Genomic DNA, 72089 nt, shown 5'->3' on the forward strand with positions numbered 1-72089 from the left:
AATACCACGGAGTTGGTCATTTGCGATTGCACGTTTGGCGAGGATGTTAAGACCTTTGGCAACTATGATGAATAGGAAAGGGGAGATTGGGTCACCTTGACGAATGCCCCTACCAGGGGTGAATTCCGAAGTAGGGGAGCCGTTGATGAGGATGGAAATGGAGGATGATGAGAGACATGCATTAATAAATTTTATCCACTTATTTCCGAAGCCCATACATCTCATAGTGTCGAAGAGAAAATCTCATTCGATGCAATCAAATGCCTTTTCAAAATCTACTTTAAAAATGAGGCCCTTTTGTTTTTTTCTTTTTAATTCATCGATTATTTCATTCGCAATTAGAACGCTATCAAGGATGTTTCGACCTTTTAAGAAAGCGGTTTGTTCGATACCTATTATTTTATGTATTATTTTTGCAAGACGATTGGAGAGTATTTTTGTGAGAATTTTATAGTAGCTTCCAATTAGGCAAATGGGTCGGTATTCGTTGAAACCAATTGGGTTGGCTTTTTTGGGAATTAATGTGAAGAAGGATGCGTTACACCCCTTGGAGATTTCGGTATTAAGCCAAAACCAATCTAGGGCGTTGATGAGATCCTCTTTTATCAACCACAAATATTTTTTGAAAAATTTCATGTTGAATCCGTCAGGACCGGGGGCCTTTGAGCTTTCGCAGTCCTGAAGGGCATTCCACACTTCGTTTTCAGAAAAACGGGCTTCAAGAAAGAGGTTATCCTCCTGGGTGATGTAGGAGCGATGAGGTTCGTTTTCAAATGGACATTTTCCTTTACGTTTTTTGGATTTAAATAGAGATTCAAAGTATTTAAGTGCCTCGTTTTTTATGATGTTAGGGTCTTCTGACCACGAGCCGTTAAGAGAAATTCCACGGATGTTATTTTTATTTATACGTCTTTTAATGTAATTGTGAAAGTATTTGGAATTTTCATCACCTTCAAGGTTCCATTTAATACGAGACTTCTGTTTTAGCATGTTTGTTTTCTTTTTTTCTTTACTAATTTGTTGTATTTTATTATTAACCCAGGTTTCTTTTTCGGATTCAGTTAGTGGTCTAGTTTCAACAATTTTTTCCCATTCGTTAGATGTGTTTAGGTGAGCATTTATTTCGTTATCGAGATTATTTAGTTGTAGACTGCATTTTTTGAGTTCAAGTTTTACGTTTTTTAGTTTATTTCTAAGAATACAATCTGGTCGATTGCCACAAACAGGAAGGAGCCATGTGTTTTTTATAATTTCATCGGCATTTTTGAGTTTTAACCAAGTATTGAAAACCCGCGTAGGTTTTGGGCCGAAGTCAACGAAGGAGTTTCTCAGGATGATAGGGCAATGGTCAGACATGTCATGATCAAGTGTTTTTGAGGAGATGTCGGGCCATAATTGGAGCATACTTTCGGAAATAAGGAAGCGATCAAGTTTACTGAATTTTAATTTGCTAAGACAGATGCGTGTGTACTTTTTTCCTCCAAGGGGGAGGTCGATAAGATTAGCATTTTGTATGAAATTATTAAAGTTACCAGCCCATGATTGTTTAAAGTTGCAGTTAAGGCGTTCGGTTTTAGTTCTAACTTCGTTAAAATCACCAAAGATAATGTGGGGAACATCGATGGAATCAATTAATTTATTAAGTTCAGACCAAAATCTGAGTTTTTTCTGATGTGAGTGTGGCTCGTATACGTTAATGAAGAACATATCCGAATCAAAACCCGCCCATTTTGAAATGTCCCGTTCTTATTGATTAAAAACGTTCCATATTAATTGATTTCGTTGCGAGGTTTTGACCTCTATATGAGACGTTTTTCAAAGACTGCATTCATTTTTAAAACAAACCATAACCTTTATTTCATAAATAAAGGTTTAAAAAGCTTTACGTAGATTATCAAATAATGATAATCTAAAATATCCTGTTTACACACGACCATTACATAATGGTTTACAATACAAATATGTTACATCGAAATCAGTTTCTTGAATGCAGTTTTTACACAATATCATACAAACATGGACTCCAAATCTTGTCCTTATTTTAGTATGCAACAGCGGAAGCTCTTAATATTCACCTGAGAATAAACATGCTTTAAACGTCAACAAAAATGTTGGTGAGTTATAGGTTTAACCTATATATATCAAATCGTAACAATAGACCACAAGATTTCATATTTCAATACACATCCCATACATAGAGATAAAAATCATTCATATGGTGAACACCTGGTAACCGACATTAACAAGATGCATATATAAGAATATCCCCATCATTCCGGGACACCCTTCGGATATGATATAAATTTCGAAGTACTAAAGCATCCGGTACTTTGGATGGGGTTTGTTAGGCCCAATAGATCTATCTTTAGGATTCGCGTCAATTAGGGTGTCTGTTCCCTAATTCTTAGATTACCAGACTTAATAAAAAGGGGCATATTCGATTTCGATAATTCAACCATAGAATGTAGTTTCACGTACTTGTGTCTATTTTGTAAATCATTTATAAAACCTGCATGTATTCTCATCCCAAAAATATTAGATTTTAAAAGTGGGACTATAACTCACTTTCACAGATTTTTACTTCGTCGGGAAGTAAGACTTGGCCACTGGTTGATTCACGAACCTATAACAATATATACATATATATCAAAGTATGTTCAAAATATATTTACAACACTTTTAATATATTTTGATGTTTTAAGTTTATTAAGTCAGCTGTCCTCGTTAGTAACCTACAACTAGTTGTCCACAGTTAGATGTACAGAAATAAATCGATAAATATTATCTTGAATCAATCCACGACCCAGTGTATACGTATCTCAGTATTGATCACAACTCAAACTATATATATTTTGAAATCAACCTCAACTCTGTATAGCTAACTCCAACATTCACATATAGAGTGTCTATGGTTGTTCCGAAATATATATAGATGTGTCGACATGATAGGTCGAAACATTGTATACGTGTCTATGGTATCTCAAGATTACATAATATACAATACAAGTTGATTAAGTTATGGTTGGAATAGATTTGTTACCAATTTTCACGTAGCTAAAATGAGAAAAATTATCCAATCTTGTTTTACCCATAACTTCTTCATTTTAAATCCGTTTTGAGTGAATCAAATTTCTATGGTTTCATATTGAACTCTATTTTATGAATCTAAACAGAAAAAGTATAGGTTTATAGCTGGAAAAATAAGTTACAAGTCGTTTTTGTAAAGGTAGTCATTTCAGTCGAAAGAACGACGTCTAGATGACCATTTTAGAAAACATACTTTCACTTTGAGTTTAACCATAATTTTTGGATATAGTTTCATGTTCATAATAAAAATCATTTTCTCAGAATAACAACTTTTAAATCAAAGTTTATCATAGTTTTTAATTAACTAACCCAAAACAGCCCGCGGTGTTACTACGACGGCGTAAATCCGGTTTTACGGTGTTTTTCGTGTTTCCAGGTTTTAAATCATTAAGTTAGCATATCATATAGATATAGAACATGTGTTTAGTTGATTTTAAAAGTCAAGTTAGAAGGATTAACTTTTGTTTGCGAACAAGTTTAGAATTAACTAAACTATGTTCTAGTGATTACAAGTTTAAACCTTCGAATAAGATAGCTTTATATGTATGAATCGAATGATGTTATGAACATCATTACTACCTTAAGTTCCTTGGATAAACCTACTGGAAAAGAGAAAAAATGGATCTAGCTTCAATGGATCCTTGGATGGCTCGAAGTTCTTGAAGCAGAATCATGACACGAAAACAAGTTCAAGTAAGATCATCACTTGAAATAAGATTGTTATAGTTATAGAAATTGAACCAAAGTTTGAATATGATTATTACCTTGTATTAGAATGATAACCTACTGTAAGAAACAAAGATTTCTTGAGGTTGGATGATCACCTTACAAGATTGGAAGTGAGCTAGCAAACTTGAAAGTATTCTTGATTTTATGAAACTAGAACTTTTGGAATTTATGAAGAACACTTAGAACTTGAAGATAGAACTTGAGAGAGATCAATTAGATGAAGAAAATTGAAGAATTAAAGTGTTTGTAGGTGTTTTTGGTCGTTGGTGTATGGATTAGATATAAAGGATATGTAATTTTGTTTTCATGTAAATAAGTCATGAATGATTACTCATATTTTTGTAATTTTATGAGATATTTCATACTATTTGCCAAATGATGGTTCCCACATGTGTTAGGTGACTCACATGGGCTGCTAAGAGCTGATCATTGGAGTGTATATACCAATAGTACATACATCTAAAAGCTGTGTATTGTACGAGTACGAATACGGGTGCATACGAGTAGAATTGTTGATGAAACTGAACGAGGATGTAATTGTAAGCATTTTTGTTAAGTAGAAGTATTTTGATAAGTGTATTGAAGTCTTTCAAAAGTGTATAAATACATATTAAAACACTACATGTATATACATTTTAACTGAGTCGTTAAGTCATCGTTAGTCGTTACATGTAAGTGTTGTTTTGAAACCTTTAGGTTAACGATCTTGTTAAATGTTGTTAACCCAATGTTTATAATATCAAATGAGATTTTAAATTATTATATTATCATGATATTATCATGTATGAATATCTCTTAATATGATATATATACATTAAATGTCTTTACAACGATAATCGTTACATATATGTCTCGTTTAAAAATCATTAAGTTAGTAGTCTTGTTTTTACATATGTAGTTCATTGTTAATATACTTAATGATATGTTTACTTATCATAGTATCATGTTAACTATATATATATATACCCATATATATGTCATCATATAGTTTTTACAAGTTTTAACGTTCGTGAATCACCGGTCAACTTGGGTGGTCAATTGTCTATATGAAACATATTTCAATTAATCAAGTCTTAACAAGTTTGATTGCTTAACATGTTGGAAACATTTAATCATGTAAATATCAATCTCAGTTAATATATATAAACATGGAAAAGTTCGGGTCACTACAGTACCTACCCGTTAAATAAATTTCGTCCCGAAATTTTAAGCTGTTGAAGGTGTTGACGAATCTTCTGGAAATAGATGCGGGTATTTCTTCTTCATCTGATCTTCAAGCTCCCAGGTGAACTCGGGTCCTCTACGAGCATTCCATCGAACCTTAACAATTGGTATCTTGTTTTGCTTAAGTCTTTTAACCTCACGATCCATTATTTCGACGGGTTCTTCGATGAATTGAAGTTTTTCGTTGATTTGAATTTCATCTAACGGAATAGTGAGATCTTCTTTAGCAAAACATTTCTTCAAATTCGAGACGTGGAAAGTGTTATGTACAGCCGCGAGTTGTTGAGGTAACTCTAGTCGGTAAGCTACTGGTCCGACATGATCAATAATCTTGAATGGTCCAATATACCTTGGATTTAATTTCCCTGTTTACCAAATCGAACAACGCCTTTCCAAGGTGCAACTTTAAGCATGACCATCTCTCCAATTTCAAATTCTATATCTTTTCTTTTAATGTCAGCGTAGCTCTTTTGTCGACTTTGGGCAGTTTTCAACCGTTGTTGAATTTGGATGATCTTCTCGGTAGTTTCTTGTATAATCTCTGGACCCGTAATCTGTCTATCCCCCACTTCACTCCAACAAATCGGAGACCTGCACTTTCTACCATAAAGTGCTTCAAACGGCGCCATCTCAATGCTTGAATGGTAGCTGTTGTTGTAGGAAAATTCTGCTAACGGTAGATGTCGATCCCAACTGTTTCCGAAATCAATAACACATGCTCGTAGCATGTCTTCAAGCGTTTGTATCGTCCTTTCGCTCTGCCCATCAGTTTGTGGATGATAGGCAGTACTCATGTCTAGACGAGTTCCTAATGCTTGCTGTAATGTCTGCCAGAATCTTGAAATAAATCTGCCATCCCTATCAGAGATAATAGAGATTGGTATTCCATGTCTGGAGATGACTTCCTTCAAATACAGTCGTGCTAACTTCTCCATCTTGTCATCTTCTCTTATTGGCAAGAAGTGTGCTGATTTGGTGAGACGGTCAACTATTACCCAAATAGTATCAAAACCACTTGCAGTCCTTGGCAATTTAGTGATGAAATCCATGGTAATGTTTTCCCATTTCCATTCCGGGATTTCGGGTTGTTGAAGTAGACCTGATGGTTTCTGATGCTCAGCTTTGACCTTAGAACACGTCAAACATTCTCCTACGTATTTAGCAACATCGGCTTTCATACCCGGCCACCAAAAATGTTTCTTGAGATCCTTGTACATCTTCTCCGTTCCAGGATGTATTGAGTATCTGTTTTTATGAGCTTCTCTAAGTACCATTTCTCTCATATCTCCAAATTTTGGTACCCAAATCCTTTCAGCCCTATACCGGGTTCCGTCTTCCCGAATATTAAGATGCTTCTCTGATCCTTTGGGTATTTCATCCTTTAAATTTCCCTCTTTTAAAACTCCTTGTTGCGCCTCCTTTATTTGAGTAGTAATGTTATTATGAATCATTATATTCATAGATTTTACTCGAATGGTTTCTCTGTCCTTCCTGCTCAAGGCATCGGCTACCACATTTGCCTTCCCCGGGTGGTAACGAATCTCAAAGTCGTAATCATTCAATAATTCAATCCACCTACGCTGCCTCATATTCAGTTGTTTCTGATTAAATATGTGTTGAAGACTTTTGTGGTCGGTATATATAATACTTTTGACCCCATATAAGTAGTGCCTCCAAGTCTTTAATGCAAAAACAACCGCGCCTAATTCCAAATCATGCGTCGTATAATTTTGTTCGTGAATCTTCAATTGTCTAGACGCATAAGCAATCACCTTCGTTCGTTGCATTAATACACAACCGAGACCTTGCTTTGATGCATCACAATAAATCACAAAATCATCATTCCCTTCAGGCAATGACAATATAGGTGCCGTAGTTAGCTTTTTCTTCAATAACTGAAACGCTTTCTCTTGTTCATCATTCCATTCAAATTTCTTCCCTTTATGCGTTAATGCAGTCAAGGGTTTTGCTATTCTGGAAAAGTCTTGGATGAACCTTCTGTAGTAACCAGCTAGTCCTAAAAACTGGCGTATGTGTTTCGGAGTTTTCGGGGTTTCCCACTTTTCAACAGTTTCTATCTTTGCCGGATCCACCTTAATACCTTCTTTGTTCACTATGTGGCCGAGGAATTGAACTTCTTCCAACCAAAATGCACACTTTGAAAACTTAGCGTACAATTCTTCCTTCCTCAATACTTCTAACACCTTTCTCAAATGTTCACCGTGTTCTTGGTCATTCTTTGAGTAAATAAGTATGTCATCAATGAAAACAATGACAAACTTGTCAAGGTATGGTCCACACACTCGGTTCATAAGGTCCATGAACACAGCTGGTGCATTAGTTAAACCAAACGGCATGACCATAAACTCGTAATGACCGTAACGTGTTCGGAAAGCAGTCTTTGGAATATCATCTTCTTTCACCCGCATTTGATGATACCCGGAACGTAAGTCAATCTTTGAATAAACAGACGAGCCTTGTAGTTGATCAAATAAGTCATCGATTCTCGGTAGTGGGTAGCGGTTCTTGATGGTAAGTTTGTTCAACTCTCGGTAGTCGATACACAACCTGAATGTACCATCTTTCTTCTTGACAAACAAAACAGGAGCTCCCCACGGTGATGTGCTTGGTCGAATGAAACCACGCTCTAAAAGTTCTTGTAATTGGCTTTGTAGTTCTTTCATCTAGCTGGGTGCGAGTCTGTAAGGAGCACGAGCTATTGGTGCAGCTCCTGGTACAAGATCTATTTGAAATTCAACGGATCGATGTGGGGGTAATCCCGGTAATTCTTTCGGAAATACATCAGGAAATTCTTTTGCGACGGGAACATCATTGATGCTCTTTTCTTCAGTTTGTACTTTCTCGACGTGTGCTAGAACAGCATAGCAACCTTTTCTTATTAGTTTTTGTGCCTTCAAATTACTAATAAGATGTAGCTTCGTGTTGCCCTTTTCTCCGTACACCATTAAGGGTTTTCCTTTTTCTCGTATAATGCGAATTGCATTTTTGTAACAAACGATCTCCGCTTTCACTTCTTTCAACCAGTCCATACCGATTATCACATCAAAACTCCCTAACTCTACTGGTATCAAATCAATCTTAAATGTTTCGCTAACCAGTTTAATTTCTCGATTCCGACATATATTATCTGCTGAAATTAATTTACCATTTGCTAATTTGAGTAAAAATTTACTATCCAAAGGCGTCAATGGACAACTTAATTTAGCACAAAAATCTCTACTCATATAGCTTCTATCCGCACCCGAATCAAATAAAACGTAAGCAGATTTATTGTCAATAAGAAACGTACCCGTAACAAGCTCCGGGTCTTCCTGTGCCTCTGCCGCATTAATATTGAAAACTCTTCCACGGCCTTGTCCATTCGTGTTCTCCTGGTTCGGGCAATTTCTAATAATGTGGCCCGGTTTTCCACATTTATAACAAACTACATTGGCATAACTTGCTCCGACACTACTTGCTCCGCCATTACTCGTTCCGACACCATTTGTTCCTTTCGTTCTATTAACCCCTGGTCCGTAGACCTCACACTTCGCCGCGCTATGACCATTTCTTTTACACTTGTTGCAAAATTTGGTGCAGAACCCCGAGTGATTCTTTTCACACCTTTGGCATAGCTGCTTCTGATTGTTGTTGTTGTTGCGGTTATTATTGTTGTTGGGATGATTGTTGTAGTTGCTGTTGTTGTTGTTGTTGTTGTTGTTGTTGTTGGGCCGTTTGTTGTAGTTGCGATTGATGTTGCGATTGTTGGGATAATTGTTGCGATTATTGTTGTAATTGCTGTTGTTGTTGTATTGGTGATTCTTATCACCGTTTTCCTCCCACTTTCTTTTGACTTGCTTCACATTGGCCTCTTCAGTAGTCTGTTCTTTAATTCTTTCTTCAATTTGGTTCACGAGTTTGTGAGCCATTCTACATGCCTGTTGTATGGAGGCGGGCTCGTGTGAACTTATATCTTCTTGGATTCTTTCCGGTAATCCTTTCACAAACGCGTCGATCTTCTCTTCCTCATCTTCGAATGCTCCCGGACACAATAGGCATAATTCTGTGAATCGTCTTTCGTACGTGGTAATATCAAATCCTTGGGTTCGTAACCCTCTAAGTTCTGTCTTGAGCTTATTGACCTCGGTTCTGGGACGGTACTTCTCGTTCATCAAGTGCTTGAATGCTGACCACGGTAGTGCGTACGCATCGTCTTGTCCCACTTGCTCTAGATAGGTATTCCACCATGTTAACGCAGAACCTGTGAAGGTATGCGTAGCGTACTTTACTTTGTCCTCTTCAGTACACTTACTTATGGCAAACACCGATTCGACCTTCTCGGTCCACCGTTTCAATCCGATCGGTCCTTCGGTTCCATCAAATTCCAAAGGTTTGCAGGCAGTGAATTCTTTGTAGGTGCATCCTACACGATTTCCTGTACTGCTAGATCCAAGGTTATTGTTGGTATGTAGCGCAGCCTGTACTGCAGCTATGTTTGAAGCTAGAAAAGTACGGAATTCCTCTTCATTCATATTCACGGTGTGTCGAGTAGTCGGTGCCATTTCCTTCAAAATAGTTAAATGGAACAAGTTAATCATACAGAATATTAAGAGTAGTTAATAGTATTTCGTAGCATAATATGAACTCATTTATAAAAGCTTTTTCTTCATATTAGCGTTTTATAAGTTTAAATTCGGGTAGTACCTACCCGTTAAGTTCATACTTAGTAGCTAATATACAATTCAACTACTACAATTCTATATGAAAAACTGATTATAATAATATTTCGCGTTCAAACTTTTACACAACATTTTACAAACTTACAATACCGCTTATTTTACATATAGCATGAAATATAGCACACAATAAATTTGATACAAGATGGTTGTGAAGATAATTCTAGCTAGTACACAAGTCGTTCAGCAAAGGCAATAAAGACACGTAATTCATACGTCCAGAAACAAGTCATGCATTCTGGTTTTACTAGGACTACTTCCCATCCTTGGTTTTGTGGAACATAACCGTTATGGCCGTTGATAAGACAGCGTGTTGTAACGTCGTCAAAGGGACGAGGGTTACGTAATGTCCAACAGTCCCGTAACAATCTAAAAACCTCATTTCTTACCCCAATTACCGACTCCGTCACTTGTGGGAACGTTTTGTTTAATAGTTGTAGCCCGATGTTCTTGTTCTCACTTTGGTGAGAAGCGAACATTACTAATCCGTAAGCATAACATGCTTCTTTATGTTGCATGTTAGCCGCTTTTTCTAAATCACGAAGTCCAATATTCGGATATATTGAGTCAAAATAATTTCTTAACCCGTTGCGTAAAATAGCATTTGGGTTCCCCGCAATATATGCGTCAAAGTAAACACATCGTAACTTATGGGTTTCCCAATGTGATATCCCCCATCTTTCAAACGAAAGTCTCTTATAAACCAAGACATTCTTGGAACGTTCTTCGAATGTCTTACAAACTGATCTCGCCTTAAATAGTTGTGCCGAAGAATTCTGACCGACTCTAGACAAGATTTCATCAATCATGTCTCCGGGTAGGTCTCTTAAAATATTGGGTTGTCTATTCATTTTGTGTTTTTATACTGTAAAATAGACAAGAGTTAGATTCATAAAAAAAAATACTTATTAATACAAGCAATTTTTACATATATCATAAAGCATAAGCACACTATATTACTTATATTACACCACACGAATACAACTATCTTATTCCGACTCGCTTGTTTCTTCTTCTTCGGTTTTGGTTCGTTTTGCCAAGTTTCTAGGGATATATGATGTTCCCCTAATACGAGCCGTCGTTATTCACATTGGTTTAGAAAAACCTGGTGGTTTAGAGGTTCCCGGGTCATTGTTACAACTTAAGGACTTCGGGGGTTGACGATACATATAAAGTTCAACGAGGTTGGAATTAGATTTCTCTATTTTTATGCCCTTTTCCTTATTATTTTCTTTTGCCTTTTTAAATTCAGTTGGGGTAATTTCTATAACATCATCGGAATTCTCGTCGGAATCCGATTCATCGGAGAATTGGTAATCCTCCCAATATTTTGCTTCCTTGGCGGAAACACCATTGACCATAATTAACCTTGGTCGGTTGGTTGAGGATTTTCTTTTACTTAACCGTTTTATTATTTCCCCCACCGGTTCTATTTCTTCATCCGGTTCCGATTCTTCTTCCGGTTCCGATTCTTCTTCCGGTTCCGACTCTTCTTCCGGTTCCTCTTCGGGAACTTGTGAATCAGTCCACGAATCATCCCAATTTACATTTGACTCTTCATTATTATTAAGTGAGTCAATGGGACTTATTCTAGAGGTAGACATCTATCACATAATATCAAACGCGTTAAGAGATTAATATATCACATAATATTCACATGTTAAAAATATATAGTTTCCAGCAAAATTTGTTAAGCAATCATTTTTCAAGTAAACACGGTCGAAGTCCAGACTCACTAATGCATCCTAACAAACTCGATAAGACACACTAATGCAAAATTCTGGTTCTCTAAGACCAACGCTCTGATACCAACTGAAATGTCCCGTTCTTATTGATTAAAAACGTTCCATATTAATTGATTTCGTTGCGAGGTTTTGACCTCTATATGAGACGTTTTTCAAAGACTGCATTCATTTTTAAAACAAACCATAACCTTTATTTCATAAATAAAGGTTTAAAAAGCTTTACGTAGATTATCAAATAATGATAATCTAAAATATCCTGTTTACACACGACCATTACATAATGGTTTACAATACAAATATGTTACATCGAAATCAGTTTCTTGAATGCAGTTTTTACACAATATCATACAAACATGGACTCCAAATCTTGTCCTTATTTTAGTATGCAACAGCGGAAGCTCTTAATATTCACCTGAGAATAAACATGCTTTAAACGTCAACAAAAATGTTGGTGAGTTATAGGTTTAACCTATATATATCAAATCATAACAATAGACCACAAGATTTCATATTTCAATACACATCCCATACATAGAGATAAAAATCATTCATATGGTGAACACCTGGTAACCGACATTAACAAGATGCATATATAAGAATATCCCCATCATTCCGGGACACCCTTCGGATATGATATAAATTTCGAAGTACTAAAGCATCCGGTACTTTGGATGGGGTTTGTTAGGCCCAATAGATCTATCTTTAGGATTCGCGTCAATTAGGGTGTCTGTTCCCTAATTCTTAGATTACCAGACTTAATAAAAAGGGGCATATTCGATTTCGATAATTCAACCATAGAATGTAGTTTCACGTACTTGTGTCTATTTTGTAAATCATTTATAAAACCTGCATGTATTCTCATCCCAAAAATATTAGATTTTAAAAGTGGGACTATAACTCACTTTCACAGATTTTTACTTCGTCGGGAAGTAAGACTTGGCCACTGGTTGATTCACGAACCTATAACAATATATACATATATATCAAAGTATGTTCAAAATATATTTACAACACTTTTAATATATTTTGATGTTTTAAGTTTATTAAGTCAGCTGTCCTCGTTAGTAACCTACAACTAGTTGTCCACAGTTAGATGTACAGAAATAAATCGATAAATATTATCTTGAATCAATCCACGACCCAGTGTATACGTATCTCAGTATTGATCACAACTCAAACTATATATATTTTGGAATCAACCTCAACCCTGTATAGCTAACTCCAACATTCACATATAGAGTGTCTATGGTTGTTCCGAAATATATATAGATGTGTCGACATGATAGGTCGAAACATTGTATACGTGTCTATGGTATCTCAAGATTACATAATATACAATACAAGTTGATTAAGTTATGGTTGGAATAGATTTGTTACCAATTTTCACGTAGCTAAAATGAGAAAAATTATCCAATCTTGTTTTACCCATAACTTCTTCATTTTAAATCCGTTTTGAGTGAATCAAATTTCTATGGTTTCATATTGAACTCTATTTTATGAATCTAAACAGAAAAAGTATAGGTTTATAGCTGGAAAAATAAGTTACAAGTCGTTTTTGTAAAGGTAGTCATTTCAGTCGAAAGAACGACGTCTAGATGACCATTTTAGAAAACATACTTCCACTTTGAGTTTAACCATAATTTTTGGATATAGTTTCATGTTCATAATAAAAATCATTTTCTCAGAATAACAACTTTTAAGTCAAAGTTTATCATAGTTTTTAATTAACTAACCCAAAACAGCCCGCGGTGTTACTACGACGGCGTAAATCCGGTTTTACGGTGTTTTTCGTGTTTCCAGGTTTTAAATCATTAAGTTAGAATATAATATAGACATAGAACATGTGTTTAGTTGATTTTAAAATTCAAGTTAGAAGGATTAACTTTTGTTTGCGAACAAGTTTAGAATTAACTAAACTATGTTCTAGTGATTACAAGTTTAAACCTTCGAATAAGATAGCTTTATATGTATGAATCGAATGATGTTATGAACATCATTACTACCTTAAGTTCCTTGGATAAACCTACTGGAAAAGAGAAAAAATGGATCTAGCTTCAATGGATCCTTGGATGGCTCGAAGTTCTTGAAGCAGAATCATGACACGAAAACAAGTTCAAGTAAGATCATCACTTGAAATAAGATTGTTATAGTTATAGAAATTGAACCAAAGTTTGAATATGATTATTACCTTGTATTAGAATGATAACCTACTGTAAGAAACAAAGATTTCTTGAGGTTGGATGATCACCTTACAAGATTGGAAGTGAGCTAGCAAACTTGAAAGTATTCTTGATTTTATAAAACTAGAACTTTTGGAATTTATGAAGAACACTTAGAACTTGAAGATAGAACTTGAGAGAGATCAATTAGATGAAGAAAATTGAAGAATGAAAGTGTTTGTAGGTGTTTTTGGTCGTTGGTGTATGGATTAGATATAAAGGATATGTAATTTTGTTTTCATGTAAATAAGTCATGAATGATTACTCATATTTTTGTAATTTTATGAGATATTTCATGCTAGTTGTCAAATGATGGTTCCCACATGTGTTAGGTGACTCACATGGGCTGCTAAGAGCTGATCATTGGAGTGTATATACCAATAGTACATACATCTAAAAGCTGTGTATTGTACGAGTACGAATACGGGTGCATACGAGTAGAATTGTTGATGAAACTGAACGAGGATGTAATTGTAAGCATTTTTGTTAAGTAGAAGTATTTTGATAAGTGTATTGAAGTCTTTCAAAAGTGTATAAATACATATTAAAACACTACATGTATATACATTTTAACTGAGTCGTTAAGTCATCGTTAGTCGTTACATGTAAGTGTTGTTTTGAAACCTTTAGGTTAACGATCTTGTTAAATGTTGTTAACCCAATGTTTATAATATCAAATGAGATTTTAAATTATTATATTATCATGATATTATCATGTATGAATATCTCTTAATATGATATATATACATTAAATGTCTTTACAACGATAATCGTTACATATATGTCTCGTTTAAAAATCATTAAGTTAGTAGTCTTGTTTTTACATATGTAGTTCATTGTTAATATACTTAATGATATGTTTACTTATCATAGTATCATGTTAACTATATATATATATATATATATATCCATATATATGTCATCATATAGTTTTTACAAGTTTTAACGTTCGTGAATCACCGGTCAACTTGGGTGGTCAATTGTCTATATGAAACATATTTCAATTAATCAAGTCTTAACAAGTTTGATTGCTTAACATGTTGGAAACATTTAATCATGTAAATATCAATCTCAATTAATATATATAAACATGGAAAAGTTCGGGTCACTACACATTTGCCTTTGATGGCGAGAAAAAATTCTCCCTCAATGGCTAGGTCAAATAAGAAAGTGGAGGGATCCCAAATAAGAAGTAGTCCGCCCGAGGCCCCGATTGTATCTTTTTGGACAAACTTAAGGTTGGAGTTGTACCAGAAAGATTCAATTAGGGAATCAGGGGAGTTACCACATTTTGTTTCTTGTAGACCAAGTATAACCGGATTTTCTTTATTACAAATATTTTTGAGCCAACTAATTTTACCCGTTTGACCCAAACCCCGAATATTAAGCGAAATACAAGACATTAGAAAACTTACAGAAACGATTAGGAGGGTGGAAATTCAGACGTCGACGTCCCAGCGAATGCCAATTCCTTGACCAAACTCCTTTGTGTCAATAGTACCACTTGAGGTTTTATGAGTATTGTTCCCGTTCGTATCTTTGGATTTAGAAGATATCTTCGATGTGTTACAAGAGATTTTGGATGAAGTCGTCGCGTTGCGATTTAGTGTTTAATACTTCATTTTTTGACCACTTCTTGCACAATGCTTGGTGTAAAGAAATTTGGATCTTGTAACTTTCTTGTTAGAATCAATAGGCGGCTTATTGGTAGTGTTTGTTTTCGATGGGATATTGGGGACTGGAATGTCACGCGATACCTTTTTGGTACTTGGGATGGCTGAGATTTTGGTCCTCTTTTTGGTAGCTGGCATATCAGGAGGGTATTCTTTGCTAATAACATTATCATTGGTCAAGTCTTGATCAGAGCTCGAAGACAGAGGTACCTGCACAGTGGGATTTACAGAATCCAGTAGGTCTGCCGTAGGACTGATGTTAACCGGATGTGAGAATTCTGGGTCGAAAACCGTGGGCCTGGTGGGCTTGGCTTGGTTAAATTGGGCCGTGGGACAAGAATCATCACATATGGGAAAAGGAACAGCAGGCATGTCATGGTTGTTTATGACTGAATTAATCAAGTCATTAGGACTTAAGGGAATTGTAGGTTCATTTATAGGAGTGTTGTTTTCGGGTGTTGTGGGGATTGGGTGTGAATTGAATTGGTAGTTTGGATGAGAATCTGAGACATGGGTAGTTTCGTTTTTGTTTTCGTTTGTAGGTTGTGAGGTGGTTTTGTTGTCATCATGTTGTGGATTCGGGAAGGTGGAAGTTTCAATACGTTTTGAAGATGGACCTAAAACTAGCTTCTTGTTATGCTTTGTTGAAGCGGATTATTTTTAAGTAAAATGGTGAGAAGCTAAACAAATTGAAATTATCGATGTTCCTTAGTTTTCTTTAGAATGAAAGGGAAGGAAGCAAATAAATTATGTAACTTATTTTATTCATATGTTTTTCATTTAAATCGGTAAATTTAATTTCTTTCATTTCACTTTTCATACATTTCTTTTCTTTTCACCGAGAATTAAATGGCGTGATTTGGTCAAAGTTGTAATAAAATAAATTATATTAAAGCTCATTACTACAAATTAATAGTTTTCTTTTTCTATTTCAATTAATAATTATCTGACCGGATTTAGCAAAATTTATTATTGTGTACTTAATTGAAAAGTATTTTTATAATTAAATATATAGGCATTCTAGACATTTAGAAATCTCCCGATTTAGCAAAATTTAATGCAAAATTTATCGAAAATTAATTTTAAATATTATTAAATATATAAGACATCCTAGTCATTTAGAATCTACATTTATTATTATTATTGTTATGGTACTTAATTAAATATTGGGAATATATCATTTATTTCTGTATTCTTCCTCTTTACTTCCTTCCCTTTTTTCCCTATTTTTCTTAAAGTTAATTTTAGCATCGAATCCTCTCATTTGCGACTCACACACCCGTTGTTAGAAGAAACTTCTCGCATCCATCGCGTAAAGCGTACCCGGAATGCTTTGAGTTAACTACTTGGCCCACACAGTGTGAAGGATACCAGAGGCACAATCTTGGAGAAAACTCTCACATGATTTGAACCTGCACCTATTTTTTCAAAGATACAAGCCTAGAACTGAAGCTTTTTACCACTCAAACAATAGTTCGATGGTTATTTCCTTCCTATTTAACTTCTTATTCATCATGCTTATATCATCTCAAGAGAGTAGAGGTCAATAGTGAATTGATAATACTAAATATCATCAACCAACAAGTGTTGATCAGAAAACTTGAATCTCGATTCCATGGATCAGAAACAAGTAGTTATCATTGGAGCTGGAATAAGTGGTCTTGTAGCATGCAAGTATCGTCTATCTAAAGGCTTGAATCCTGTCATTTTCGAGTCTTCGGGCGATATTGGTGGGGTATGGGCTAAAACCATAAGAACCACTAGGCTACAAACATTCAAAGGAATGTATCAATTTATGGACTTTCCATGGCCTAGTTCAGTGACTGAAGATTATCCAACCCAAAAACAAGTGTTAGAATATATCCACTCCTATGCCAATCATTTTGACTTGTTTAAACATATTCAATTTCAGTCTGTAGTCAAGGAAATTGACTACCAAGGCTCGTCAAATTCCATGTGGTCAAGTTGGAACGGAATCAAGGGTACCTTTCTTCAAGGCAAATGGAAAGTCACAGTTCAAAACGGTCAAAGTCAACCTCCATCAACCAAGGTATGTTAGATTGAGAACATACTGATCAGTGATCACAATTTAGGCCTTCTAAGCATGAAAGATTTATTTTAATATTACGTAATCTTATATTAAAAAAACTATCAAAAAATTGTTATAAATATCTAGTAGACGTATTGTCGCACATTTTGTTACTGTGTGTTATATTTTTGCACATATTATTGTTATTATGTAATACTATAAATCAATTCCGATCCTGACACATTTATGTAAAACAGGTGTTTGATGCAGATTTTGTGATATTGTGTGTGGGAAGGTTTAAAGATGTTCCAAACATACCCGAATTTTATCCAGGGACGGGACCTGAAATATTTAAAGGGGATGTGATTCATTCAATGGAATACTCTGCTATGGATCACGAAAAAGCTGAAGACTTTGTTGAAGGGAAGAAAGTAGTTGTTGTGGGGTTCCAAAAACAAGGGCTTGATATAGCAATGGAGTGCTCATCTGTAAACGGTTAGTTATATAATTTCATATTTAAATAACTGTTAAAATCAACACAATGGTATTTCATTTCCTCTCCATATATTCAGGCACTTAAACTTATTTCAAACGTAATCTATAAATATCACATGTATCCCTCGCATTTTTTTGACTTTATTTGAATATGGCATCCTATATTTTATTCATTCTTGTAGAAACTAAATTAACCGATGCATATACATACAAAACAAAGATTAGTGTACGATTACATAAACAAGATCAAGGATGCTACAAAGAATATAATATGATTACATACAAGAATCTGTGATGCATACACAGAGAATAAAATTTGATTATACAAGGATGCGTAAGTTTACAATCTAACATACATATACACGCATGCATCCAGGTAATGTCGAGGCATCCGACTACAAATGTCATCGACATTCTTTGCTATCGAGTTCAGACAACTAAATGTTATAATCGGTTAAGCGTAGTCTTTGTGAATTATTTTATTCTAATCTACAGAAATATATAAAACTAAGGAATTCAGTGCGATGTATCTCATCTCAAATAAAACATTAGAAAATAATTGGATCGTTATCTGAGAATTTTTTTTTGAAATAGTAATATTTTTTAATATGTTTACAAAACTAGAAATTTTGAAAAAAACTTTACAAAACTAGTAAAACCGGAGTTTCAAACTCCGGTTTGGCCAAATCGGTGTTCCAAAGTCCGGTTTCTCTCTACTTTGTCCACATGGCAGAGTGACATGGCAAACCGGACTTTGAAACACCGGTTTGCCACGTGTATTTTTTTTTTTTTTTTTTTTTGAAATTCTGGGATGAGCTCATTTATTTTTTTAGAAAAAAGTTTAATTATTTTTGCTAGATTTAAGGGATGAATATCAATTATTAATAAGCTAATTTGAAACTTTTTTTAATGTAGTTTGAGAAGTGAAAGTTCAGATAGTTATTACTCCTTAATTAATAAGCTAATTCTTTTAAGGGATGAATATCAATTATTAACAATTACAGTAAAAAAATATTTCTAAAAAACTAAACGAGCTCATTCCAGAATCCTAAAAAAAAAAAAAAAAAAAAAAAAAAAAAAAATTGCCACGTGGCAAACCGGTGTTTCAAAGTCCGGTTTGCCATGTCACTATGCCATGTGGACAAAGTAGATAGAAATCGAACTTTGGAACACCGGTTTGGCCCAAACCGGAGTTTGAAACTCCGGTTTTACTAGTTTTGTAAAGATTTTTTCCAAATTTCTAGTTTTGTAAACATATTAAAAAATATTACTATTTAAAAAAAAATTCCGTTATCTGACATAAAGTGATGTCGGATTTGTAGGTGTATAGATAAGTTGCAGACACATTAAGTTTAAGAATATAATGCAGACATTCAAGAACTAATTTTATTAATTGAAATGCAAAAGATGATTGAAAATGAACGTAGGTGTAGGACAGTTACAAGTTTGAACGGATTAATTGTTTGAATAATTATCCAATTTATTTACTTTTTAATTCTTAACTAGTGTTCGAACCCTCGCTTCGCGCCGGGGGTTCGATTTTTAATGTATTTTATTGCGTTTAGTTTGTAAAAAAATTTTGTGGCTAACGATGATGTCGTTGAAGCGCAACTCGAGTCGAACTAAAAGGTATAACCCGTGAAAGATTTAAATGTTATTTAAAATTAAAAATATATGTGCATCTCCGCATTTCGCTATGGAGTTGTCGACTTTTAAATTTTAACGGAGAATTAACGTGTACGAAAAGTACCCAAATATTTATCGTTTTTTAAAAAGCGTTCGTTTTGCGTATAGCTAGTGACATTGTGTTCCTAAAATTATTTCGAGTTTAACGATGGTGGCGGAAAGATTTAACTCGTTGCGAGTGCGAAGATATAACCCGTTGAATATTTGGGTGGAGTTTGTTTAAGATTTTTTATGAGAATGGTTAATTGAAACTTTACCCCCCTGTTTGGGGGTGGATTTGATTTTTTGAATAAAGTGTGGGGTGTTTGTGGTTGAATTTGAGAAGGAAAAAAAAGAACAAAAAGTCGAAAATACCCCTGAATACTATTCATTTCTCCTATGTCATTTAGAATATAAGTATAATATAATATAATATAATATAATATAATATAATTACACATGTGGTTGATAATCCTTCTAGCTAAAACTTAAAATGAGAATGTTCTCATTTGAATCTCCAAGGTTGTTCTTCTGCTATCTTTCACACTAGGTGCGGGTCAAGCAGTTAACTTAAAATATTTCGAGTACGCTTTGCGCGATGGATGCGAGAAGTTTCTTACTAACGGATGTGTAGGTGACAAATGAAAAAATTCGATGTCAAAATTGCCTATCTAAATAGAAATGACGATACTTTATCTAAATTGTCATAAAATAAATTAAAATAAAGTTCATTAATTCGATTTAATGGTAAATTTGTTTTATAAATTTAATTTAATAATATTTTCAGATTAGTACACTTTAATGTCTACATTATTTGAAATTGTTGTTAAGGAATCTAATTCATCATATGGATAATTCATCATATCGTCAATCGTCAATCGTCAATCAATTATTTAAAGATTACATTTAATGTAGAAAGTTAATATTAAATGTTAAAGATTCATATTGATTACTCAATTTTCATTTTCTACTTGTCTTATTATTCCCTCTTTTTTTATTTTATTTATTTATTATTTATTAAATTCAAAATTCAATCCCCTAACAAGTAAAATTGGTTTCTATGAACCGGAGTAGTTAATTTTTGAAAAGGTTATATAAAAAATGAAATACATTAGGTCTTTTTATGAGAGGTGTCATATAAAGAATTTATATTAAAGCTCACAAATATGATTCAGTTGTAATTTTATTATTTCTAAATTTAATTTAAACTAGGTTGGTAGCCCGCGCTTCGCTGCGGTTTTTGGACATGAATTGCAATCAGCTCCAGAGGATTGTACACACCAATAAGTGGGTTGATACAAATGATGAAGTATCTGCAATCGATCAAACAGTTTACATAAAATAAACATACTATATGTAGGTAAAGTCACTCAATGAATATATTTAATGATAGAACTTTCTTAATCAATTTATTCACTGAAATATTAAATTAATTATGTGGATAAAAAGCAATCGGATTCAAGTCAACCATCTCTCCACTCGTGAAGATTATCTGCTTAGGCCCTGCCTGACCCACCCATTTTACGACCGGTAACCAAATATGAGCAAAGTAATGATATTTTAAACACTCCTCCTAGAACCCGAATTCTATAATTTGAAGAATTTTGAAAGGTGTTTACGTTAGTACCTTGCTTACCTATTTGTGAGCGTGCCATAAGTAACCTTGAGCTTATAGAGATCGATGGGGGCATTGTAAGCCTCCGTATGAGCTTTAATTATATGTTGATGAACTAACCTTCAACTAATTATCCATTGCAGGAGAAAGAGGAGCATCATGTTCTTCTTTTGTCAAAATACAAACATATCTATTAAGTAACATCATATAATTAAAAGAAAATTTCCTAAAATGATCAGGTGAAACTCGAAATTCAGGAAATAGATCATTAACCCACCATTTCTTCAAGAATAGAACACCATTTCGCTTCCATCTGATATCACAATAAGTTACCATTTCTTCAAGAATAAAACACCATTACGCTTCCATGTATAAAATATGGCACTGCATAACATGCATAATTGTGATATCTTGAACAACATTAAATATCAAGAAAAAGTTATCAATATCTTAAAAACATACTATGTAGAAAATGTTATTTGTATGCAGCATAAAGGGAAAAAATACCTATTATAAATCATGATTTTGATGTTGAAGCCCAGTCTAGAGCTGATTACATTAGTATCCTCACCCTTGAGTTTTAGTACACCTATGATCTTTCTGTATTATTGAGTCCCCTGTTCATAATCAAGCATTAAAACGATAACAAATTTATCAATACAAACCATCACATATGTATATCTATATATATCTATATCTATATACACCATAAGTGTAACAACCCAAACCGTAACCGACCAAACACGACGAAATTGCAAACAAAAAAAAAAAATTTCTGGTGCAGGCCATCTGCGCGGCGCGCCAAGTGGCCGCGCGGCGCGCCAAACCACCTGGACAGCCCGCTGTCCCCGGAAGTCTATTTAACGAAAATGTTTGACTAGTTCTCGACATTTTTAGCCAAAACGCTTTTAACCATACATTCATATATGTAAAACTAGCACATAACTAAGGTTTGAGCGAGTTTTACAAAGTGGGGCCCACACGTGCCCAAAACGCCACTAAGTTTAAAATACAATGTTTAATACAAATTAGAGTTTCGACCACAAAAGTTTAATTGCCAAACGACACAACGAGCATGGTGTTTGGGGTTAAACTACCCAAGTCTCGGTCAAACTCCAAGCCAAAACCAAAAGTGCTTCCTAATCATCGAAGCGGGAAACTCAATCCAAGGTAATGCCCTTACCCTTGTCCACACACGAACCTATAAAAAGGTAAACAACGAGAGGGTAAGCAAAGCTTAGTGAGCAAGATAATTATACATATACATATATAATCTACTTACTCGCATCACTTACACGACATCATATTCGAGTTTAACAATTCATCAAGCATGCTACAATACTAAGCATATACCAATAACCGCAATACCACAATAGCTAGTAATACAATAGCATATATTTCATGATTAAATACTTTCAATACATAAATCACATAACCTTGGTTAACCAATTCGAACAAGGGAAACGGTGCTTAAGAGCCCGTTGGAGTTCATAACATCCGTTAGTGCTACTTAACCAACGCGTAGTCACTAATCCCCCGGGTGATGTCTTAAACAACGCGACTCACTCACCCTTTCCAATGTGGCGTCTTAAACAACGCGACGATTCCACATGCCATTCAATACGATGGGTGGTGTCTTAAGCAACGCGACATCCACCCCAATACATTGTGGTGTCTTAAACAACGCGACATCCACTTCTATACCATGTGGTGTCTTAACAACGCGACATCCACTTCTTTACAATGTGGTGTCTTAAACAACGCGACAATGCCACATTCATGCAACACAAATAAATACATTATATACACATACGCATAATTATTCCACTCACCTTATGCCGTCGGTGATTACTAAACCAAGCTTGAATTCCGAGGTAACGTACCTATTTCACAAGCATATAATCAATCAATCGACTTGGCCTAAACTCATAACACACATCATCCTAGGTCATCTTGACCCATTTTGACACTTAACCCTAATTTGGGTCATTCTTACCAAAAACCCTAACTCTTGGCACTCAAGGCCTTCATACACTTTAAATCACTAGATTTTAACACAAAACACTAACGTTAACCAATCTTGGTCCATTTTGACCCGTTTGACTCAATAAAAGTCAATACACCCATTTTGGGTCATTTATACCCAAATCACACCCATTTACACTTCCCTAAGGTGTTCTAGTAAATTATTAGCCAATTAGGGTTTCATAACAACAATTAATACCTTTAAAACCCTAGCTTACACATAATTGAGTTTACATGACCCAATTTACCCAAGAACACCCAATTTACCTACAAATGGGTCTTAGTGTTCATCTTCAACACAAACCCTAACCCATACACGAAAACAAAACAAGAATTGAAAGTTAAGGCATACCACAACTATCAAAATGTAGCAATTGACGAGATGAACAACTTTAGAACTTGGGCTTTAGCAAGAAACCCTCTTCTTCCTCTTCAAAGTGAGCTTTCCCTCTCTAAAACTCACTCTCTCACTAAAATAAATTGGGAGGTGATAAGGTTGGTGAACAAGGGAGTAAATGAGCTCCCAAACTACTGAACCAAGCATTAAACTCGGCCTTGATGTGAATTTACCAAAATACCCCCAAAATATCTAATTTAAAAAGAGAAAGGGATCTGTCACAGACAGTTGGCGCGGCGCGCCACAAAGCCGCGCGGCGCGCAACCCTGCCAGTTCAGCTCCTTTTGTATTTTAAATACCCGCAACAGAACCCCGTTTCAAGTACCGTACATTACACTTATATACACTTATGTACACTATAAATAATCGGGTCTTACAACTCTTCCCCACTTATTCGGATTGCGACCTCGCAATCCATGCCGCATGACAAGCGGGAAGATAAACCAACACAAACTCTTCAGGTTCCCAAGTGAACTCGGAACCCTTATTCCGCCGCCATTGAACTTTAAAAGTCCTAACCTCCTTATGCCTCAACCTCTTGACCTTTTCATCAAGTATTGCAATTGGCTCTTCAACATACTCCAACTTATTGTTTAGCTCAATTTCATCTAAAGGCATCCATGAAGAATCATCCGCAAGGCACTTACGGAGGTGAGAAACATGAAACGTGTTATGGATCCCCGCAAGCTCTTCGGGCAATTCCAATCGATATGCAACTTCACCAACACGAGCTAAGACTTTAAACGGTCCAATAAACCGAGGACCTAACTTTCCCCGTTTTCGAAATCGAATAATACCCTTCCATGGCGAGACCTTAAGCATAACCATGTCGCCCTCTTGGAATTCGATCGTTCGTCTACGTTTATCGGCATACGACTTTTGCCTATCTTGAGCCTTCTTCAAATGCTCCCGAATAATATCAATCTTGTTATTCGTCTCTAAAACCAAATCGGTACTTCCGATTTCTCTTTGACCCACTTCTCCCCAACAAATGGGAGTTCGACACCTTCGGCCATAAAGCATCTCGTAAGGTGGCATCCCGATACTAGTATGAAAACTATTATTGTACGAGAATTCCACCAAGGGTAAATGCTCGTCCCAACTACCACCGAAATCGATAATGCACGCCCGTAACATATCTTCCAAAGTTTGGTTCGTACGTTCGGTTTGACCGTCCGTTTGAGGATGATACGCCGTGCTCAACTTTAATTGTGTACCCATATCTTCGTGAAACTTTTCCCAAAATCGAGATGTAAAACGGGTATCTCGATCCGAAATAATAGATATAGGAACGCCATGTCGCGAGACCACTTCCTTGATAAACAACTTAGCCAAGGCCTCCGACGATATTGCTTCTTTAATGGGAAGAAACAAAGCACTTTTCGTCAACCGATCCACTATAACCCAAATCGAATCATATTGAGTTCTCGCCGTCTTAGGTAATTTAGTGATGAAGTCCATGGTAATGTGCTCCCATTTCCATTTCGGGATCTCTAACGGTTGCAACTTACCATACGGCTTTTGATGTTCGGCTTTAACTTGCAAACAAGTAACACATCGTTCAACGTATTTTACAACATCGCGTTTCATGCCCGGCCACCAATAATCTTTCTTCAAGTCATGATACATTTTCGTCGCGCCCGGATGAATGGAATATTTCGACTTATGTGCTTCATCGAGTAGCACCCGTCGGTAATCACCCGTCTTAGGCACCCACACCCTTCCTTGAAACGACAATAAACCTCGCGGGCCCATTGTAATGAACTCCGATTGGCCCACAATTCGTTCCGCGTGCTTATCGTGAACATAAGCCTCTATTTGGTCTTCACCCATATTTTCAAGAAAGTCATTAGTGATAATCAAACGTAACGATGCTATACGTATCGCCGGATGTTGAGTCTTTCGACTTAACGCATCCGCGACCACATTCGCCTTACCCGGATGGTAAAGTATCTCACAATCATAATCTTTCACCACATCCATCCATCTACGTTGACGATAATTCAAATCCCTTTGAGTAAAAAGGTGTTTCAAATTCTTATGATCCGAATATATCGTACACTTGACACCATACAAGTAGTGGCGCCAAATTTTCAACGCATGCACAACCTCCGCCATTTCAAGATCATGAGTCGGGTACCTCGTTTCGTGTTCCTTTAATTGTCGAGAGGCATAAGCAATGACTTTACCCCTTTGCATAAGAACGCACCCGAGCCCATTTAAGGAAGCATCACAATAAACCACCATGTCTTCGACACCTTCCGGTAACACTAACACCGGAGCTTGACACAACTTCTCTTTCAATAATTGAAAAGCAATTTCTTGCTCGTTTTCCCAATTGAACTTAGCACTCTTCCTCGTCAACTTTGTTAATGGAGAAGCAATCTTAGAAAAGTCTTGGATAAACCGACGATAATAACCGGCCAATCCGAGAAAACTTCGGATCTCCGTGGGCGTAGTCGGTCGTCCCCAACTCTTCACCGTCTCAATCTTCCCCGGATCCACTTGGATACCGCTTTTGTTCACAATGTGACCAAGGAATTGAACCTCCCTTAGCCAAAATTCACATTTAGAGAACTTTGCATACAACTTCTCTTTTCTTAGCGTCTTCAAAACTTCACGTAAGTGACGTTCATGTTCGTGCATACTTTTCGAGTAGACTAGTATGTCGTCAATGAATACAATAACCGACTTGTCCAACATAGGTTGGCACACCCGGTTCATAAGATCCATGAATGCCGCCGGTGCATTCGTAAGACCGAAGGGCATAACTACAAATTCATAATGCCCGTAACGCGTTCGGAAAGCCGTTTTCTCAATATCTTCCTCACGGACCCGCATTTGGTGATAGCCGGACCGTAGGTCGATCTTAGAGAAATACGTTGCGCCTTGAAGTTGATCAAACAAATCGTCGATCCTAGGTAGTGGATAACGATTCTTGATCGTCACTTTATTCAACTCACGGTAATCAATGCACATACGCATACTACCGTCTTTCTTCTTCACAAATAAGACCGGAGCGCCCCATGGAGAAGCACTCGGTCGGATAAAACCCTTCTCGAGCAATTCTTGAATTTGATTCAATAACTCTTGCATCTCCGTTGGTGCTAAACGATAAGGAGTTTTAGCAATGGGGGTAGCCCCCGGAACCAACTCAATGCGAAATTCGACTTGTCTTTCTGCCGGGACACCCGGTAACTCATCCGGAAAGACATCTTCAAACTCATTAACTACCGGAATTTCACGAATTGGTGGTGGCTCATTACGAGTGTCGACAACATGAGCAAGGAAAGCCATACCACCGGTAACAACGTGACGTCGTGTCCGAGCAAAAGTGCATATCGGCACCGATCTCCTTCGTTTGTCACCATGAATAATCATCTCTCCCCCACTTGGTGTCTTTACACGAATAAACTTGTCGTGGCATGCAATATCGGCTCTATAACGATCGAGCCAATCCATACCAACGACAACATCAAAATCACCCAAAGTCATCGGAATAAGATCAATTTCGAAACTTTCGGCGCCAAACACAACATTGCAATTTTTACACACATCAACCACTAGCGCCGTCTTGCCATCCGCTATTTCAACTTCTACCGGACGACTCAACTTTACTAGCGGTTTATTTAACTTAGGCACAAATCTTGGAGATACGAAAGACAAATTAGCACCACTATCAAAAAGTATCCGAGCCGGATTAGAATTAACCATGAAAGTACCTGAAACGACTTCATTGGATTGTTTAGCTTCTTCATTAGACATCAAGTAGTTACGACCCCTAGCCGTACCCGCCGCCTTCTCTATCCGCTTAGCATTATCATTACGCAACTCGGGACACTCGGGCCGTTTGTGCCCTTCTTTACCGCAATTGAAACAAGTAAACTTGGGTGTAGTAGAGGGATTGGTGCAATCACGGGCCATATGTCCCTTTCGCCCACAATTATGGCAAGTATAACGAAACTCTCCCGGCGCACTCTTCTTGACACTTCCGACACTCTCGGTTGCACCCTTCCTTGAAAAATTTGACTTCTTGCTTGAAAAATTTGAGTGACTCGAACCTTCGTACTTTCTCTTCCTCAACACAATCGCTTCAAACCCTTTCGCCATATTAAACAACTCATCGAAGCTCTTCACCACATTTACGCTAATCTTTTCTTGATAACTGTCATTCAAGGTTCGATAGAAATCTTCTTTCAACATTTTATCATTCCCGACATACTCCGGGCAAAATTGCGTCTTGGACAAGAACACGGATTTGAGAGTGTTCAAGTCCATCGACCCTTGCCTTAAGGTGCGTAACTCGTCCTTAAGCCTTGTAAGATCGGCCGAAGTTCGGTACTCATCGAAGAACTCCGCTTTAAATTCCTCCCAAGTGAAGTCCATACATTGTTCTTCACCATAGAGTTGGATCTTAGCATCCCACCACAATTTCGCGTCACCCCTTAACATGCTACAACCATACCTAGTCTTCTTGTCGGGTGGACACTCACAAGTACGGAAGGCCCCCTCCATATCGGAGATGAATCGGGCACTCTTGAGTGGGTCCCGATCGCCCTCAAAAGTAGGAGGTTGAGCATCCCTAAAGTTCTTGAAGAAAAAGTCACGCCTTCCCCCATTTTCTTCTTGAAGAGCAATCTTAATTTGCTCCTTAACCAAAGTGACGACTTGTTCGTCAATCGTCTCTAAAAACATCTTCTTAACATCCTCGCGAAACTCCGCCTTTTGGCGTTCAAAGATGGCCTCAACCTTGGCCGTGAACTCGGGGTCCTCGCTCGTGCCCCCATTATCAAGTTCGGTGTCGTGTCCGTTTCGCGTCCTCATTCTATAAAACGGAATAGATTAAATAACGAAACGAAAGACATTACAATACTCATCTCGCTCGACGATCATCGTACATCGCTTGTTTGACACGATTTGCACCCGTAGTAAGGGTAGCTAATCATTACTACGCGAGCACGTCGCGCTAACGCGCTAGTACAATGTCCATTTCGCTCGATGATTACTATACAACACAACCAATAATGCATGATTAGTTCACATAAACCTATGTACTAACCAAGACCCGGTCCGACCCAAAGTCCTACAAGTCCCGCACAATACGCACACAAAAGTCTAAGTCTAGGCGCCTATCTCAAGTCACCTAAATCCCTTAGACCATGCTCTGATACCACTTGTAACAACCCAAACCGTAACCGACCAAACACGACGAAATTGCAAACAAAAAAAAAAAAATCTGGTGCAGGCCATCTGCGCGGCGCGCCAGGTGGCCGCGCGGCGCGCCAAACCACCTGGACAGCCCGCTGTCCCCGGAAGTCTATTTAACGAAAATGTTTGACTAGTTCTCGACATTTTTAGCCAAAACGCTTTTAACCATACATTCATATATGTAAAACTAGCACATAACTAAGGTTTGAGCGAGTTTTACAAAGTGGGGCCCACACGTGCCCAAAACGCCACTAAGTTTAAAATACAATGTTTAATACAAATTAGAGTTTCGACCACAAAAGTTTAATTGCCAAACGACACAACGAGCATGGTGTTTGGGGTTAAACTACCCAAGTCTCGGTCAAACTCCAAGCCAAAACCAAAAGTGCTTCCTAATCATCGAAGCGGGAAACTCAATCCAAGGTAATGCCCTTACCCTTGTCCACACACGAACCTATAAAAAGGTAAACAACGAGAGGGTAAGCAAAGCTTAGTGAGCAAGATAATTATACATATACATATATAATCTACTTACTCGCATCACTTACACGACATCATATTCGAGTTTAACAATTCATCAAGCATGCTACAATACTAAGCATATACCAATAACCGCAATACCACAATAGCTAGTAATACAATAGCATATATTTCATGATTAAATACTTTCAATACATAAATCACATAACCTTGGTTAACCAATTCGAACAAGGGAAACGGTGCTTAAGAGCCCGTTGGAGTTCATAACATCCGTTAGTGCTACTTAACCAACGCGTAGTCACTAATCCCCCGGGTGATGTCTTAAACAACGCGACTCACTCACCCTTTCCAATGTGGCGTCTTAAACAACGCGACGATTCCACATGCCATTCAATACGATGGGTGGTGTCTTAAGCAACGCGACATCCACCCCAATACATTGTGGTGTCTTAAACAACGCGACATCCACTTCTATACCATGTGGTGTCTTAACAACGCGACATCCACTTCTTTACAATGTGGTGTCTTAAACAACGCGACAATGCCACATTCATGCAACACAAATAAATACATTATATACACATACGCATAATTATTCCACTCACCTTATGCCGTCGGTGATTACTAAACCAAGCTTGAATTCCGAGGTAACGTACCTATTTCACAAGCATATAATCAATCAATCGACTTGGCCTAAACTCATAACACACATCATCCTAGGTCATCTTGACCCATTTTGACACTTAACCCTAATTTGGGTCATTCTTACCAAAAACCCTAACTCTTGGCACTCAAGGCCTTCATACACTTTAAATCACTAGATTTTAACACAAAACACTAACGTTAACCAATCTTGGTCCATTTTGACCCGTTTGACTCAATAAAAGTCAATACACCCATTTTGGGTCATTTATACCCAAATCACACCCATTTACACTTCCCTAAGGTGTTCTAGCAAATTATTAGCCAATTAGGGTTTCATAACAACAATTAATACCTTTAAAACCCTAGCTTACACATAATTGAGTCTACATGACCCAATTTACCCAAGAACACCCAATTTACCTACAAATGGGTCTTAGTGTTCATCTTCAACACAAACCCTAACCCATACACGAAAACAAAACAAGAATTGAAAGTTAAGGCATACCACAACTATCAAAATGTAGCAATTGACGAGATGAACAACTTTAGAACTTGGGCTTTAGCAAGAAACCCTCTTCTTCCTCTTCAAAGTGAGCTTTCCCTCTCTAAAACTCACTCTCTCACTAAAATAAATTGGGAGGTGATAAGGTTGGTGAACAAGGGAGTAAATGAGCTCCCAAACTACTGAACCAAGCATTAAACTCGGCCTTGATGTGAATTTACCAAAATACCCCCAAAATATCTAATTTAAAAAGAGAAAGGGATCTGTCACAGACAGTTGGCGCGGCGCGCCACAAAGCCGCGCGGCGCGCAACCCTGCCAGTTCAGCTCCTTTTGTATTTTAAATACCCGCAACAGAACCCCGTTTCAAGTACCGTACATTACACTTATATACACTTATGTACACTATAAATAATCGGGTCTTACAATAAGAATGCGCATTTCTTTTTATTTCCACCTGATCTTCCAAATGATGCTCAAAAGCCCCATTATAAACCCTAAAAAATTTCCTAATTCAACACTTCCAAACTCGGATCAATCGGTACAACTGTAAGTACATTCCATTTAAGGAACAAAATTCAATTAACTGTCACTAATAGCAAACAACACTAAACAAAGCTTATAAGAAGCCATATTAGTTCCTGCACACTTTTGAAGGTACTTTTTAAGGGTGCAAACCAAAGTCCAAATCAGTCATGGGACAAAACAAATGTATGTATATAAGTCTAAGGGAAAGTTATATTAAGAACAATTTGATGAACAAAAATCAATTTATATGTTGGGGGGAAAATTGCTTTCACAATAGTAACAGAACACGATAGAAGCCTTAATCTTGAGTTAGAACAAACCCTCAAACAACAAAGAAAGAGAGTTGGAACATGACCTATATAAGTTGATTCCAGGCGTTCCATTCCGATTCCTAGCAGAAAGAAGAACAGAAACCCTAAAATTCATAGTCATGAATCAATTCAGGAAGCATAAGTCATTGACGGACCGGGACTAATATTTTTAGTGCAAAGATAATTAGAGAGATAGGGTTGAAGATTGACTGAAATGGTGGTAGAAGAGAAGAGGTAAAGGAAAATGGAAGAATCTGGAATGAAGATTACAAAGGGTAAGGGAATTTTTGTCAGCATTTGGATTTGGATGGATGTACGAAACAACCCAACCCGTACTCCGTACGATAATTTTTTTTTTTTATAATACACATTTACGCGCCAATTAAATATGTAGACCAAATCACAAGTTCCATTAAACCATACAACCATTACCAATGTTTACAAAAGGGCACAAAGGCCATTAGTTAAGTAAATATAAGTTTGACCGAATACAATGATAGTTTATAAACCAAACGACCCAACGAGCATGGTTTGGGACTAAACTACCCAAAAGGTGGTCAACTTCCAAAAGCTCCTACAAGCACATCATCAAGGACATCTAGTGTCCGACAATCCCCTTCCCTTTATCCTCGCCTGCAACTAAAAAGATAAACAACGAGAGGGGTAAGCTAACGCTTAGTGAATGCAATAATTATACATGATCATATATAACCTACTTACTTGCATACACTTACACAATACCACATACAAGCTAGCAACTCAACCAACATGAAATCCATCATGCATAAACTACTATCCACGTTCCACATCAAGCTAGCAATAGTATTAGCATATAGTTCACAATATAATATGCTAAGTACAATTCGCACAACCATGGTTAACCAAGTATACAAGAGAACGGTACATGAAGGTCCGTTGGAGTTCATAACATCCACTAGTGTTACTTATACACCGCGTAATCACTAGTCCCCCGGGTGATGTCTTAAACACCGCGACTAACTCACCCTTACACAATGTGGCGTCTTAAACACCGCGACGAATCCACACTTCATTCAATACAATGAGTGGTGTCTTGATCACCGCGACACTTCCACTCTCATGACATTGTGGTGTCTTAAACACCGCGATAATTCCACAAGTCAATTACACAATGAGTAGTGTCTTAAGCACCGCGACAATACTACTCGTTACCTAAAATGTGGTGTCTTGAACACCGCGACACTTCCACATTCATACCACACAAATAAATACATTATATACGTTCACGCATAATTATTCCACTCACCTTGACACAAGGATGATGAATATTCGCTTCCAAACTCAAAGCCAAGTACCTAATACATTAAGTACCAATTCAATACATAAACTAGTGGAATTAACCACATTACAATTACTTGGGCATTTAATGACTCAATTCGCATTAAATGACCCAACTACATCACAACCGCCCTCTTAATGGCCAAGACTCGACTTTAGTTACCAACATTAGTGCATTAAAGTCTACTAGCCTCAATTGACATCCACCTAGGGTAATTTACACCCATTTTACCCAAACTAGGTCAACTAGTACATTCTTGACCCATTTTGACACTTTCACATCCAAACTAGTCAAACATAACCCAAATGACATCTCTTTTAATTTTAACAAATGTTTAATGCTTTTAATATCATTAACACTTTCAACTCACAATTACAAGGCCAAAACCCTAGATTATGGCCATTAGGGTTTCATTACAACAACCTAACCCAAATTCACCCATTTTACTCCCAAATGGGTCATACAAGCTTCTATTAACCAAAACCCTAGCCATAATCAATTAAAACTCGAAACTTAGAGTTAGAACTTACCGAGACTATCACCACGTAGCTAGAGTCACAAGGAACAACTTTAATACTTGCTCCAAAGATCAACCCTAAATCCTTCCTCTCTCAATCTCACTTTGAATCCAAATGGGTGTTAGAGTTTTGGGAGAGAAATTGAAAGAAAATGAAAAAGGAAAATGAAATAAATGAACTAGTGGACCAGATTTAATGCACCCATCTGATCTATACGTCCATTTACCATTTTGCCCCTCAAAATCTCTTAATTTAACCTAAAACCGGGACCTGGCCAGCAGGCCTGCCGCGGCGCGGCACTAAACGTCGCGGCGCGACGAATCAAAGTAAAATTCACCATGCTTAAGTCCTGTTCTGATCTGGAAACGCTTGATGGGTCGCGGCGCGGACCCGTTTGTCGCGGCGCGACATACGCCTGGGTCTGGCCACTTCGACTAGTTAGTCAAATTTCCAAGGTTTCCACAACTAATTCCTTCATTCTCGTTCCCAATACACGTCTAAGCCTCACATCTAAGTCTCACGAGACCTAACACTACACAAGCTCATTTGTACACTTATATACGCACATGTTAACTAGCACACAATAAATTATATATATACGTTTATCTATACAATTACGCATAAGCTTCCGAATCATAACGTACAAATGGTTAAATATGTACCTTTAGTCACGTACGGGAAAAACGGGATGTTACAACTCTCCCCCACTTAGATCGGAGCGCGTCCTCGCGATCCAAGCCGCATGACAAGCCGGAAGATAAACCAAAGCAAACTCTTCGGATTCCCATGTAAACTCGGAACCCTTTCGATGTCGCCATTGCACTTTGAAGGTTCTAACTTCCTTGTTCCGCAACATCTTAACCTTTTCATCAAGGATTGCAACCGGTTCTTCCGCATACTCTAACTTGTTATTCAAAGTAATCTCATCCAATGGCACCCAAGTCGAGTCATCCACAAGACACTTGCGAAGATGGGAAACATGGAACGTATTATGAATTCTCGCAAGTTCTTCGGGTAACTCTAATCGATAAGCAACCTCACCAACACGTGCCAATACCTTGAAAGGACCAATAAACCGAGGAGCTAACTTTCCTCGCTTTCTAAACCGATCACACCCTTCCATGGAGAAACCTTAAGCATCACCATATCACCTTCTTGAAACTCAATCGTTCTTCTACCTTTATCGGCATAAGACTTTTGTCTATCTTGCGCCGCTTTAAGTCGAGCCCGAATCATTTCAATTTTACTATTCGTCTCCAAAACCAAATCGGAACTTCCGATTTCTCGTTGACCCACTTCTCCCCAACAAATGGGAGTTCGACATCTACGCCCATAGAGCATCTCGTATGGTGGCATCCCAATACTAGTGTGGTAACTATTATTGTATGAGAATTCCACCAAGGGTAAGTGCTCGTCCCAACTTCCACCAAAATCAATAATACACGCCCTTAACATATCCTCTAGCGTTTGGTTAGTACACTCGGTTTGACCGTCCGTTTGAGGATGATACGCCGTGCTCATTTTCAATTGAGTACCCATATCTTCATGAAACTTGTTCCAAAACCGAGATGTAAAGCGAGTATCTCGATCCGAAACAATAGATACCGGAACCCCATGTCTTGATATCACCTCCTTTATAAACAACTTAGCTAAAGTCTCCGATGATATCATTTCCCGAATGGGAAGAAACAAGGCACTCTTCGTCAATCTATCAACAATCACCCAAATCGTATCGTATTGGGTTCGCGCCGTCTTCGGTAACTTGGTAATAAAGTCCATGGTAATGTGCTCCCATTTCCATTTCGGGACTTCCAATGGTTGTAACTTACCGTAAGGCTTTTGGTGTTCGGCTTTGACTTGCAAGCACGTGACGCATTGTTCAACATACTTAACCACATCACGTTTCATGCCGGGCCACCAATAATCTTTCTTCAAATCATAGTACATTTTCGTTGCACCCGGATGAATGGAATACTTGGACTTATGTGTTTCATCAAGTAGCATTCGCCGGTAATCCCCCATCTTGGGTACCCACACCCTTCCTTGAAAGGACAACAGGCCACGCGAGCCCATTGTAATGAACTCCGATTGGCCAACGATTCGTTCCGTGTGCTTATTGTGAACATAAGCCTCTATTTGATCTTCACCCATCTTTTCAAGAAAGTCATTAGTGATAATCAAACGTAACGATCCCACCTTTATCGCCGGATGTGTACTCTTTCGACTCAAGGCGTCCGCAACAACGTTCGCCTTACCCGGATGATAAAGTATCACGCAATCATAATCTTTCACTACATCCATCCACCTACGTTGACGATAATTCAAATCTCGTTGAGTAAAGAGATGTTTCAAATTCTTGTGATCCGAATATATCGTACACTTGACACCATACAAGTAATGGCGCCAAATTTTCAACGCATGCACAACCGCCGCCATCTCTAAATCATGAGTCGGGTACCTCGTCTCGTGTTCTTTTAATTGTCGAGAGGCATAAGCGATGACTTTACCTCTTTACATCAGAACACACCCGAGTCCATTCAACGAAGCATCACAATAAACCACCATGTCTTCAATCCCTTCCGGTAACACCAACACCGGAGCTTGACATAACTTCTCTTTCAACAATTGAAAGGCGACTTCTTGTTCATTTTCCCAATTAAATTTAACATTCTTCCTCGTCAACTTCGTCAAAGGAGAAGCAATCTTAGAAAAGTCTTGAATAAACCGACGATAATAACCGGCCAATCCGAGAAAACTTCGGATTTCCGTAGGCGTAGTCGGTCGACTCCAACTTTTCACCGTTTCGATCTTCCCCGGGTCTACCATAATAATCAACTCTCCCCCACTTGGGGTCCTAACACGAATGAACTTATCATGGCATGCAATATCGGCTCTATAACGATCGAGCCAATCCATACCAACAACAATATCGAACTCACCCAAGGTCATCGGAATGAGGTCAATTTTAAAGGTTTCGGTACCAAACACAACATCACAATTCTTACAAACATCAACCACTAGCGCCGTCTTGCCATCCGCTATTTCGACTTCAACCGGACGACTCAACTTAACTAGCGGTTTATTTAACTTAGATACAAATCGAGGCGACACAAAAGACAAATTAGCACCGCTATCAAATAATATCTTGGCCGGTTTAGAGTTAACCAAGAAAGTACCTGAGACAACCTCGTTCGATTGCTTAGCTTCATCATTAGTCATCAAATAATTTCGACCCCGGCCCGTACCCGCCGCCTTCTCTAACCGCTTGACATGATCATTAACCAATTCGGGACACTCGGTCTTCTTGTGTCCTTCTTTCCCACAATTGTAACAAGTGAATTTTGTAGTAGAGGATGGTTTGGTGCAATCACGGGCCATATGTCCCCTTCGCCCACAATTATGACAAGAATAGGGGAAATCCCCCGAAGCACCTTTCTTCACACTCCCCACACTCTCGGAGCCTTTCTTAAACTTCTTGCTAGAAAAATTAGATTGACTAGTAGCTTCAAGCTTTTTCTTGCCCAAGGTAAGGCTATTCTTCCTCATCACAAGCGCCTCGAAGCCCTTGGCCATGTTAAACAATTCATCAAAGCTTTTCACCACATTCACACTTATCTTCTCTTGATAACTATCATTCAAGATCCGATAAAAATCTTCCTTTAACATCTTATCATTCCCGACATACTCCGGGCAAAATTGAGTCTTAGACAAAAACACGGATTTGAGAGTGTTCAAATCCATTGACCCTTGCCTCAAAGAACGTAGCTCGTCCTTAAGCCTAGTGAGATCGGCCGAAGTTCGGTATTCTTCGAAAAATTCGGACTTGAATTCATCCCAAGTAAATTCCATGCATTGCTCTTCACCATAAACTTGGAGCTTTGCGTCCCACCACAACTTGACATCGCCCCTCAACATACTACACCCGTACTTTGTCCTCTTATCGAGAGGACATTCACAAGTACGGAAGGCCCCCTCCATATCGGAGATCCAACGGGCGCTCTTAAGAGGATCTCTTTCACCATCAAAAGAGGGAGGTTGAGAGTCCTTGAAATTCTTATAGAAAAAGTCCCGTCTTCCCACATTATCTTCGCGAAGAACGGCCTTAACTTGCTCCTTTACCACATTGACTAATTGCTCGTCAATCGTATCTAGGAACATCTTCTTAACGTCCTCGAGAAAAGTCTCATGATGCCTTTTCAAAATGGCCTCAACCTTGGCCGTAAACTCGACTTCTTCACTAGTACCTCCGCCGTTGATATCATGCCCGTTTCTCATCTTCATTCTATAAGACGGAATAGATTAAACAACGAACCCAGAGACATGACACATATATATATATACACCATACCACCCCATCTCGCTCGACAATCGTCGTACATCGCTTGTTTGACAAGATTTGCACCCGTGGTAAGGGTAGCTAGTCATTACTACGCGAGCACGTCGCATTAACTTGCTAGTACAACGTCTGTCTCGCTCGATGATTCCATCTACAACACAAATCAATTAGTGCATGGTTAGTTCATATAAACCTACGCACTACAATTCCCGATTCGACCCGAAGTCGTACAAGTCCTGCCTAAAAGCGCATACACATAAAAGTCTAAGTCTAGGCACCTATCTCAAGTCGCCTAAATCCCTTAGACCATGCTCTGATACCACTTGAAACAACCCAACCCGTACTCCGTACGATAATTTTTTTTTTTTTATAATACACATTTACGCGCCAATTAAATATGTAGACCAAATCACAAGTTCCATTAAACCATACAACCATTACCAATGTTTACAAAAGGGCACAAAGGCATTAGTTAAGTAAATATAAGTTTGACCGAATACAATGATAGTTTATAAACCAAACGACCCAACGAGCATGGTTTGGGACTAAACTACCCAAAAGGTGGTCAACTTCCAAAAGCTCCTACAAGCACATCATCAAGGACATCTAGTGTCCGACAATCCCCTTCCCTTTATCCTCGCCTGCAACTAAAAAGATAAACAACGAGAGGGGTAAGCTAACGCTTAGTGAATGCAATAATTATACATGATCATATATAACCTACTTACTTGCATACACTTACACAATACCACATACAAGCTAGCAACTCAACCAACATGAAATCCATCATGCATAAACTACTATCCACGTTCCACATCAAGCTAGCAATAGTATTAGCATATAGTTCACAATATAATATGCTAAGTACAATTCGCACAACCATGGTTAACCAAGTATACAAGAGAACGGTACATGAAGGTCCGTTGGAGTTCATAACATCTACTAGTGTTACTTATACACCGCGTAATCACTAGTCCCCCGGGTGATGTCTTAAACACCGCGACTAACTCACCCTTACACAATGTGGCGTCTTAAACACCGCGACGAATCCACACTTCATTCAATACAATGAGTGGTGTCTTGATCACCGCGACACTTCCACTCTCATGACATTGTGGTGTCTTAAACACCGCGACAATTCCACAAGTCAATTACACAATGAGTAGTGTCTTAAGCACCGCGACAATACTATTCGTTACCTAAAATGTGGTGTCTTGAACACCGCGACACTTCCACATTCATACCACACAAATAAATACATTATATACGTTCACGCATAATTATTCCACTCACCTTGACACAAGGATGATGAATATTCGCTTCCAAACTCAAAGCCAAGTACCTAATACATTAAGTACCAATTCAATACATAAACTAGTGGAATTAACCACATTACAATTACTTGGGCATTTAATGACTCAATTCGCATTAAATGACCCAACTACATCACAACCGCCCTCTTAATGGCCAAGACTCGACTTTAGTTACCAACATTAGTGCATTAAAGTCTACTAGCCTCAATTGACATCCACCTAGGGTAATTTACACCCATTTTACCCAAACTAGGTCAACTAGTACATTCTTGACCCATTTTGACACTTTCACATCCAAACTAGTCAAACATAACCCAAATGACATCTCTTTTAATTTTAACAAATGTTTAATGCTTTTAATATCATTAACACTTTCAACTCACAATTACAAGGCCAAAACCCTAGATTATGGCCATTAGGGTTTCATTACAACAACCTAACCCAAATTCACCCATTTTACTCCCAAATGGGTCATACAAGCTTCTATTAACCAAAACCCTAGCCATAATCAATTAAAACTCGAAACTTAGAGTTAGAACTTACCGAGACTATCACCACGTAGCTAGAGTCACAAGGAACAACTTTAATACTTGCTCCAAAGATCAACCCTAAATCCTTCCTCTCTCAATCTCACTTTGAATCCAAATGGGTGTTAGAGTTTTGGGAGAGAAATTGAAAGAAAATGAAAAAGGAAAATGAAATAAATGAACTAGTGGACCAAATTTAATGCACCCATCTGATCTATACGTCCATTTACCATTTTGCCCCTCAAAATCTCTTAATTTAACCTAAAACCGGGACCTGGCCAGCAGGCCTGCCGCGGCGCGGCACTAAACGTCGCGGCGCGACGAATCAAAGTAAAATTCACCATGCTTAAGTCCTGTTCTGATATGGAAACGCTTGATGGGTCGCGGCGCGGACCCGTTTGTCGCGGCGCGACATACGCCTGGGTCTGGCCACTTCGACTAGTTAGTCAAATTTCCAAGGTTTCCACAACTAATTCCTTCATTCTCGTTCCCAATACACGTCTAAGCCTCACATCTAAGTCTCACGAGACCTAACACTACACAAGCTCATTTGTACACTTATATACGCACATGTTAACTAGCACACAATAAATTATATATATACGTTTATCTATACAATTACGCATAAGCTTCCGAATCATAACGTACAAATGGTTAAATATGTACCTTTAGTCACGTACGGGAAAAACGGGATGTTACAATGTAGGTTTTAAAAAGAAGGGAAAGAAGGAAACAGTATAACAATGAAAGAGAGGGTTTGTAGCCAATAGGATTGTGAGAAATTTACGCCAATTAGTATATCTACAAGCGTTAGGTCGGCCGCGCGTTGCGGCGGCAGAGCTGAGATGGTTAGACGCTTTGTTTTACGGTGGCGTATATTACATTCTAATGTTGTTTAGAGTACATAGGTAGAAGGAAAATGTTTCAGTTGGTTGTAGAAAATGTGCAACTGTTGCATGTAGTTGAATATGATAGTAAAAAATGATGACATTTAAAGCATGACTAAAAGAAAATTAGTTTAACCAGTTGACATACATTAAAATACATACATATCAAATTCAATGAAATTTGTATTACAACAGTAGTAAATAAATTGATGTTTACCTTGACAATTAACATTTTAAATTATTACATATTGTGGTAATAATCCCAAGAGACGTGCTCCATTACCCTGCTCAGTCAGACCCTCAAAGACGCACTCCAGTACCCTCATCACTTTTGTTGCCATTGTAGACACGTTCATAGCTGAAAACATCATAGTAAAATTTGAAAATTATCATTCTCTAACACACAATAGCAAAGGTCTCACTAATACTTTAAATTTCTTATGCTATACAATTGAATACACATATATACAACTGAATACATACCATGGATACTACTCATCAAAATATTATCATTTGGGGCGCGACATTGGATCAAATTTTGAGCAAGTGGAACTCTCTCTAAAGAGCTATAGCCAAATTTCATTGAAGGCATGATAAAAGGCCTGATTCTATCTGCAAGCTACATATTTTAAAATAATGCGAAGTACTAATTACTCAGAAAAAAACAACTAAAATGCAGTTACATTGAATAACTTTCAGAATAACACTAATAATGCAAAACACTCACGCTAATTGTAATTACAACTATCTTCTTAATGTGTGAACTTTATTAACTTAAAAACTTACCGAAATTACAAAACTAAAGCAATACGAAAATGCACATTTTAGTTTAAGAGTTACTTGAGAAAAGGTTCTACCAAAAAATGCATCGAAATAACCGTCTATGTATCATTTTCATATAACTTATATAACATTAGCACTAAGTAGTTCAAACCAAGAATTAACAAAAAAAAATTATGTATGTTTGTACTAAATCACACTTTTGATCTAACCAAATTAACATCGAATTGAATAGCAAAACTCACTCAAGAGACTAATGCGTAAAAAAACCATAAGCATAGCTTTATCGTCAACTCTGGTAGTATATCATCTCCAAAATTTCGTGTTACTGCATAAAAATAATAATAAAAATAATCATTAAAAGAAACATACTGATCATTGGATTAGAAAAGTTTCTCTGGTTGCTCATTCTGCAGTGCCATTTTCACAACTTTGTCACTGTGTTATATTACGGAGTAATATATAAATAGTAGTTAATGTGTGTTACGTACTGTTATTTCTAGCATGTTATGTTATACTTTAATAAAGTTCGGTAGTTCAACAACGATTGTTACTTGAGACTGACAGTGTAAATGGATCTTCTTATTGATTGATTTTTTTGTGTGCTTCCGGAGACGTCCAAGGGTTCAATACTTTGAGTGCACCCTATATAATCTGCTTTAACACTTTTTTAGTAGGGAATCGTGTCAATGTTTAACAGACTGATAGTAATATTGTATGTTACCTGTTAAGACTGAAGCTCTTAGATATCGATCTTGTAATTGATGGTATGATATGAACCTGAAGTAGTGATGTGGGAAATCAGATACTGGTGGTGTGTCACATATAGATTATGATAGTCTGTATTATATATGCAGAATTCAGCTGCAGCACTCCTTCAAAGTATTCCTAGTCATCATAACTCATTTTTGCATGTACAACATTATCCTGTACTTGAAAATAACCTGGTTATGAAGAAACAATGTCCTGTATCATTATATTATTTTAAAAAGTTGGTAGTTGTTTTATGCTTATATATTTGTCTAGAAGCGGGCTACAATATCTTAATCTCATCATATTTTCAGGGCACAAAGAACCAATCCACAATATACCTTCATTCGTAGACGATACCAATAAAGGATTTGCAAAATTGGAGTGACGATATCTACCACTGGAACGACCCACCAGCAGCTACACACAATAAAAAACACCATATGAAAATATAAACTAATCCGTACAAAAGTATAACACTAATACGAAAATGATGCAGAATGTAATGTAAATTGAAAAAACACACATGTAGCAGCAGAAGGACCAAACAAAAACAGATAATTCATAGTTGAAACAAATGACGACTCAGGAACATAAGCATTCATAAACTCGGACAGACATTCAGACGTACTTTGCTCACGAAATGTAGTGTCACACCTATCACTTCTAATACATGCTTTCTTAACATGTACGGAGTATTTTTTTTACAACCATCGCCATTTACACCAGAAACATTGGTTAGCAAAACAAAAATTACGACTTTATTTTGTCTTTTTTAGAAGGCATTATGACATGAAATATCCATCAAGTTGTATTGAGTCGAACAATGTTCTCTAATGATATATTATTAATAGAAACAGTAAAACATAATACAAAAAAGAGCAAAACATAATACAAAGAACAATTCAAACTCAAGAAACATGAATAACAAATGCTAATACAATACTAATTTAGAAATTTTTTACATAATTCAGTATATCATTATCTTTCCTTAAAAAACAGTCGCACAAACATTAAAAAACCCTAATTTAAAATATCACAATCTTTCCTTAAGAGTCCTAATTTAAAACCCTAATTTAAGAACAGTCGCACAAACATTAAAAACCAAAAATTAGGAACATATATGTAAACGCCAATGGAAAACTAAAACCCTAATTTAAAAAATAGAAAAACCTTTGATTACCTTTATATATGAAAATCGATGTTTACCTTCGGGATAGGATAAGGAAGGGAAAAAATGGACCGTTGCTGGTGACGATGGTGGATGCGGCAGTGCTGGTGACGACGGTGGATGCGGCGGTGACGGTGGATGCGGCGGTGATGGTGGATGCAGTAAGGAGAGGAAGGAGCAGGTAAAACCGTCACAACCGTCGATTTTCTGGCTACCGATTGTGACGATGGTGAAAGTTGATGGTGAAAGTCGATGGTGACGATGGAGATATAAGGTTTACGCAGAGAGATAATAGGTAGGGTTGGTAGACTGAATTGGAGGAAATGGGGAGCAGAAGAAGAAGGTTCTATGTATGTATGAGACCTGCTACAGTATAGTAGTAAAGTGAGCGTACTGTTATACTGTAGCGGGCAACTTAGCAAATTAGTATATTGTTAAAAATAAAAATACTTTCCTTTTGATGAATATTAGGACCGGAGAATCCATGTACCGTTGTTTACAGGAAAGATCGATGGAAGATAAACGATTTCAGTGTATGGGGAATTCCGCTGCAATATTTATACTTGAATCGCTTTTCTGAGCTTTTGGTTCATAAGCCTGGTCAAACTTTTCTACTTGGTCTACTGGCCACACTTCTTTCACCTCTTGTAAGTGCCTTTGATCTTCCTAGTTTTTTAATGTGTCAAAAAGGGTAACATATGAGTTACATGATACAGGTCAGGCTGACCTATTCTGACCTGGAAACACTTTATTGTTGATCATAAATTGGCAATATGATAAGTATCATTAAGTTTAAAATTGTAATACTGAAGTACTAAAGTGATTAATCATTTATGTAATCATACAATTTTTATGCGTTTTGTAATCAAACATTTAAGACTTTAAGCAACCCACCATTTATAACAGGGATGGGTGATTTCAAAACTCGTGGAAACTTACATCAAAATAAAGCTTCCACTAGCCAAGTTCAACATGGTACCCGAATGTAACTTCTCAAAAGATGCGCGCTCGTGCTTACTCGCAAGGCTGCCGGATGGCTTTTTCAACCGAGTTGAAACTGGAAGTATTTTGTTAAAAAAATCTCCTAGTTTCAGTTTTCACAAAGATGGCATCCTTATCGATGGGGAGAATAAACCCATAGACACGGATATTGTCATATTAGCTACTGGATTCAAAGGAATTCAGAAACTTAAAAACTTGTTCACGTCACAAGATTATGGTAATTTCATTTCGGCTTCACCAGATTCTAGAGCTGCCTTTTACAGGTGGGCAAAAATAATGATTCGTGCCAATTAATAACCAATATATATTGAACATAATTAACATTCTAACCGTTTGTGATTAATTTTAACAGAGAATGCATTCATCCAAGAATACCACAATTAGGAATAATTGGATTCTCTGAAAGTTTCTCAAACTTGTTCACATCTGAAATACGATGCAAATGGCTAGTGGAGCTTATTGATGGCAATGTTAAATTACCAAGTATTGAAGATATGGAGAAGGACATCTCAAATTGGGATAAGTATTTGAAGAATTCATCTGGTAAATATCATCAACGGTCATGCATTGCTGCTTTGGATATATGGTACAATGATCAACTCTGCAAAGACATGGGTTGGAATCCTAGGCGCAAAAATGGGTTTTGGGCTGACCTGTTTCAACCTTATGGTCCAATGGACTATGCCAATCCATAAGTTCATGAAATGCGAAGTCAGGTTCCATTGACTTGAACGTTGCAATAAAATCCATCTATATTTGAATAAAATGGAGTTAAAACAGATGTTTTGTTTTGGTTTGTCTTATGGTCTTGAATACTTATTGATTCACTTGTGATCTTATATAATCTGTTCTGATAGAATTCTATATTCGACTTTGAACGTGCCATATGAGTAACGAGTAGTGTATGTTACGGGTTCTTTTTCCATCTCTACTAATTGACTAATAATCTTGGATACTTTGTTGTTCTATGACCATCACCAAGATGCGTACAGTGTTGTCTTTTTTTTTTTTTTGGACATCACTTTGAGATCACCCAGGGAGACTTAACCACTCAAGCGCTCATCTTCCGTAGTTGCATAACCCTCCCTTCCCTGGAGGAAACCCGAACCAATCCGAGGGCATGACCTTTAAAACCCTCCTCCCCGTTGCCCCCGCACTAAGCGAAAGGCGACCTTGGTAGATACTTATGGTCAGGGATAACGTTGAGTGCAATGTTGCAGCCTAGCGGAGTCGAACTCTAAGAGAGGCAGGCCATTACCATTTGAGTATCCTCTTGGTTTGTGTTAACCTCTTGGTTCAGAGGAAGGGGTAGAATAGATCTCCATCGGGTCAAAATAACCATTCTTAGCGATATCATTTGTAATTATTCGTTCAAAGTAGTCTAATAATCTTGGATAAATTGTTGACTTATAACCAAGTGTTAAGAAGTTTTAATATCCTTACCGGAGATTTCAAACTCTCTGCTTCAAACTTCACTAAGTAAATATCTTGGGAATGAGCATACACTACGGTCAAGCCACATACATTTTGAGTCAATAAAGGACTCGTCTTCCTCCAGCAACATGGATCGAGCAAATCAAAGGAACCTTTAATTGGTAAGGAAATACGGACAAGGGCACATTCTCAAATAGTAAACCAATACAAACCTTAAAATTCAAATATAGAAACAAGCTTTCTAGTCGTTTAAAAGAATGTTGCCGTAAGTAGAATAACCAAAAATTTATATCGGTAAAGATAAGCTATCAAGACACGATACTTAAATATACCATCATACACTCATATTGATCACAACATACTAAACATGATAAAAAGTTCGAAAAAGGAGTCTATTGTCGAAATCATATATATATATATATATATATATATATATATATATATATATATATATATATATATATATATATATATATATATATATATATATATATATAGTGGTAGGATCAAGAGGGAAGTAACCATTCGGGGGGAAGCGGAGGGAAGCAAAAACTTTTTTTTTTTCGTTTTTTGAAAAAACTTTGTTCACGAACATTATAGATGAGATGAAAATATGAACATTTAGTAGAGACACTTTGTGATAAATGTTTTTATTTTGGCGGGAAAACGCTCGAAGAAGTAATATATAACAATTATCGTGTTTTTCGAGCGTATTTTGAGGTTTTAGCTATTGGGGTTTAGATATTAGGGTTTAGATATTAGGGTTTATAGGGTTTAGATATTAGGGTTTATAGGGTTTAGATATTAGGGTTTAGAAATTTAGGGTTTAGGGTTTAGATTTAGGGTTTAGATTTAGGATTTAGATTGAGTTTTTAACACGAACGGTTTAGAGTTTAGGGTTTAGGGTTTGGTGTTTTGGGTTTATGGAATAAACCCAAAACACCAAACCCTAAACCCTAAACCCTAAACTTTAAATCGGGCTAAATTTTACTTCACAAAACATGAAGAAAAAAAACGTTCATATTCTTTACGAACAATATTATCTTGAATGTTATTTTTGTCGATCGTTTTCCCGCCTAAATAATAACATTCATCACGAAGTGTCTCTTCTAAATGTTCATATTTTCGTGTGATCTTGATGCCGGAAAAAAAAATTTCAAAAAAAACGAAAAAAAAAATTTTTGCTTCCCCCCGATTGGTTACTTCCCCATTGATCCTGTATATATGTATATATAGTGGTAGGATCAAGAGGGAAGTAACCAATCGGGGGGAAGCGGGGGGAAGCAAAAACTTTTTTTTTTCGTTTTTTGAAAATAATTTGTTCACGAACATTATAGTTGAGATGAAAATATGAACATTTAGTAGAGACACTTTGTGATAAATGTTTTTATTTTGGCGGGAAAACGCTCGAAGAAGTAATATATAACAATTATCGTGTTTTTCTAGCGTATGTTGAGGTTTTAGCTATTGGGGTTTAGATATTAGGGTTTAGATATTAGGGTTTATAGGGTTTAGATATTAGGGTTTAGAAATTTAGGGTTTAGGGTTTAGATTTAGGGTTTAGATTTAGAATTTAGATTGAGTTTTTGACACGAACGGTTTAGAGTTTAGGGTTTAGGGTTTAGGGTTTAGGGTTTGGTGTTTTGGGTTTATGTAACACGAACGGTTTAGAGTTTAAGGTTTAGGGTTTAGGGTTTGGTATTTTGAGTTTATGGAATAAACCCAAAACACCAAACCCTAAACCCTAAACCCTAAACTCTAAATTGGGCTAAATTTTACTTCACAAAACATGAAAAAAAAAAACGTTCATATTCTTCACGAACAATATTATCTTGAATGTTATTTTTGTCGATCGTTTTCCCGCCTAAATAATAACATTCATCACGAAGTGTCTCTTCTAAATGTTCATATTTTCGTGTGATCTTGATGCCGGAAAAAAAAATTCCAAAAAAACGAAAAAATTTTTTTTGCTTCCCTCCGCTTCCCCCCGAATGGTTACTTCCCCATTGATCCTGCCCCTATATATATATATATATATATATATATATATATATATATATATATATATATATATATATATATATATATATATATATATATATTGGCTAAGATAACGATAACGATAAAAATAATGTCTTTTTATAAATAGATGAAAAAGACGACCAAAGATACAATCGAACCAAAAACATTTCAAGGCTCGGAAGCTGTAAACAATCCCTATCACTAAACAAAACAAAGAACAAAAAATAATTTAACCCGGGCCTTAGCAACCGGATCACTAAAACGATTCCGTAACACATTCAAGAGCAAAAAAATATGAAATAGCGAATCAAACTAACAAATGAGAAACAACACATTACAACAAAAAACCGATTACAAACTACCCGACAACCGCATTACCTTTCCGGGTTTTTTATGATTGGCTTAACAACCACACAGTCGACCTCCGAAATGGATATTTTGCCTCTCGAATTATACTTGCTTTGAGCAATTTATCTACCTCTTTGCAAGCATCTTCGTCATTTTTTGTAGCTAGAATTCTTTTCTCTTAGTGTACTGGTTCGAGATGTTTATGTTCGTTGAGTTTGTGCTCCATTGAGAAAGAATTGCCTTGTATGTTTATAGTGCATGAGATTCCTGTCATATCCCTATATTCCAAGGCGAAGACATCCAAGTTGGCCTGCAGTAATTTTTGAAGCTTTAGCTTGATGTCTGAGGATAGATTACGTTTGATGGTGATCTGCTGCTTTGGGAACAAAGGATTGATGGACACCTTCTCTTCTTGGGGTTCCATTTCGGAGGTTTCCATGATACATTCCTATGGTTCTTCCTCCGTCTTATTGATGGCACGGATTACTTTATTTCTGTCATATGTTGAGGAGATGGTCCCTATCCCGGAGAGATGTAGAAATTCACAAGTTGGTGTACGATTGACAATATGATTCTCTTCTTCCTCATCGCTACTCTCTAAGTAAGATGTTATGTGGGGAAGTCGACTGGACTATAACATAATCTAATGTATCTATCCTTGCTATCGGCATTTCTTCGATGGTGAAGTCAAGATCAATTTCTCTAATGGTCCATCATCTTTTTCTGGAGAAGCCCACTAATGGTACACGGGGTGGTTGTAGGTGGGCTCTTGATATCGGCCACCCCCGATATTAGGCCCTAAATCAATAAAGTTTTAAGCTTTGTCGAAAAAATTATCACTTTGTTGGTTGATTTTTTAGATTAAGTGATTACGAAGGCAATGCAAAAAGAATCAAGTAAAACGGAGTTAAAACAAAGATTCTAGAGCGAAAACGATGAAAGACAAGAAATCAAGTTACGATCTAGTGAAATCAGCAGACCAGGCAAGCCAAAAGGCCTCCCAAACGGGCTGCCAAATGGCTTGTCTCTATGCCAAACAGCTTGCCACACGGGTCAAGCAAACGGGCTCAACAAACGGCTGATCTGACCAAACGGGCTCAGCAAACGGTCTGCCAAACGGCCTGTCAGCCGTTTGCTGGTAAATTTCAAGTTTATTTAAAGGGCTCTTTCCATCCATTTCAAAACACACTCAATTTGTAATTCACTTTATATTTTCAAGCTTTTTAGTTAGTTTTTAGTAGTAGCTAGATTAGCTTTTATTTTCCGGAGGATATCCCGGCGAGTCCCTGCGATCTCGGACAGATTTCTTCAGCCTTTTCAGGTTTTTATCCGAAACGCTTGTCTTTTGTATTAAACATGTATTCTTACCTTTTATGTTTAATAATGTGTTCCGATATTAACATGATAGCTTAATTAATCTGTATGTTGCCATGATAAAAGTTTGGGTTAGCGTAATTATGTTAATTTAGTACGGTTACCGTCATAATACTAAACTTGTGAGTCTGATAGATTTGTATGCTAGCATCTTAAGGATTGACCAACCTAGGTTGTGATCAGGACTTGTCCACCTATATGAACTTAGCTACTTCATAGGATTAAGACCCCTGGTTATACTGTATCTGAAGATTCTATGAACTTGGTATGACCGCAGTTCCCAAGAGGCATCTAATGCGCTTTTAGGACACAGAACTTAGGAATTGAGACATGAATGACTTAGTATACCTATTGACTGTTCCAAAGAGACCTCTTAGGAGCTGTTAAGATCTAGTTAGTGCCTTTACTGTATGACCCAGACCTATTGCATGTTCTTGTTTGATTGTTGTCCTAGGACTAAGTCATATCAACTGTCTAGGTATCTATTAGGTTTCTATCTGTTTTACTTTCAGTATATCAACTGTAATGTTGTATAATGTTTGGATTGATATAATCTCATTATTATGATGAAATGGTGGTTAGTTTTCATTTAAGGTTTTGCCAACTTAAACCGACAGACTCCTTCCGTTTGTGACCAGTGTTCAATCAACAAGGCACGTTGTTATTCAGTTAACTAAACTGATAACGAGGGTTAGGATTAGAGCTCAACTTACTAATAAACCTAGTGCTTTACTGAGGATAACCTCCAAGGTATAGTTACCTTTCAATTATACAACCAAGTGACATGCTTTTCACTACTCAACGAGAACTCCGAGAGTCTAGAGATAAGTAGGTCTGTGTCATTGGCTCATCCAACCAGATCTACACCATTCCAAACATAGCCTTAGCATAAACATAATTACCTTTCCCTAACCCAAAACTAATATCTTGGTCAACATTTTCCCAATCTGCATACTCTGGATATCCTTCCACTTTATTTACTTTTCCTCAATTAGGACCATTAGCTTAAACCAACTACTATCCTTTATGCAGGTAATTTAAATAAGAGACAATTACCCACTTGATCTTCAATTCGTTAATCCATTCAAAAACACGACCCTAGGATAACTTACGCCTTCTACACCTGAGAAAGTTAAAAGTAAATTTAGGCCCCGCACAATATAAATAAACAAACCACTGTATGCTACCTTGATCAATTGAATCTGACGTCTTGCGGCCTAACGACACCGCATAAATAAAACCGTCCGTTTCGGCCATATCTTAGTAGTCATATCAAGTTTTCTGGCGCCGGTGCCGGGGATCGAATATTTTGATTGAGAAAAATTTTAAACAGACAAAAGTATTGTTTGGTGGTGTCTAAGAAAGATAATTATACACGAATTTGATTGTTGGATTTTCCGAACAGTCTCCAATTATATTGGAACCAAAAGGATCCTGCCTCTCCGTAGTCGGCCTGGCCACCTAGATACGAAGTAATCTGTAAGAAGTCCTATCAGTTGAAATATCCGATAAGGTTAGCGACCGAATTTCAAGAGTAATTATTTTTATTGAATTATCGATCCTTTTAGTCAATTATTATTTTCTAAAAGTTATTTTTCAAGTCTTTTTAAATAGAAAATCTAAAAATGGAACAACAAAACACCCTTGCTTCTATGCATAAGTCATGCTTAGAAGAGAGATGAGGACCAATCACCTTAGGAACCGAAGGATATTCTGAAATCAGTTCACACATGATCAAACTGGTCAGTATGATCTGTAAATTTCAAGGAATACTGACTGACGATCCAAACTTTCACTTAAACAAATTTATCAGTCTGGTTGACTCTTTTAAGAAGGAAAAAAACGAGAAAAACATTTTGAAACTTCATCTTTTTCAATATTCTCTGTCTACACGCGCTTTAGCATGGTTTGACGAACTTAATCCGAATTCAATACATTCATGGGAGGAACTATCCACCAAGTTTTTAAACAAAATTTATCCACCCTCCCTGAAAACCCGTTTAAGAAATGACATCACAAACTTTTCTCAAAAAGAAGATGAGTCATTGTGTCTAGCATGGAATAGAGTAAAGGTGATGCTTAAAAGATGTCCAAATCATTCGTTAAGTCGGGCAGACATAATCTGTATGCTTTACAATGGTTTGACCAAGGATGATAAGTCTCTCCTAGACATGGCCTCACAAGGCAACTTCATGTCACGAACAGCAGACGAAGCATGGAATCTCTTAGACACGATAGCTGCACAACAGGAAGATTGGAGCAATGAAGCTGCTGAGAAGGATGACATCTTCGCTCATACGGTAAAAATGCTGGAAATCAGGTTACAAGATCTCACACTCACTCTTCAAAGTTTACCAATTCCTAAAACTTCCGATGCTACTATGACTAATATAAGGTATCCTTACCCTAGATGGGCACCTAAACAGCAAAATAGCTCGGACTTTAATATAATCCTCCCAGTACACCAACCTACTCTCCACTCTAAAAAAATTTTAGTTGGATTTATGAAAAAGCAATACATGATAAACCTTCAAGTCATAGAATGTCACAATAAGTTTGATACTTTGATAAAGACTTTTGAAGAATTAATAGTCAATTTTCAGGTTACGCTCAAACGTTTGACCACTAAAGTTGATATAGAGTGTAGTGAGTTTGATGCCCTAGTAGTCACTAGAGGTGGGAAGGAAATAACTATTAATATACCTATACAAGATTTTTTCGATAAGGAACCTGTGTCAATTGACCCTGTTGTCAATCCACCGGAACCTATCTCTCATAATGTGACAACCCAGAAATTTCCGACCAAATTTAAACTTTAATCTTTATATATTTCCTACACGATAAGCAAAGTTTGTAAGTTGAATCTAAAGAATTTTGAACTGTGTTCATACACTCATTTAACCTCGACCAAATTTCAATGATTCATGAACCATTTTATGAACGAACATGATTATATATGTATATGTGTATATATTATAACTTGAAAACATTAACAAAGTATTAGACGTATAATACTTTATATAAACGTATTTGTTTCAAAATATATTCTAATAGTTATCAATAGAATTAAAAGATGATATCAAATAATTAAATAATTAGATACATTGAATTATAATTACGAGTCTCTGTTAAGAGGTCCACTATGATTTGAGAAATTTATTCTTTTTAACGGTATTCGGAATAAGTGGTAAAGTGATTTATTAGAAGGAACAAAAGTGTTAATTAACGGGAACTAGACAAGGGTTAGTGGAGATTCCCGTTTGATTTTCAATTAATGCTTTACAATAATTATCTCATGACTTTTGATAAGTTAAACTATTAAACTTGTATATTAATTAACGTGGAAGTAAAATTGTAGAATATAGATAACTTAGAAGATAGATATTGACAAGTTAAATAGATCGACATTTTACATTAAGATGATTCCTTACGTTTGATTTTTCCTTTAGACTTAATCCTACGATTCATGATTAAAATGGAAATTAAAACCTTGAAACCTGATATGATTCATATATGATTTTACTTTCTTAAACGGAAACGTCTTTTCGATATAATAGACTTTTATTATTAAAAACGTCTTATGACATAACTAATGGTGTATCCTATCGTATACACGCATAAAAGGCATAATGGTTGCATAAAAGTAGCATCAGGAAGGCTGGAAACAACAGTTTTGTGGAGTTATCCGTCTAACGTTCTCCGCTATACAGGCTGCTTCGTCGTGCGTAAGCCCTGAAGGCCGCCTAGCGCGTAAGCCCTGGTCGGAGAACGCCACCTTTAGCATAAATTTTGGATCACGAATAACAGAATGTATCATCATCTGACACGTGTCCTCGAGCAATCTGGTGGATCTGACACTATAAATAGACCCCTTGGGGTCATCATTTTACACAGTTCAGATATTCTGACAACTTTGAGAGCTGAGACTTCACTCTTCTCTCTCTACTTTCTCTCACTAGAAGTCATCCGACTAGCACTTTTACGCTCTACGGATGACAGATTGATTAAGCCACCCCACAAGTTTTTACACTTGTGAACCGGGTCTGCAGGGATTATTTCCCAAGGGTAAACATCAATCGGCAATACTCCGCCCTCCTAAAGCTAGATAACTTCTAGTATTGTGTTGACACACTAAGCCTTACCTCATAAGGAAATAGGTGTTAACAATGGCGCCATCCATTAATGCAAAGAACACACGAAACGGAAAAGGAACAAAAACAACTGAAGCTCCATTTGTACTTGAAGCAGTCAAAAATCCATCAACTGACGACATGATAACTGTTGAAGATGTACCTGTTCCACCACTAGATGGTAAGATTGAAGAAATTGTTGCTGAAACTGCAGAAAGGCTTAAGCATTTGGCAACTAATTCAGAGTAGAAGCCATGATAATACAGTAAAAAGATATCAACAAGAAGAAAATAGCAGAAGGATGAAGTATAACTGACCTTGGAAGATGCTAAACCTTAAAAAGTTGAAAATTGAAGAATGCGATGAAGATTTGGGGAGGAATATGCTTTTCAGATCTTGGCAAAGGTAAAAAAGTGAAGGTAAAAGGGTTATGATGGTTTATATAGGAGTTCATCGATGCAATTTTTATGGCCACGATTGAGACACGTGTACGGGTGAGTTTAAACGTGGGGTACGAAATAACACTTTTACAGCTGGAGGCGCGTGGAGGATCTCAACCGTGCAAAATTAATCATAACAGCGTCAGTAAAATTCGTCTGCATTTAATGCCTGTAATATTTTCCCCGATGCAAATGGGCAATGAGCAGGCTAGTTTGGCATGCGTTATCAAAAGTTTAATAACTTAAACATTTTTCAAATGCTTAAGTCATTAAACTAGGGGGACTTAATGGTGTATCCTATCGTATACACGCATAAAAGGCGTAATGGTTGCATAAAAGTAGCATCAGGAAGGCTGGAAACAACAGTTTTGTGGAGTTATCCGTCCAGCGTTCTCCGCTATACAGGCTGCTCCGTCGTGCGAAAGCCCTGAAGGCCGCCTAGCGCATAAGCCCTGGCCGGAGAACGCCACCTTCAGCATAAATTTCGGATCATGAATAACAGAACGTATCATCATCTGACACGTGTCCCCGAGCAATCTGGTGGATCTGACACTATAAATAAACCCCTTGGGGTCGTCATTTTACACAGTTCAGATATTCTGACAACTTTAAGAGCTGAGACTTCACCTTCTCTCTCTCTACTTTCTCTCACTAGAAGTCATCCGGCTAGCACTTTTACGCTATACGGATGACAGATTGATTAAGCCACCCCACAAGTTTTTACACTTGTGAACCGGGTCTGCAGGGATTGATGTTTCCCAAGGGTAAACATCAATCGGCAACACTCCGCCCTCCTAAAGCTAGATAACTTCTAGTATTGTGTTGACATACTAAGCCTTACCTCATAAGGAAATAGGTGTTAACAATAACAACTTCTACTATTATAACCTTTGTAATAAAATGATTTTTGAATATAAAATAATTTGGTTATTAAAATGTTTTATGAAATAGTAATTCTTAATATTTAAAAGATTTCTAAATATATAAGTTTTGAATGACATTAGTTTTGAAAAACTCTATTAAGTAAATAGTTCAAATTTATATTTCGAAATGAAAATATAAATATATATAACTTAGTCATAAAACGTCCTGATTTAAAATAATATATTTTGATAAACAACGAGTTACTGATTTATAGAAGCAAATGACCACAACGCTCAATTTTATAAGTTACATTTTTTATAAGGTAATTTATTGATGAGTAAGTCAAATTATTAATAAGGGTGCACGTCGCGTAACGTAAAAGGCTAGTTTTCTAAACGTACGAAAGTGCGTTCAAAAAACCGAAAGTGGTACATGAGTCGAGTGACAACGTCCATGTCATTAGAACAAAAATTACATTTTTACCATGCTCGTAAATATAATATATTATATAATTAATTATATAGATTAAATAGTAATTTATATATAATAATATTTAATAGGTGTCGGCAGATTAAGAAAACGAATGTTGCCATATTTTTCTAACCATGCACTTACATGGATATACCTCACAAACCCCATGCACTCGCATGGGGGAGTAGTGAGGTGAGATTGCTATAAAGTGGACGATTTCAGTTCGTATTAACTCACAATTCAATCATCTCTCGAACTCTCATATATATATATTTATATTATTATTATTATTATTATTATTATTATTATTATTATTATTATTATTATTATTATTATTATTATTATTATTATTATTATTATTATTATTATTATTAATCTTATTATTATTAGTATTAGTAGTGTTAGGAGTGATATTATTAAGTATTATACATAAAATATTACGACGAGGTCATGAGTGAGCTATTTTGAAACGGGTTTTATGAGTAGGATAGGGCTAAGGAAATTATGGGTTATAGCTATGGAGGTGATGGATATGGTTCATGGGTATGCTCGTGAGGTCAATCTAGTGTTTATCATCTCCGTTGCGTTTACGTACCTTTCCTGCAATATTGAATCTCAATATTGATACGTGAGTACTCATAATTTAATTTTTACATACTAATAGTGTATCCCTGACTAGTGCTCGAGTATATAGGATTATGCATGCTTGTACTTTTAGATATTGCCCTTAGATAGGTTATGTTGAATCTTGAGTTAGTTATCTATGCGGTTGAGATAAGGTATAAGATATGCATGTCGTTGGAAAGCTAGCGAAAAATTAATAACTTTTCATTTAGATATCGAATGGTTTCGATGAACAGATTAGAAGTTATAGCCAATTGAATCTTTGTATTATTATTAAAAATGATTATTATTATCGTCGTTATTATCGTCGTTATAATTTTTATCTAATTATTATTATTATTATTATTATTATTATTATTATTATTATTATTATTATTATTATTATTATTATTACGAATATCATTATTATTATGATCATTATTATTATTATTATCATTATCTATAGAAAGTATTATCATTAAAAATTGTTATTTTATTATTATTACTACCGTTATTATCGTTAAAGTTATAATTAATATTATTATTATTATCATTAAAATAGTTATTAGTATTAATATTAACATAATATTTATTATTATTAGTATTATTATAATTAAAACTAATATTAGTAACACTTAATTATTATGATTACTATTATTATTATTAAAATGAACGCGATATAAAAGACAATTAAAAGCTATTAAACGAACCGATTAGGAAATAATGAGTATGAGTATCATGATGAAATTAAAATATTATAAGATATTGATTTAGATAAAATTATCGTTCTTATTATTTTTATCATTATTATTATTATTATTAAAAGTATCGTTAGTATTAAAAGTATCATTTTAACAAAAATTATCATTTTAATAGAAATGTCATTGTTACTATAAAATATCATTATTATTATCATTTTTAATAGAATTTTATTTTAAAAATAATATTAAAAAGTATCGTAAATATTAAAGTTATCATAATTAGAATTATCGTTTTATCATAATGTCATCTTAGTAATTATAACTATTTATATTTTTATAATAATAATTATTATTACAAAATAATAAAACTTTTATTTACTATTATTATAGATATTATTTTATCAAATAAATATGTGATACAAACATATTTTACTACGTGTAATAAATTACTTTAATAATACCTATCATATTATCTTTATGATATTAAATGAACTCTATAAATTTTATTACTTAATATATATATAAGTATATTTTATTATATAAATTTTAATATAAAATTTTATTTATTAATAAATGAATTATATTATTTACTCTAATAAATCTTTTAAAAATATTTAAAAATGTAAAACGACGATATTTAAAATATATTATAATCATGTATAAATTTTGAAAATCATTTTGAGTCAAATTGACCTTTGTTGACTTTTGCATATTAGTCTCGAGCATTAGGATTGTGGTACACTATGACCTGACCTAATTGTTAGACAAATATTGACCAACATATAAATATATATAATTAATTTAGGTTTTTTGAATCCGAGGCCAACCCTGCACTTGTTCAATGACGTTATATGTGTTTTTACTACGAAATACAGTATGGTGAGTTTCATTACTCCCTTTTTAAATGCTTTTGCAATATATATTTTTGGGACTGAGAACACATGCGCTTTTATAAAAGTTTTACGAAATAGACACAAGTAGTCGAAACTACATTATATGGTTGAATGATCGAAGCCGAATATGCCCCTTTTGCTTGGTAGCCTAAGAATTAGTAAACCGATTTACTAATTGACGCGAATCCTAAAGATAGATCTATTGGGCCTAACAAACCCCATCCGTTGTAGCGGATGCTTTAGTACTTCGATGTTGTTTTATCATGTCCGATGGATGTCCCGGAATGATAGGGGATATTCTTATATGCATCTTGTTAATGTCGGTTACCATGAAATGACCCGTCCTAATCCATCCGAACGAAGTCCATATCGATTACAAACGTTTCACAACAGTTGATTACATCGCGAGGTAATTGACCTCTATATGATACATTTTACAAACATTGCATTCATTTTTAAAAGACAAACTTTCTTTACATCGAAAGTTGACGGCAAGCATACTATTTCATAATACCTCCAACTATAACTGACTTAATAATAATCTTGATGAACTCGACGACTCGAATTCAACGTCTTTTGAAATATGTCATGAGTGACTCCAAGTAATATCTTTAAAATGAGCAAATGCACAGCGGAAGATTTCTTTCATACCTGAGAATAAACATGCTTTCAAGTGTCAACCAAAAGGTTGGTGAGTTCATAAGTTTATCGTAAACAATAAAATTCATCATTTTGATAGACCACAAGATTTAAATCCTGCATGGTACAAATGGGCCCGAATCCTATACCCACCTGTAATGTACATGCGATATCTTTTAAATGCAGTACACCTTTCTCGTGTACGAAATCATCTTTCATAAATCTTAGTAACCGTACACATATCTCGTGCATAAAAATAACATACACATAATCTGTGTATAAAATCATTTTCTTAATACATAACATTCACTTTTCATTGCTTTCATAGCTTGGCTTGGTAACCGACCTTAACATATAATGCGCATAATAATATCCCCAAAATAGAACATCTCGTCTGTATAATAATCATATAAACTTCGAAGTACTAAACACCACGCCCACTAGCCCTTCCGTCTAGTGAACATTCTGGGTGGGGGTGTTAAACCCGGTAGCTACCTTTAGGATTCGCGTCAATTAGGCGTGCACTAATTCTCAAAATTAGTGATGTTCCCTAATTCTTAGGTTACCAAGCAATAATAATCAGGGGAAAAATATTCATATCAATTGTGGCAATTATCACGTCCACATAATTCAATGGTGGCAATTATCACGTCCATTAACTAGATACATATAAGAATATCCCCTATCATTCCGGGATCCTCCTTCGGACATGATATAAATTTTGAAGTACTAAAGCATCCGGTACTTTGGATGGGGTTTGTTAGGCCTAATAGATCTATCTTTAGGATTCACGTCAATTAGGGTGTCTGTTCCCTAATTCTTAGATTACCAGACTTTAATAAAAAGGGGCATATTCGATTTTGATAATTCAACCATAGAATGTAGTTTCAATTACTTGTGTCTATTTCGTCAAACATTTATAAAAGCGCATGTATTCTCAGTTCCAAAAATATAAAGGGTAAAAAGGCAAATGAAACTCACCATACTGTATTTCGTAGTAAAAATACATATAACGTCATTGAACAAGTGCAAGGTTGGCCTCGGACTCACGAACCTAAATTAATTATATATATTTATGTGTTGGTCAATATTTGTCTAACAAATTATACCACAATCCTAATGCTCGAGACTAATATGCAAAAGTCAACAAAAGTAAATTTGACTCAAAATAATTTCCAAAAATCTATACATGATTAATATATAGTTTAAATATCGTCATTTTATATTTTTAAATATTTTTAAAAGATTTATTAGAGTAAATAATATAATTTATTTATTAATAAATAAAATTTTATATTAAATTTATATAATAAAATATGCTTTTATATATATTAAGTAATAAAATTTATAGGGTTCATTTAATATCATAAAGATAATATGATAGGTATTATTAAAGTAAGTTATTACACGTAGTAAAATATGTTTGTATCACATATTTATTTGATAAAATAATATCTATAATGATAGTAAGTAAAAGTTGTATTATTTTGTAATAATAATTATTATTATAAAAATATCAATATTTATAATTACTAAGATGACATTATGATAAAATGATTCTAATTATGATAACTTTAATATTTACGATAATTTTAATATTATCTTTAAAATAATAATTCTATTTAAAATAATAATAATAATGATATTTTATAGTAACAATGACATTTCTATTAAAATGATAATTTTTGTTAAAATGATAGTTTTAATACTAACGATACTTTTAATAATAATAGTAATGATAAAAATAATAAGAACGATAATTTTATCTAAATCAATATCTTATAATATTTTAATTTCATCATGATACTCTTACTCATTATTTCCTAATCGTTTCGTATAATAGCTTTTAATCGTCTTTTATATCGTGTTCATAATAATGATAATAATAGTAATCAAAATAATTAGATGTTACAAATATTTGTTTTAATTACACTAATATTAATAATGATAGTTACTATAACATTATTAACGATAATACTAATAATTATCTTAATGATAATATAGTAATAATAATAATAATAACAATAACAATAATAATTTTTAAATAATGATATATATATATATATATATATATATATATATATATATATTAATAATGATAATAATAATAATAATACTAATAATAATAATAATAATTGGATAATAATAATAATACTAATTATAACTTTAACGATAATAACGGTAGTAATAATAAAAAAATAACAATTTTTAATGATAAATCCCTTTTATTGATAAAGATAATAATAATGATAATAATAAGATAAAACTAGAACGACGATAAAAACGACGATAATAATAATCATTTTTAATAAAAATATCGAAAATTCAATTGATTATAACTTCTAATCCGTTCATCGAAACCATTCGATATCTAAAGGAAAAGTTCTTAATTTTTCGCTAGCTTTCCAAGGACATGCGTATCTTATACCTTATCTCAACCGCAAGTATAACTAATTCAAGATTCAACCTAACCTGTCTAAGGGCAATATCAAAAGTACAAGCATGCATAATCCTAAATACTCGAGCACTAGTCAGAGATACACTATTAGTATGTAAAAGTTAAATTATGAGTACTCACGTATCAATATTGAGATTCAATATTGCAGGAAAGGTACGTAGACGCAACGAAAATGATAAACACGATATTGACCTCACGAGCATACTCATGAACCATACTCAATCACCTCTATAGCTATAACCCATAATTTCCTTAATCCTATCCTACTCGAAAAACAATTTCGAAATCACTCGGACAGCACTCCGTCGTAATATTTTATGTATACTAATAATATCTTGAAATAATACGGAGTAAATATATATATGTAAATCGATTGAGAGAGTTTAGAGAAAAATATTTTCAAGTTTCTATGAAATAATGAAATCTATTGAATTCTATTTATAATAGATTTTTGAATTATTAAAGTTAATTATTAAAGTGAATTATTAAAGTATGAATTATTAAAGTGAATTATTAAAGTATGAATTATTAAAGTGAATTATTAAAGTATGAATTATTAAAGTGAATTATTAAAGTTAAAGTAAATTAAAAATAAAGTAAAGGTAAAGTTTAAGTATAGTAAAAGTATAAAACTATGTACGTATAATACGCGTATAAATATATATAATATTAATTCAAATCATTATATATATTTAATAAAATAAAATATAAATATCGTTATCTTTATCATACTAGTTAAGTAATGAGTTGTCAAAAGTGGTTCTAGATATTTATAAAAGTTATATACGTTTTAATAATAAAGTTCTTTTTAAACTGAAAACGTTTTTGTACGTTTGAAACTAAATAGATCAATCGAGTCTTTATGATATTCAATCTTTCACTATCCTTTATCTAGTTCTCAATGATTGACAATTTGTTCTTATTTATAAATCACTTTACCATTTTTCGAATATTGTTAGAATGGAAAGATTTCTCAAATCAACGTGGGCCTTTCAACAGAGACTTGTAATCATAATTCAATATATCTGATAATTCAATCATTTGATCTTATCTTCTAATTCCATTGATAAACATTTTGAAATAGATACAATCATATAAAGTATTTAATCTAATATTTTGTTTATGTTTCAAGTTATAATATATATACACATATACATATATAATCATATTCGTTTAATGGTTCGTGAATCGTTGGAACTTGGTCGAGGTTGAATGAATGTATGAACATAGTTTAAAATTCTTGAAATTTAACTTAACAAATATTGCTTATTGTGTCGGAAACATATAAAGATTAAAGTTTAAATTTGGTTGGAAATTTCCGGGTTGTCACAGAAATCAAGTGGCAAACTTGAAGAAATGTTTAGTTTCATATGTTATAATCAATATTTTAATTCATTTTAATTGTCCAATGTTATTAGTCCACAGTCGATAGTCCACAGTTAACAGTCCAATAATTTATATATAGCTTAATATATAATATTCGAATTAATTAATGTGTATCGTGACCCGTGTACATGTCTCAGACTCGATCACAACTCAAACTATATATATTATTGTAGAATCAACCTCAACCCTGTATAGCTAACTCCAGCATTACTGCATATAGAGTGTCTATGGTTATTCCAAATAATATATATAGATGTGTCGATATGATATGTCAAAACCTTGTATACGTGTCTCGATATTTAAAGTGCGTAAAATAAATAACAAAATGTAAATGACAATAAATAAAATTGCGAGAATTAAATTGCGATAAAATAAATTGCGATAATTAAATGTACGATAAGGAATTAACAGTTAGCTAGGAACAGTTAGCTAGGATTTTGTTAGCGTAGATTCTTAACAAAATTTCTCATAGTTAATTTGTTTGTTTCTAACAAATTTTATTTTGTCAAATGTTTTCTTCATTATGCCACTTGTCGGATTCTGATAGTTTAAAATTCAAATATGAAATTGAATGAGATTGGTTATTCTGTGGTGAACGGATACGTATATCGATGGATGTAAGTTGGATCGTAAATGACTGTTGAATCAGATTCGAAGAATGTACAATGTAACTTATTAATGAGAAATCTAAATACTCCTCGGGTATTACCTACCCGTTAAAATATTTTCACCATTAACAGTTTGTACGAAATAATTTTTAATTACAATCTTTATGAAAATATACTTACATATATATTTTCTTCAGATGTAATCATAGATTTAATGAGTTAATATGATATTAAACTCATTTGGTTTACGTTTAGAACTAGAGTACATAATCTCTAAAATATTAGAGGTTACATAACCATCATGTCAAACGAAGATAAATGATGTAGAACGTCATGTAGAACGATGATTATTCTCGAGGTACATAATGAGATATTGAGGCGTGTGATGTTGAAACTTGGGTTGTTGGTGGTACTGTTGGTGCCGGTGATGTTATTGAAGCGGGTACATTTTGCACCATATTCTCCAAATTGATTATTCGAGCGCGAAGTTCGTTGACTTATTACTCCAGGATGATTGTCGGTCGGAACGAGCGGATGAATTGTAACATCCCGCCTTTTTCCGTTTACTTTTCCGTTATACTAATATAAAGTCCGTTATATGTTTATAACATCTCCCGTTGATACGCATTTTAATTTACCTCGTTTAGGTAATTCCCGCACCCGAACGAAAGTTGAGGGACTAAACTTGACAAGGGATCAAACCCTTGACTAGGTCAAAGGGTCAAACCCCTTTCACCCATTCATTTCATCTTCATCTCTCTCTCTCTTTCTCTCTAGCAAGAACACATACACCCAAAACCATATTCATTCAATCATCATCTAAATTCGATCTAGGAGGCTTACAACAAAATAAATTACATAATCGTGATCCTCTCTTCATCCTCTTCATTTTGGTACCAACTTCATCTCATTTGGGTAACTTTCTAAAATCACTAGATTTTGTGTTCTTGATGTTTTTAACTTATAAAAGTGTTAATTAGTGTCTATGGCTCAAGTCTAACATGAATATATGATTTGTATGCTCGATCTCGTTGTTTTAGTGTAACTAGCATGAACTTGAATTTGAGTGTGTTATTCTTGAATTTTGGATGATCATATGTTGTTAGATGTTAAAAGTTGATGCTTTAATTGTGTTACTAGCATCGCTAGCTTCAATTTGATGTGTAGGTTGCCTTAGAAAACTTCATGAACTTGATTATTGATTTTGGTGAATTTGGGTTAGGGTTTGATGAACTTGAAATGGACTTTTGATGCATTGAATGCCATGGATTATTATTGGTAAGTGTTTAGTTGGATTGTATGCTTGATTACCTTCGAAACGGCATATCATTCATGTAAATTGGTTGCCCGAATCATTGAATTGCATTTATGAACTTGTATGCGGTTAATGTTAAGCATTAGATGCGGTTTTGGTTGTTGTAATAGGTAGATTGATTGATGAAATGTGTTTAGTTGTTTTCCTTGTCAAATTACCTTTCCAACGATATATAGTATGCATTTTGGATGTTTTCGGTTCATAAAATATGTTAATTTGAGTTTTGGTTCGTGACTTGGACCATTTTTTTCTGCAAACTGCATGATTCCCAGGTATTGCGCGCCGCGCATTTACCCGCGCGCCGCGCAGAATCAGAAATCTCAGATGCTTGCCTTCTTGGTTGAGTTCTGACCAGAAATTGCACTGGGTGCGCGCCGCGCAACCCATTGCGCGCCGCGCATATGCCCAGCTCTTTTTTTGTTTTTATTTTTCCTTTCACAAAATGTTTCCCGCTTAACCGTAACTCCGATTAACATGAAACTTGGCCATTCTGCTCATAAATGATTTCTCATCATGGGAAAATTGTTGGATACCCGACCCGACCCGTTGACTTTGACTTTGACCAAGTTTGACTTTTAGTCAAACATAACCAAACGATTATACAATCGTTCTAACATACTTAACTACTTGTATCGTGCATGAAACTTGACAAATTGATTCACATGCTATATTAAACGAGTCGTAACGAGCCATAGGACTAATTGAACATCTTTGACCGTTTGTGTTTACCGTTATTGATACAACCTATATGTTTAGGTCAAGACTAGCTTTGTCTTTGCACACATTTACTTGTTGAAGTACTCTACTACTCGTGCATTCAAGGTGAGATCATAGTCCCACTTTTACTCTTTTTGAACTTACATTTGGGATGAGAAAACATAAACATTTCTTTTACTAAGTGAACACAAGTACAGGAAAACAAACATTCTACATACGAGTTTAGAACAAAATCCTCAATTCGATTATCATTAGTTACACTTGCCGGGTGTAAGCGAGAACTTATGTTGTATGGATCCATATGGGTTTGACAAACCCTCATTCAAACGGTTCGCTACCGTTTACGAATGAAATATATTTTCGAGAAACAGTGTATGTTCTAGCACTAAGTGATGGGGTTCAATGGAAGGAAACGTTAAGCATTGATAATTGGGTGCTCGTGAAACAAACTTTTGGAATGTATTACTATTATTTCATTGATGCAAATCTTGTGGTTCACTTGTACTTACTTACTTAAACCTATGATTTCACCAACGTTTTCGTTGACAGATTTCTATGTTTTTCTCAGGTCCTTGAACGATACATGATACATGCTTCCGCTCATTATTTGATACTTGCATTGGATGTCGAGTATATGTGCATTTCATGGAGCGTCTTTTGACTTTACTTTAAACCGTGTCGCCTAGATTTCATTCGTATTATAACGTTGTAACTTAACTATTGGTTGAACAATTCTTGTAAACTTTGGGAACAATCTTTATTTTGAAATGAAGGCGACATATTTTGGTCAAACTTTGTCTTAAAGACTTATGACCACGTAACGGGACCTAAGTAGACGGCGCCGTCAAACATGATTTGGTCGGGTCGCTACAGATGGTATCAGAGCGTTGGTTGTAGGGATTTAGAGTTCATTGGTGTCGACCCCGAGTCATAGGGTACATTGGTGAGTCTAGACTACAACCGGCATATAGACTTGAAGTAGGAATTACTTGACTACTTGTGCATTTATACTCGAACGCTTCTACTCATACCTACTCTTAGTTCATCTTAATCTCACGTTGTTTAATTTGATTGACGCGCCACCTTGACTATATGAAATGATGTCGAATGCACATATGAATCAGGGTAATATAATTTCCGGGATTATATTACGGTGACTCATATGAACGTTCCGACATTATGACATAAAGAATTTAAGGCGAGTCGAGGAAAAACTTCTCTTTGTCTTTATTCTATATCACGGTTAGTATTATTGAGAATACTAATCAATGATATTCTTGTGTCTTGAAGGAACAATGGCTCCTCGTCGTGTACGCCGCAATGAAACTCCCGAACAAGCTCTCGAACGGATGATAGCTACCGCCGTAGATGCGGCCATGGCCGGTCACTCATCCAACAACAATAATAATAACAACCACAACAACAACAACAACAACAACAATGGAGCCGGAAACTCAAACGAGGGATGCTCCTATAAAGCTTTCATGGGGTGCAAACCTCACACTTTTGATGGAACCGGGGGACCGGTCGTGCTCACCCGATGGTTTGAACAAACGGAAGCCGTCTTTAGCATAAGCGGTTGCCGGGACCAAGACAAGGTCAAATACTCCACTCACACTTTCTCCGGAATTGCTCTAACATGGTGGAACACCTATGTTCAATCGGTGGGTACCGATGAAGCTCATGCCCTCTCTTGGGCCGATCTAAAGGAAAGGATGATTGTTGAATATTTTCCGCGCGAAGAAACCCGAAAGCTTGAGGAAGAACTAAGAGCTTTGAAAGCGGTCGGAAACGATCTTAGAGCTTATAATCAACGCTTCGCCGAACTATCCTTGATGTGTCCTAATCTTGTTAACCCCGAATCTCAAAGGATTGAGCTCTACATGCTCGGTCTTCCAAAAAGCATCAAACAAGGGGTGATGTCATCCAAACCCACTACTCATCAAGCCGCTATGAACATGGCTCGCCAACTAATTGAAACGGTTGACGAAATCGTAGTTCCGGCACCTAAGGCCGAGGATAAATCGGGCGGCAACAAAAGAAAGTGGGAACCCTCCCAATCAAGCAACAACAACTTTGCCAAGAAATCTTTCACTTCCGACGGCAAGAAGGGTTATGCCGGGAATCTACCTCTTTGCAACAAATGCAACAAACATCACTTTGGCGAATGTAGTAAGCTAATTTGCCATCGGTGCCAAGGAATTGGTCATAAGGCCAACGATTGTAAAAGTGCCACTCCCGTCGCTCGAAAGTGGCCCAATGCACCAAAGACGGGCACTTGTTACGAATGTGGTCAAACGGGTCATTATAGAAATGCATGCCCGAAAAGGAAAGATAACACCAATACGCGCGGCCGAGCTTTCAACATCAACACCGAGGAAGCCCGGGATGACACTGAACTAGTCACGGGTACGTTTCTTCTCAACAATTCTTATGTCTCCTGTTTATTCGATTCGGGTGCCGATAAATGCTTTGTATCCAAGACTTTGACTCATTCTTTTAGCACTCCACCTCTTCCATTAGATACCACTTATACCATTGAAGTGGCTAACGGGAAACTATTAAGTGCCAACACATATTACCGGGGGTGTACGTTAAACATTTTGGGTAAGGAATTTGAAATTGATTTGATACCCATGGAACTAGGAAGCTTTGATGTAATAATCGGTATGAATTGGTTAGCCAAAACGAAATCTCACATTCTTTGTGATCTTAACGCAATCCGAATTCCTATCGAGAATGGTGAACCTTTGATCGTCTATGGCGATAAGAGTTGCACCGGACTCAACCTCGTTTCGTGCCTTAAAGTTAGAAAACTGCTCCGTAAGGGTTGTTTTGCGATCCTTGCCCACGTTAAGAAAGTTAAGTCCGATGATAAGCATATCGATGATGTGCCAATTGTTAGTGACTATTCCGATGTATTTCCAGATGAATTGCCGGGCCTTCCGCCTCATCGACCGATTGAATTCCAAATCGATCTTATTCCGGGAGCCGCACCCGTAGCACGTGCACCATATAGACTCGCTCCATCTGAAATGCAAGAATTGCAAAGTCAAATCCAAGAACTACTTGATCGTGGTTTTATCCAACCTAGCCATTCACCTTGGGGCGCTCCGATTTTGTTTGTTAAAAAGAAAGACGGATCCCTACGAATGTGCATTGATTATCGTGAACTAAATAAATTGACGGTTAAGAACCGATATCCTCTTCCTCGCATCGATGACCTCTTTGATCAACTACAAGGGTCTTGTGTATATTCGAAAATCGATCTCCGCTCGGGTTATCATCAGTTAAGGGTTAAGGGGGAAGATGTCTCCAAAACCGCTTTCCGGACTCGTTACGGTAGTTATGAATTCCTTGTCATGCCATTTGGTCTCACTAACGCACCGGCGGTGTTCATGGATCTTATGAACCGCGTGTGCAAACCGTATCTCGATAAATTCGTTATTGTGTTCATCGATGATATATTGATCTATTCTAAAAATGAAGAAGAGCACGAACAACATCTCCGACTTGTGCTTGAACTTTTAAGACAAGAACAACTCTATGCCAAATTCTCCAAGTGTGAATTTTGGTTAAAGGAAGTTCAATTTCTTGGTCATGTTGTAAGTGATCAAGGTATTAAAGTCGATCCAACGAAAATCGAAGCCATTAGCAAATGGGAGACTCCTACTACTCCTACTCACATTCGTCAATTTTTGGGTCTCGCCGGGTACTATCGTAGATTCATCGAAAATTTCTCTTTGGTTGCACGTCCTCTAACCGCATTGACTCACAAGGGAAAGAAATTCATTTGGGCGACCGAACATGAATCCGCATTCCAAATCTTGAAAACGAAGCTAACCACCGCTCCTATCTTGTCACTTCCCGAAGGCAATGATGACTTTGTTGTATATTGCGATGCCTCGAAACATGGTTTTGGGTGTGTATTGATGCAACGAACGAAAGTCATTGCTTATGCTTCTCGACAACTCAAAATTCATGAACGAAACTATACGACACATGATCTCGAACTCGGAGCCGTTGTCTTTGCACTTAAAATGTGGAGACACTATCTTTATGGAACCAAGAGTACTATCTTCACCGATCACAAAAGCCTTCAACACATTTTCGATCAAAAGCAACTAAACATGAGACAACGAAGGTGGATTGAAACCTTAAACGATTACGATTGCGAGCTTCGTTACCATCCCGGGAAGGCAAATGTAGTAGCCGATGCCTTAAGTCGAAAAGAAAGAGCGGTGCCTCTTCGTGTCCGAGCCTTAAACATCACCATCCACACAAACCTTAATAGCCAAATTCGGGTAGCCCAAGATGAGGCTCTCAAGGATGAAAACATCTCTCTCGAACACTTGAACGTCCTCACCTCTCGATTCGAAGTTAAAGAAACCGGACTCCGATATTTCGCCGGAAGAATTTGGGTGCCTAGTTATGGGGATCTACGAAGCCTTATTTTAGATGAGGCCCATAAGTCACGATACTCGATTCACCCCGGTGCCAATAAGATGTACCACGACCTTAAACAACTATATTGGTGGCCGAACATCAAAAGGGACGTAGCTACTTATGTTTCCAAGTGTTTGACATGTTCCAAAGTCAAAGCCGAACACCAAAGACCGTCCGGACTACTTCGACAACCCGAGATCCCGCAATGGAAGTGGGAAAGGATAACGATGGATTTTATCACCAAGCTACCAAAAACGACGGGCGGTTATGATACCATTTGGGTTATTGTTGACCGTCTCACCAAATCCGCACACTTCCTTGCCATGAAAGAAACGGACAAAATGGAGAAAATTGCACAACTTTATATTAAGGAGATCGTAGCCCGACACGGTGTACCATTATCGATTATCTCCGACCGAGATGGCCGTTTCGTTTCTAGATTTTGGCGTACATTGCAAGAAGCGTTGGGAACGCGTTTAGACATGAGCACCGCATATCATCCTCAAACCGATGGACAAAGCGAACGTACAATTCAAACCTTAGAGGACATGTTACGAGCTTGCGTGGTTGATTTCGGAAAAGCTTGGGACAAGCACTTACCTCTCGCCGAGTTCTCTTACAACAATAGTTATCACGCGAGTATTAAAGCCGCACCTTTTGAAGCGCTATATGGCCGCAAATGTCGTTCACCTCTTTGTTGGGCCGAGGTAGGCGACGTGCAAATCACCGGACCCGAACTCATTCACGAAACCACCGAGAAAATCGTTCAAATCCGAGATAGGCTTAGGACGGCCCGAAGTCGTCAAAAGAGCTATACCGACAAACGACGCAACGATCTTGAATTTCAAGTCGGTGACCGAGTAATGTTAAAAGTCGCACCTTGGAAGGGTGTAATCCGTTTTGGGAAACGTGGGAAGCTAAATCCGCGGTATATTGGTCCTTTCGAAATCTTGGAGCGTATTGGAACCGTTGCTTATCGTTTAGATCTTCCGCCTCAATTGAACTCCGTTCATCCTACCTTCCATGTATCTAACTTGAAAAAGTGTCTTGCCGAACCCGATATCGTCATCCCTCTCGAAGAACTTACTATTGATGACAAACTTCATTTTGTGGAGGAACCGGTTGAAATTGTGGACACCTCCGTCAAGACATTGAAACAAAGCCGAATCCCGATTGTCAAGGTTCGTTGGAATGCCAAAAGAGGACCCGAGTTTACTTGGGAAAGACAAGATCAAATGCAAAGGAAGTATCCTCATCTATTCGTGAATTCGGAAACGCAAGATCTCGAGGAAGAAACAACGACTACTACGCCTACTTAAATTTCGGGACGAAATTTCTTTTAAGGAGTAGGTAATGTAACATCCCGCCTTTTTCCGTTTACTTTTCCGTTATACTAATATAAAGTCCGTTATATGTTTATAACATCTCCCGTTGATACGCATTTTAATTTACCTCGTTTAGGTAATTCCCGCACCCGAACGAAAGTTGAGGGACTAAACTTGACAAGGGATCAAACCCTTGACTAGGTCAAAGGGTCAAACCCCTTTCACCCATTCATTTCATCTTCATCTCTCTCTCTCTTTCTCTCTAGCAAGAACACACACACCCAAAACCATATTCATTCAATCATCATCTAAATTCGATCTAGGAGGCTTACAACAAAATAAATTACATAATCGTGATCCTCTCTTCATCCTCTTCATTTTGGTACCAACTTCATCTCATTTGGGTAACTTTCTAAAATCACTAGATTTTGTGTTCTTGATGTTTTTAACTTATAAAAGTGTTAATTAGTGTCTATGGCTCAAGTCTAACATGAATATATGATTTGTATGCTCGATCTCGTTGTTTTAGTGTAACTAGCATGAACTTGAATTTGAGTGTGTTATTCTTGAATTTTGGATGATCATATGTTGTTAGATGTTAAAAGTTGATGCTTTAATTGTGTTACTAGCATCGCTAGCTTCAATTTGATGTGTAGGTTGCCTTAGAAAACTTCATGAACTTGATTATTGATTTTGGTGAATTTGGGTTAGGGTTTGATGAACTTGAAATGGACTTTTGATGCATTGAATGCCATGGATTATTATTGGTAAGTGTTTAGTTGGATTGTATGCTTGATTACCTTCGAAACGGCATATCATTCATGTAAATTGGTTGCCCGAATCATTGAATTGCATTTATGAACTTGTATGCGGTTAATGTTAAGCATTAGATGCGGTTTTGGTTGTTGTAATAGGTAGATTGATTGATGAAATGTGTTTAGTTGTTTTCCTTGTCAAATTACCTTTCCAACGATATATAGTATGCATTTTGGATGTTTTCGGTTCATAAAATATGTTAATTTGAGTTTTGGTTCGTGACTTGGACCATTTTTTTCTGCAAACTGCATGATTCCCAGGTATTGCGCGCCGCGCATTTACCCGCGCGCCGCGCAGAATCAGAAATCTCAGATGCTTGCCTTCTTGGTTGAGTTCTGACCAGAAATTGCACTGGGTGCGCGCCGCGCAACCCATTGCGCGCCGCGCATATGCCCAGCTCTTTTTTTGTTTTTATTTTTCCTTTCACAAAATGTTTCCCGCTTAACCGTAACTCCGATTAACATGAAACTTGGCCATTCTGCTCATAAATGATTTCTCATCATGGGAAAATTGTTGGATACCCGACCTGACCCGTTGACTTTGACTTTGACCAAGTTTGACTTTTAGTCAAACATAACCAAACGATTATACAATCGTTCTAACATACTTAACTACTTGTATCGTGCATGAAACTTGACAAATTGATTCACATGCTATATTAAACGAGTCGTAACGAGCCATAGGACTAATTGAACATCTTTGACCGTTTGTGTTTACCGTTATTGATACAACCTATATGTTTAGGTCAAGACTAGCTTTGTCTTTGCACACATTTACTTGTTGAAGTACTCTACTACTCGTGCATTCAAGGTGAGATCATAGTCCCACTTTTACTCTTTTTGAACTTACATTTGGGATGAGAAAACATAAACATTTCTTTTACTAAGTGAACACAAGTACAGGAAAACAAACATTCTACATACGAGTTTAGAACAAAATCCTCAATTCGATTATCATTAGTTACACTTGCCGGGTGTAAGCGAGAACTTATGTTGTATGGATCCATATGGGTTTGACAAACCCTCATTCAAACGGTTCGCTACCGTTTACGAATGAAATATATTTTCGAGAAACAGTGTATGTTCTAGCACTAAGTGATGGGGTTCAATGGAAGGAAACGTTAAGCATTGATAATTGGGTGCTCGTGAAACAAACTTTTGGAATGTATTACTATTATTTCATTGA

At 36.2% G+C, this 72089-nt stretch overlaps 1 protein-coding gene and 1 long non-coding RNA gene across 4 annotated transcripts; one reads left to right on the forward strand and one right to left on the reverse strand.

The window, feature by feature from the left end:
• The first annotated feature begins 17028 nt into the window (after positions 1–17028).
• Positions 17029–44609, forward strand: LOC139869716 (probable flavin-containing monooxygenase 1). Its single transcript, XM_071857783.1, has 5 exons — positions 17029–17463; positions 17700–17937; positions 43384–43559; positions 43819–44177; positions 44267–44609. The coding sequence occupies exons 1-5, from the start codon at positions 17029–17031 to the stop codon at positions 44607–44609; spliced, it is 1551 nt and encodes a 516-aa protein (XP_071713884.1).
• Positions 21061–43294, reverse strand: LOC139869695 (uncharacterized). 3 transcript variants are annotated; one of them, XR_011766294.1, is made up of 10 exons: positions 42951–43294; positions 42083–42161; positions 41716–41935; positions 41557–41645; positions 41237–41319; positions 40695–40823; positions 40429–40569; positions 21725–21834; positions 21495–21601; positions 21061–21384 (listed from the first exon to the last, which is right to left on the reverse strand). It is a non-coding gene; the product is annotated as an uncharacterized lncRNA (long non-coding RNA). The 3 variants fall into 3 exon arrangements; XR_011766282.1 differs by having other exon boundaries at positions 40695–40830; XR_011766288.1 differs by lacking the exons at positions 21061–21384; positions 21495–21601; positions 21725–21834 and adding an exon at positions 37981–38131 and having other exon boundaries at positions 40695–40830.
• Positions 44610–72089: the final 27480 nt, after the last annotated feature.

Source organism: Rutidosis leptorrhynchoides, chromosome 1 (genome assembly GCF_046630445.1).
Source record: "Rutidosis leptorrhynchoides isolate AG116_Rl617_1_P2 chromosome 1, CSIRO_AGI_Rlap_v1, whole genome shotgun sequence".
Taxonomy (NCBI): Eukaryota; Viridiplantae; Streptophyta; class Magnoliopsida; order Asterales; family Asteraceae; genus Rutidosis; species Rutidosis leptorrhynchoides.

Bases quoted from the DNA above. Each gene is read 5' to 3' on its own strand.
- LOC139869716 (XM_071857783.1), top strand. From the start codon at position 17,029: ATGGATCAGAAACAAGTAGTTATCATTGGAGCTGGAATAAGTGGTCTT. The intron at 17,938-43,383 runs GTTAGTTATATA...GATGAATATTAG, and splicing joins GGAGTGCTCATCTGTAAACG to GACCGGAGAATCCATGTACC. The intron at 43,560-43,818 runs GTAAGTGCCTTT...CATTTATAACAG, and splicing joins CCACACTTCTTTCACCTCTT to GGATGGGTGATTTCAAAACT.